Below are 72089 nucleotides of genomic sequence, written 5' to 3'. Positions count from 1 at the left end.
GTGCTTTGGTCAAGTCACATGACATGCAATTTTTTTTTCTGTGACACGATATCTGACAGACTGCTGTCTCTTGTCGGTAGTTGCTGAAAGCAAACTAAAATGTCAGTAACAAACAAGGACCCGCCCATATCATTCACCACTCAAAAACGTTTTTATGAAATTAGTTTTTGGTAAATCGAGAAAATGTCTGTGTTGCCATATGGCAACGCTGCGCAATAATGGAATGACATTATTATAATAGGTTAGATAGCTAGCAAAAGTTAGCTGCAGTCTGTTAAGCTATAACAATAAAAACATTAATGCTAGTGATATAATGTTGATTAGTCGTATGTTAATGACTGCCATGGCATTTGTATTATGGATTAAATCATATCAGAGATCTGCCATCACAGCCATGTATACTGGCCCAGACCAACCACTGTCCTACCATTGTGTTTCAAAAAGGCAGGTGCAAGTGGATGTAAGTGTATTGTTAGGGTGAAGAGCATCAAATGTGATGTCTACATGTGTCTCACCTCTGAAAAAAAAAAATGCTTTTTGAAGTTTCGTACAGAAAAAAAGGTGAAGTTTCAAGGATTATAGGGGGGTTCATGTTCATAACCTTCCTCTCATAAGATTGCGTAATGTTGAATTTTCATGAACTGCAATGTTTTTGGTTTTATGTCAATGTTTTATGATACATGATGAACAGTATTAGATTTGTTTTTAACTGTCTACATTTGCAATTTAAATAATATTCACGGAAAACGTAATGAAATTCAAAGAATATAGAGCATTATTCAGCAAAAGAGAATGGAAAAGCACAAGATGTTGGAAAATAAGTATAAGGTGTTGTTTATAATTACTGCTAAAGCTTATAATAGCGCCAATTGATTCAATACAAACAACATTTCTGAGGAAAAATATTAACTATATACACTTACACTTATTCTAAGTTATTTCCACTATTGTACATTGTTGCCATATGGCAACATATCATAAAGTACCTTAAAATAATATATTTTTTCAATTTTTTTTTTTTTTTTTACAGCACTTTAAGTTAAGCCATTCTAAGAAAAGAAAAAGAGTCAAATAATTTTTTTTTATAGATTTATCATAATGTGTGCGGTAGAGGGTAGAGAGTTTTCCATGGTTGTTGACATTTCTGTCTTAATAACTGAGGGGGTTATGATCAGAGGAAGGTTAAGTTTAAAATAAAAATGTTTAGTGTAATATATTTTTCTCCTGGTCCTTATTTTAAATGGGTCATAAAAAATATCAATAATTATCAATATCGACTGATATGAAACACTGATATCATGATACAGTTTTCAGCCATATCGCCCAGCCCTACACTGTAGTCACATGAACTGTTTTAAATACGTCTTTTACCTTTTAGGGATACCTTTTAGGGAATCTGAAAGTGTTAATTATCTTACTGGCAATAGAGGCCTCACTTAGCCATCAGATTTCATCAAAAATATCTTAATTTGTGTTCTGAAGATGAACGAAGGTCTTACGGGTGTTGAACGACATGAGGGCGAGTAATTAATGATAGAATTTTCATTTTTGGGTGAACTAACCCTTTAATCTTTTTTTAAGACCCACAGAAACCATGATAAATGTCTATACTGTCACTTTTGGTCAGTTTAACATGTAATTGCTAAATAAAATTATTAATTTCTTTCAAAAAAAAAAAAACCCCAAACCAAAATATCAGACTGTATTTGTCTTCTGACTGTATGCACCAAACCGTGACGTCAGTACCTTGACGGTTCGGGACGAATACATGTACCGTTACACCCCTACTCCATTGTAATACAATGAGGGACAACAGACAGAGCGGAGGAACACAACAAAGGAACAGAGAAAAGGGAAATGAAAAGAGACCATCTCTTAGCTAAAGAGGAGAAATGAGAAAAGAAGGCACTAGGCGAATAATTCAGCGTCTCTGGCTGAATTATTCAAAGACAGACAAGCAAGCATTTCGAAATATGTAGAACCACAAACATGCTCTTCAAAACACTGTCTTCACCTCGGCTAGAATAAAAGCATCTGAGAATCTGTCTTGTCCGAACGCGGAATCTTGCTTTAGAGGCGTTAAGCGGTATTTATGCTTTTGTACTGTGGTATATCCCTTTATATAAGTCTATTATTCTCCAGGAGTATTCACAGACACAAGGCCTTTATTTCCGCCTGTTAGTTTGATGTAGGTCTGCTTTCTCTCCTTTCACTTGCTTTGGGTCTGCTTAATGTAATGCTCCCATTGCTGGATTATATCATTATGAGCAGTAAGCCACATTTCCCAGCCCAGCAGTTTGCTGTAACATGCACACACCATAAAATCATTCAGCTGTTCATACACACATTATGCGTAATGTCATTATCCAGAGTAAAATTTTACTGCTCAGAAGTTGCTCTTTGATAGCTCAGTAGACTTAAAGGGTTAGTTCACCCAAAATGGAAATTATCCCATGATTTACTCACCCTCAAGCCATTCTAGGTGTATATGACGTTCTTCTTTCAGATGAACACAGTCGGAGTTATATTTAAAAATATCCTGGCTTTTCCAAGCTTTATAATGGGATCGAATGGCATTCCTGATTTTAAAGTCCAAAAAAAGAGCATCCATCCATCATAAAAGTAATCCATACAATTCCAGGGGGTGACCTCTGACCCGACACATGACGCATTGACGAATGCGGAAGCACAGAAGATAGAGCAAAACAAAACACCAGTCAAGAATTATAAGTCTAAAATGAAAATTTTTGAAAGAGAAAAGTCAGAGCTTGAGTTTGTTGCCCAGCCATATGTGTTTGAACCGCAAGAGGCGTCTAAGCTTATGATACTCCTACATCGCGTCAGCGGTTACTCTTCCACCGTAACTCGAGGCGTACGGCTGTTTGCCGGAAGCTGGTTATTATAGTTTATAAAGTTTTAAATATGGATATTTTTCTTACAAAATCTCATCACTTCATTTCAGAAGGCCTTTATTAACCACCTGGAGTTGTATGGATTACTTTTATGATGGATGGATGCACTTTTTTGGACTTCAAAATCAGGAGTGCCATTCACTGCCATTATAAAACTTGGAAGAGTCAGGATATTTTTAAATATAACTCCAATTGTGTTCATCTGACAGAAGAAAATCCTATAAACCTAGGATGGCATGAGGGTGAGTAAATCATGGGATAATATTCATTTTTGAAAACCCTTTAATGCAGTATTCAGTTTTCCTAACAATGATTAAAAATAGGTACAAATGAGACAATTAATATGGAAGAAGCTATAGCCAGATAAAAGGTCTTCCAAAATTATGAAGAGAAACTGATATTTTTTTATTGCTGATTTCGGTATCTCTGAAAATCTGAGCACAGTTTAAGATCTCATTGTGAGAGATCACGTCTGAGATTGTGGGGTGATTTCTTGTTTAAAGTCAGTATGAAACGGAAGTTGTGATCGTCTTTTATTCTCTATTGTGAAGTATATCCCAATAGTAATACACATGTGAAGTATATAATATATTTGTGAAGTATATATTGTGAATTGAAACAGCTTCTTAAACAAGAAAAAATGTAGGGTGGGACTTGATTTTGTCCATCAGGAATTGATTTGATTGGATGGTTGTGATTTGCTATTGCTGTGATGTCATGTGAGTGACAGGTTGTCCCGCCCTTGCGCCATAAATTTGTCATCAGTGAACTGAAGTGATGTCACTGCAAGAGGGAGGGGAAGTAATTTTGATAAAAGATCATGAGGGAGCATAAATTTAAAAAATAAAATGATGTGCACGAATAAATCATTTATAATAAATACAGCAATATTCCATAAAAAATAAAAATTGTCCATTTTGATTTCATGGCGGCTTTCATGTCCACAAGCAGTTTAAGATATTCTGATGAAAGACTGATTTCAAGAAGCATCTACAACACCTGAAAACAGCCTGTATGATATATCATCAGAGGACATTTGTCTAAAGCAGCCTCTTTTTGTGACACAGCATGGCAAAGTGCTCTGATTTACTTGGCATTTCAGCACACTGCATCCAAAACGGGACTGAATGCATTATGTGAATGACTGTCTCTTCCCCAGAGCTGTGAACAGACCCTGTCAGTACAATGATATAGCTGGCCCGATCTCCCTCTCATGTCCACTCACATCAGCACAGACAAGGAGAGAAGCTCTTGTTGACTCTTCAGGCCATTTCTATGGACAAGCCAAAGTAACGTCCTGCTTCATACCCTGTCACATGATCTGGGATGTCCGAGCATGTGGCAGTAACACACACAACATGTATGCTGACATCCACAAATGAATAATCGGAAATCGAAGCGTAGGCCTACACTATGACTCTTCACATCAATCATGGACTGAATGCTTCATGTATATGGAGGCACTAGATCCCACTCAATTCAACTAATAATGACATTTCTGTCATTTATAACCTGAGTCATGTCATTTCAAACTCAAATGGCTTTCTTTCTTCCATGTACGAATGCAAATGGAGAATTGTTGAAGAATGCAGTGGATATTCATGTAAAACTCAGTGCTTCCCACACATAGACTTTACTTGGGCGGGCCGCCCACGTATAATAACGGCCGCCCAAGTATATTTGGAGACACATTTTTGCTTTTATTATTTTTATCCTCTTATATTTTTATATCCGCGCAACATAATGAAACCATCCGCGATCGAATAGCTAGTCGTTTCATACCTGCTCGTTATGCGTGCATCAGAACTGTTTACTCCCGCTGCCATTCCCACGGGCGCGGCATTTTGCAAAGTCACAAGGCGGTCACAAGGTCACAAGGCGGCGATGTTGCGCGTTCTACAAGCTCGCGCAACAGCGCTTCAGACTCTATGTTCAGACTGCTTCAAAATGATTCTCAATCAGTGAAAAGTGCAGAATTATGCCAAGCGATTGCTAATGAACTCAAGTTGATGAATTATTACAATGTCTACTTCATGGCCTTTATATAAAAAAAATTATACGGTTGTAAGAATCTGAAGGATCAGCCTGCAATAGTACAGACATTTCAAAATAAGAGTCCCGGTGTATTTTGGGCTCGTTTATAATTAAAAGTCTAGTAGTCAAAAGTCAAAAGGTGAGTCCCAATTCACGTACTTGTGCACTATTCTATGACGTTTTTAAGTATAAATAGTGCAAGTAGTGCGTTCACACAGAAAATTGTGTAAAGTGCACTTTAAATACCCGGATGATGCACTAAATTAACGGAAAAAAACGAAGTGTGGAATGTTGGACACTTCGTGCACTCGACTGTCGCAGCTTTAATTACGAAGTGGAGGGGAAGGGAGATCTCTGTTGTTAAATGCCAAATAACCTTATACAATTCACGCACTACATGGATGAGTGCATAGTGCACAAGTACATAGTGTATAGTGCATCATTTGGGATGCAACTAAAGTAATTAAACGTTTTTTCTTTTTCTTTTGGGCATTATTGGTATTTTGGTTACACAATAATTTGTATTTAATTTGATTTCCATTTAATTCATAGTAAATTACTGTAGTCTCCCCCACAGGAAGAAAAGAGTAAGAACATTATTTGACACATATATTATTCATTTTATAAATTTTATTAGTAAAATCTGTGTTGAATGGGACACTATATGACAACAAGGAGAACATAGGAAAAGGACAACCATTTAAATGCTGCAATTTTGCCTAATTTATAATGCATAATAATGCATAATATTAGTATGTAATTAAATCTAATAGCATGCTATGCAATTAAAATTAATTTAAATAAATAAAAATACTGTTAAAAATCACACATTATTTGTTTGTCACATGTAGTAGACCGTTTTGTGCCGTGGGTACGTTAATAGGAGGATTTTTCGCCCGGCTACCACTGCAAGTATATTTCAAACCTGTGGGAAGCACCGAAAACGTATATTTTGTTTTTGACATTTTACAAGAAAATATTTCAGTCTTTCTACTTCAGTTTTTAATGTTTAATGCAATGCGTTACCTGCCGTTATTTGTGGAAATTTCTTAGTTTATTATTTTTTATATTTCTGTGTACAAGATTGTTTCTAATGCTAAACATTTTTTTTCAGTGTTATGAAAGTGAACATCTCAGAAGTCGATCTATTTTAGTGAGATATGACATGAGGAAAGTATTGATACCATCACATAATTATGTGGTAACCGGGAAAACGAGATCATGAAACCACTGAATGGATGAACTCACCAGACATGGGCAGTATTTCAATTAAATGTATTTTAAATACGTATTTAATTACTTTAGTGTATTTTGTAATTTGTATTTTGCAGGTGTGGAAAAAATAAAATGTAGTTTGTAACAAAATATTTTGAGGGAGTGTATTTAGAGTATTTCAAATACTTAAATACTTAAGAAAAATCACCATAGGCCTATGCTTATCACCATAGTAAATGATTTTGCCATATTTTCGGTCTGATGTTGGCAATGGCAATGGCAATGGCTGCGTCCGAAAACTGTAAAATGCTGCCTTCTGAGGACATATTTCAAGGTGGGAAGGCATTTAGGCACGTCCGAATCCAATGTTAGCTTCACTTCCTCTCTCATGAGATACCTTCATCTGATCGATTTTTGAAGGAAGCATAGATGTGTCCTTCACTGCCTTTGATATCCCAATCCTGTGCTTTCCATTCTGTGACAGTTGAGCTAGAAAAATAAAGATGGCCTCCGAAAGTTGCGGACGCCATCTTTATCATTTCTATCGATAAATTACTACTGTAGTAATTAAATATTTGTTTAGTTCTCACCAAAGCTCGTGCTATATTGCTGTAGATCATTAAACTGTTACGCTGCCTCAGAAGTCTCATGAGGTACCTTCATGCACAAACGCTGCAGTACAAGTCATTCTCTTATAAGACAGCGAGGCAACAAGACAGCTACCTAGGTTTTCGGACGCAGCCTGCGTCCAGGTTAGATGCACGAAAATCACGTGACACCCTTAACAGCTCTGGACCGGGCTCCCTCCAAGAAGTGAACGAGTTTTGAACACAGGAGAAGAAGTGGCGCTGCCACGCTGCTCCTCTTAAAAACGGCATTAAGGTAAAGTGTTTTGTGAAAAATATACAGTCTACACACATATTGCACACTGAACAGCATTATAGAGAAAATTGTGCCTTATGAGATTGTCATAAGCTCGTAACTCTGCTGAAATCCCCATGCAAGCGCTCACAATATAAAATGTATCTGCAGTTTTTACACATTTTTAAACGTATTTAAGGTGAGAAATATTCATATTCCTTCGGATTTTGTGTAAAATAATCATCATTCCTATTGTTTTTCAATAATTGCGCACGCAGCGCGATTCTACTATGGAAAAGGCATACGCGGTCAGGGCAGTTAGTGTCGTGTGTAAAACAAACCCACACATATTATGATTAATGTGTACCTTGTAAAATGTTTTTTACAATGTTTTATCATTCATGTAAAATGTGTACCTTGAATGCAATGTAAGTCGCTTTGGATAAAAGTGTCTGCCAAATGCATAAATGTAAATGATTAATCTCATATATTATGATTAAAATGGAATTTTGATTTTGTGACAAAAAATCTCAGTCAGTTATTTTTTCCCCCTGGAGTACTAGCCTATCCCCAACATTTTCTGCAGTAATGTTAGTTCTCCACTGATCTGAGGTAATGAGCTGATTACCTAGTGAGGTAGGGGTCTTGGGAGAAATATATATATTTACCACTCTCAAAATCTATTTTAAAGGTCAGGCTATAGGCCTACTGAAGTAGGCTTAAAGACATTCATTTATTTTACATTCAGTAAAGCAATATGGTGTGATTTTTCCTGTATTAATTATGAAGAAGTAATTGATTTAAAGTGCATAGATTTCATTCTGGCTAAATGTTTTTGTGTTATTGACCTTCCAGTAATAAAAAAAAAGACATAAAATTATTGTGGGAGTATTTTTGTATTTTCAAAATACGAATTACTTGTATTTTATTTAAATACATTTTTCACATTAGTATTTTGTATTTTATTTTGTTACATTTCATGAGCCAGTATTTGTAGTTTGTAACAAAATAGTTTTTGATGTATTTGTGCCCACCTCTGAGCCTATTAAATGTGTTTGGTGAATATCATTTTTTAAGTAAAGACATTAAGCTATGATTAGTACAGTTAATGTTTTTGCGTGGGGATAATTATTTGGAAGTCATTTATTGAGCCAATAATTTCCACAATTTTTCAAATTTTTGTTTTTTAGAGTGCAGAGACGGACAATAAACAAAAATAAACTGCGGCATATCATTAAAGTAGTTCATATGACTTATGCACTATCTTTTAAGTCTTCTGAAGCCAGACAGATTTGTGTGGAACAAAGCCTACAGTGATTCTTAAACCCAAACTCATAAAATAACTATTTTAAGAGGTGGCAATTTCATATGATTTTTTACAGTGTGAATTGTACATTAATGATTTTTACAGAAAAGGTATGACCCCTAACCGTCAATGGGACATAAACAAATCATACGAAAACGTATAAATTAGTTTTTACAAATTCATGCAAATTAGCCACCAGTTAGTCAAAACACAATCACAAAATGCCATGAGGGTGTGTTGGATTTGTCACCGAACATCTTCCCCTCCGGCTCCGCCATCAGTTTGATTGGTTCGTCAAATTTTGTGTTTTGTTTGTGTTCTACGAAATAAAGAAATGCAGGGTCTTGGAACCCCATGAGGGTGGGTGGGTATCTTCTATTAACCTTTTTGTAGTGTTATTTGTTAATTTTGCCTTTCACAATGAATCATAATGTTTTGATTTGGATTAAGGCATAAAGGAAAATCTGAGTCATACACACCAAACTCGTACACCGTGGGGGAGTGAGTTTGACCCTGACAGCAACGGCAAAGTAGGAATGTAAAAGGCAGAGTTAAGACCTCGGGAAAGAAAGTGAGAGAAAGAGAGCGAGATGGGGAGTTGTTCTCTCTGTATCAGTTGATCAATGTCATCTCCATCCTCCAGCCAGCACCAAGTCCTATTTTTAGAGCCTCAAACTCAAACTCCCCTTCACACAGTCTTTCTCTTACATACACATGCTGTCCTCCCTTCCTCTTAACTGGTCCTTTTCTACAAATATACAGTTGTGCTCATAAATTTACATACCCCTTGCAGAATCCCCCTGTAAGATGTTTAACCTATTTTGTTTAAAAATAGAAAAGAACATAAAACTGTGTTCCCTGCAACGCTTTTCAGCACCACAGCAAAATAAACCATAGCCTATTTACCTGAGTTGTGAATGAGGGAGTTTGCAGCCTGCAGTCTATGTGATGCAGAAGACCATGTACCGTCTTTGTGTCTAGGGCTGCATGTGTAAACAAACTTTAGGCTAAGCGCCGAGTCACGAATAAATCTAATGAGCCGCTTATTAGTGAATCAAAAACAGGGCGGCCCGACACTCGAAACGAATGACTCTTCAGAGTCAATATTTTGACATAGTAGGCTACTGGAAAAATTTCCTTATTGTCTGTGTGTATAGTAAAACTAGCCTGATTCTCAAATAGCCGGTTCAAAAACACGTGTTAGCGTTTGAATCAGTGTAATGAATCATTTACTGAACTGAATCAATTACAAAGGTTAAAGGATTAGTTCACTTTCAAATTAAAATTTACTTATAATTTGTTCATGTCTTTAAGAAATTAAGGTTTTTGAAGAAAACATTCCAGGATTTTTGTCCATTTGTACTTTAACAGTTACCAATGGGTTAAAGGTCCAAACTGTAGTTTCAGTGCAGCTTCAAAGGGCTCTACACAATCCTACATGAGGAATAAGGGTCTTATCTAGCAAAATGATTGGCCATTTTCTTAAAAAAAAAAAAAAAAAAAAAAAAAAAAAATATATATATATATATATATATATATATATATATATATATATATATATATATATATATATATATATATATATATATTTGCTTGTCTTGCACTAGGACTGCATTCCACTCCACTTTAGACATGCACTCATGAACTTCTCTAAGCACTTCCCCTCAGGGGAATCCCTGTTGCCATTTTGAAGTGCGTTCCACTTCATGAAGTAGACGAGGGAAGTTCCATATACCACAATGCAACACGATTGTGACATCACTGCATATCGTGTTTAATTTACCCCACCACAAACAACACTATGAAATATTAATTATTTTTTTTAAATATCTAAAACAACCCAAACACACCTATATACATATAGAATTGCAAGGGTTCCACCAGTAGTGGGCACTCGTGCAGCCTTAAGACATGAACACACCAAGCTGTCGCCGACGAACTAGCAGCGACGAAAGCAGACTGCGGGGTTGGCTCCAGTGGCAGCTGGTGCAAAAAAGTTTTAGTGGGGCGCATTTTTTTTTTTTTTTTTAAGAAATGCAGGAATGAATAGGCTAATTGTTAAATAATCATTTAACAAGTGATATAATAATGTATCATTACTGCTTATCTAAAAAATGGACAATTCGTATTTAAAGCATGCCATATGGCTGGGATCTAAAAAGAATATATCTGTATTTAATTAAAAAAAATATATATTTCACATTCTGCCCAATATTGTCCTAGAAACAATGTTCATATTGAAGGCTATAAAAAACAAACATGAATGTGTAGTATATGCTATATTATGTGCAAAAAAAGGGGTCAAATCACATTAGGCCTAGGCTACATTCTAAAATTGTAACTTTACAATCTAAAAACAAAATGTTTTTTAAAGCAGAAGTTAAATACACTAAACTAAAAATGAAAATAAATGAAAACAAAAGAACAGACTAATTATTATTATTTTGATTACCCTATACAGTCACTTTACACAGGTACTGCTATCATACAAATACACTTAGTTGTATTTTCGAAATTCTACATATGACATAATTATGTTTTCCAACAACAAAAAAAAAAAAATTCAACAACAAATATTTTTAGCAAAATGTATTTGACTGAGCACCGTCTGTTTGGCGCGCATGCTCACGGCGGCGCTCGTTCACGGAAGTTTGTCTTGCTGAAGGCTCGTCCACGGCTGGCTGAAAATGGAAATATTTTCTTGACTTTCTAACATTTGCAGATGGAGAATATACCTGTGAAATGTAAATATGCACTGAGGAAATTATTGGATGTCACTTCAGCTTAAAAAAAAAAATTAATAGAGGTCTGTTTGTTTCCACCAATCGCTGCACAAGTTAAGGTTACGTATGATGACGAAGGCACGTTAGTGCGAGCCCTCCCGGAACCCATAGAGATTGCATTGCAGTGCCTGCAGTTCTTTGAATGGAAGCGTATGGGAGCACTCGGGGCAAATCTCGACCAGACTGAAATGCCCAAAAAGAGGCGGTACTCCACAGAGCGTGACTCGGCGCTGATTGGACTATATCCAGAGGCAGAACAAACAGCCTAGCAGTGACAGCTAGCGTAACTCTGTGGTTGAATGTGATTGAAAAATCCGTCCCTTTCTCACTTTGGTGATGCGTCGCCCTATTGCCCTAATGAAGAAACCGCCCCTGGTTGGCTCACGTCGGCAGCGTCTGTGTCCAAAGTTGGCCTGACACACCAGACTGACGCTTGACAGCCGACGGCCAAGTAGCACGTCCGTTCTGCGCCTGTGCAAGATGAAATGCCTATCTGTACCAGCAGGTGGCAGTAGCTGAATAGCAAATTAGAACGATCAGATGGCCCGAAGAACCGACAAGCTCCAACGTCGATTCAACATGTCGAATCGGCCGGAAAAAAAGCCAACGAGGACCAACTTCAGCCGACGGTGTGGAACACACTGAGAAAACTTAGTCGGCCAACGAACAAAAACTGCCCGATGGCCAAACGTCGGCTTGGTGTTCCTGCCTTTAACAATGAAGTACATCCGAGTCAATGAGACTGAGGGAATTTAGCGAGGGAAGGGCATAAAAAATTCGGCAATGTAGACGTGTATTACTGCCCTCCACAGGTCAAAGTTTGAACTAATGCTACCTTCATGTACTATCGGAAATGTGATAATTCCCGCTTCTGAAGTCGTGATTACGAGCTCATCGCATTCAAGTTTCGAAATGGGAGGGCATGCGCAATTTTTACCTAGGAAACTTGTATTTACGATAATTCCGAGAACACCTCAAGGCAGCACAATTCTTATATACTTGCACTATCATATAGTACAAAAATCTAGTTCAAACTTTGACCTGTGGAGGGCAGTAATTCACTTAGCAGCACTGAAATTCCACAAGATTTAGAAGAGATCTATCTATCTATCTATCTATCTATCTATCTATCTATCTATCTATCTATCTATCTATCTATCTAATCTGTTTTAATCAGCATAATTTGTGTAATTCAGTGATTATTTTGTACTGTGGAATATCTGTTATATCAAATAAATTCCTTATAGCAGTACTAAAATTAGGGACAATGCCATGGTCAAAGAGTATGTAAACATATGAACAGAAATGTATATCTTATCCAAATTCTATATCTCTTTTATATCTAGCAAATCCCTGCAGCACTCACTGCCCTCCCTTCTCTCTATTACACAGAGAGAGAGAGAGAGAGAGAGAGAGAGAGACGTATCCTTTTGGCGTAACAAAGGATCAAGTGTTCCACTGGACTGCCCAGACCATTACTGACAAAACCGAGCACAAAAAAGAAAAGAAAAAATATTGAAACAAAGGACAGAGAAAGAGGGGGATGGAACATGAAGTATAAAAGGAAATAGGAAAAGAACTATAAAACGCAGGAAGGAGTTTTATATGTGTATATATACGTAGAGAGTGTGGAATGAAGGAGATAGCAGCATAGAGAAAAGCTTATTCCCCATCCTTCATGTGACCTTAAGCAACAAGACTGCACTTTTTAGCTCTCTCATTCTCTCAGTCACACACAATGGGACGTGGGGAGGCCAGGCTTTGATGTTGGCACAATAATCTCAGTCCCGGGAGAACGTTAGATAGAGAAGGAGGAGCAAAGGATAGCCCTGAAGGGAGTATAGAAATACACAAGTTTGTGTGTGTGTGTGGACTGTAGACTGACTCAAATGATGGAGACAGGCACGCACAGACCCAGATAATGACCCAGCTGCCAGTAATCACTTTTAAGGTCAAGGTATGCAACGGCATTTCCTTTTTCCATTTAATGGAGCCAATTTAGCATGCATATATACAATTATCTCATTCCAAAACAGTGAGCTGCCTATGCAGGCAACATTTGAAGGCATTTCAGGCACACTTCTGACAGAAAAAGGCTGTTCAAAAATGTATCTGAATTTATCAAAATTCAATGGCAGCAGCAGGTGATTCATAATGCACCGCATCGAGCTCAGTGAAAAATAAATCCAAAATGATGGATAAGGCAAGATATATGTTATTTATAGATTAAATTCAGTACTCAAAATATTTATATGTACATGTGAACATGTATATGTATTTTTTTGTGTGTGCTATGTATTTTTTTATTAATGTTGCACTGAAATTGTTTTTTTTCTTTTTTCCAGAAACACCAAAATCAAAGTTTTCTTTTAGCCGAAAACCAAACCACAAATAAAGTTTCTGTAATTATCTATGGGTAAATGCAAAAGCTGAATCTTGGTTTGCTGTTCCGTGTGTTGTGTTCTCAAGTGATACATTAAAGGGGACCTATTATGCCACTTTTTACAAGAATAGAAAAATTTAAATTCATATATATGGTTTTCTGAGCGCACAGAAAGCTGTCTGTCAGATGGAGCGTCCTGTGAGTATTAAACTAAGTTCTCTTTCTTGTCTTATTGCGCTTAAACTGTCAAATACACATGATTATGTCAAAAACACACACAGTTCATAAACAAAGTTGGTTATGTCTGTGAACAGCAGGGAAAGAAATCACATGTGTATAGTAGATCTGTGTATTAAAGTGACAGGAGTGTAATATACAGTACCTACTGCTGTATCTGCTGAACCAAACAAAAAAAGACAAACAGAAAGTCACTCACTGCTCCTGACTGAATAACTTTAGTAGCTTTAATAAGAATACATTTCTGACTTGAATGCTGCTGTTAAAGTCTGCATGAAATCAAAATTTACAACAAATATTGGAAGTTGAGTGTGAGGCTCAACTTCCAAAGGAATAAACGGAAAACGCTCACTCCGTGCTAACGGACACCATCAGTCAGTCAGTCAGTCTCTCTCGCTGTTTAGTGGCGTTGACTGTCATCCTCAATAAATAAAGTTCTTACAGTAACATGAGGGTGCTCGCAGTGAGTCCAGTGGAGAGAAATCCCCAAACGGGCATTCAGATCTGCCTCCATTTTGTTAGCAACGCCCAACTTCCAATGATCCAATCAATTCCCGAAGGACGAAATCAAGCCCTCTTATTTCAGATGCCGTTTCACTCGGATAGACATCACAGTAGAGAAGAAAAGACAATCAAAACTTTCGCTTCATGTATACTGACTTTAAAAGTGCCCTAGAATTAAAAATTGAATTTATCTTGGCATAGATGAATAACAAGAGTTCAGTACATGGAAATGACATACAGTGAGTCTCAAACACCGTTGTTTCCTCCTTCTTATGTAAATCTCATTTGTTTAAAGAACAGGCGAATCTCAACATAACACCGACTGTTAAGTAACAGTCGGGATCATTAATATGCACGTCCCCAATATTTGCATATGCCAGCCCATGTTCAGAGCATTAGACAAGGGCAGAACGTCTGGATCTGTACACAGCTGAATCATCAGACTAGGTAAGCAAGCAAGAACAACAGCGAAAAATGGCAGATGGAGCGATAATAACTGACATGATCCATGATATCATGATATTTTTAGTGATATTTGTAAATTGTCTTTCTAAATGTTTCGTTAGCATGTTGCTAATGTACTGTTAAATGTGATTAAAGTTACCATCGTTTCTTACTGTATTCACGGAGACAAGACTGTTGTTATTTTCATTTTTTAAACACTTGCAGTCTGTATAATTCTTAAACACAACTTCATTCTTTATAAATCTCTCCAACAGTGTGTAATGTTAGCTTTAGCCACAGAGCACTATCAAACTCATTCAGAATCAAATGTAAACATCCACATAAATACCATACTTACGCGATTAGACATGCTGCATGACGAACACTTTGTAAAGATCCATTTTGAGGGTTATATTAGCTGTGTGAACTTTGTTTATGCTGTTAAAGGCAAGCGCGAGCTCCGGGGGAGGGGAGTGTGAGCATTTAAAGGGGCCGCAGCCTAAACCGGCTCATATAAAATAGGCAGTTAAAAAAATTAATAAAAAAAAAAAATCTATGGGGTATTTTGAGCTGAAACTTCACAGACACATTCAGGGGACACCTTAGACTTATATTACATCTTTTAAAAAGACGTTCTATGGCACCTTTAAATGCTCTGGTGAGGAGATAAACATGGGGGTGGGGTCTATGCTGATAGGGCAGAGTCCGTCAGAAGTTGTGGGTGGGGGCTAAGCAGTGTGACATCACATTGCATAGAAATGCCAAACTGCATTATGATTTATGGGGATTAAAAAAGGAGTGGGTGGATTTTTACCATTATAGGGTCGTTATGTTCACACATTGCCAACACACACTTATGTTCAAACACCATGTAAAAGCGAATTTTGCATAATACAGTAGGTCCTCTTTAAAGCAGTCATAGTGAAGTTCTTCTCCAACGAGCCACCTCTTGATATTTCATCCGAGCAAATTTTACATGTTATTTCAGCATTATTTTTAGTCACAGTGAAGTATGTCTGTCCACGCAGCTAGCATGATGTATCATTTTTCCACGCTGTGTGCATGAAGTAGATGCCAAATAGTGCTCCGGTCAGTGATTTCAGCCCTCCCCCCCCAAAAATTAATAAATGTGAAACTGAATTATTTATTCAGTTGCTGAAATTTCAGTGCATCACTAATTTTTATGCTTATTAAGAGTAAAAAGCTTTTAGCTCAGCAACATACTAACATCAAATGCCATTGAAATCAATTGCAAGTCTCTCACGTGAAGTGCTATTTGTGATTTGCTACCCATGAGGAGCATTCTAAATCAGTCACTGATGATCTCCCATGATGCTTAGGTTCCTGCCTCAGAAGCCAGCTGCCTATCTAGGGAGTTGCTAGGCTTCGGAACAGAGCTAATACATCAATCCAGCAAAGAAAACCAACAAATCCGCATTTCCAAAATTAGACTTTTATTGGTCATTTGGGCTGCAATGGGTCATAATATCAACAAGTAATTGCAAACAGAGCCCACAGAACTCTGGACAGCCATCGTCCATTAAAAAGCTGTTAATCATCTTATGGCTGTGAGCCTTGTGAGTGGACTGGCATTGTACTTCCATCCTGCTCTTTTAATTGGCCCTCCAGTGATACACACACACACACACACGCACACACACCATTACGGTTCTCTACCAGGCAGAGACAGTTATGATGAGGGCTTAGGTCCACCATTACAGTTTAGTTCAAACATGAAGATCCCGAAGGATCGTGCGTTTAGGAGTATGGCCTCGGAGCCTCGAACGTCAGTCGACCTCTTTGATCCGTGAGAGTGGCCCGGGGGAGAAGACAATGGAAATGCAGAACGTAGCAGAGAAGAACAAAGGAAGCGGAAGGTCAACATGGAATCCTTGACGAAGGACGTCAAGCAATGAAATTAGAGAACGACGGGCAAATGGAAGGTCATTAACTGGGCGAAATGGAAAAGGAATGTTACGTCATGAAAAGGGGAGGGATGAAAACAACGGGTATCTGGACCAAACTTCGGTCTCACTTAATCGCTTTAGTCTCCTTCGAGGTGGGCATTTCTTTATTCGTGTGTAAATAAATTTCAGAAAGACTGTTTTATACGTAAAAGATAAAAACATGCAAAAATTCTTTTGTCTGTAGTCCAAATTATACATATACAAGTTCTTCACGCCCTGCTCTTCTTCGTAGACTACATCAAAAGAGGAAAAACGAAACAAAAAACTATGTACACACCATTTAATTTACAGTGGAGTAAAAAAATGAAATAATACCAGGCATGAAAGAATACCAGGATGACTAAGGCAGATGACATTTCAAAAAACAGAATGTTTTCATTTGCAAATTACTAAATCACTTCAAAAAATGCAGAGAAAGAGAGAGAGAGAGAGAGAAAGAGAGAAAATAAATGAACAAAACAAAGAGTTCTGCTACCAAATAATAATGCTCGTCTCCCATTTTGCAACCGGCTGCATAAGTTAACGTTTTGGTGGAAAAACAGTGAATATATATCATTTTTTTTGTTTTGTTTTTTAAAAAAGAGAAGAAAACGCAACAAAAAAAGAAAAAAAAAGAAACTGAAATCTATTTTCTAGCATACTGTACAAAGCTGTTCTTTCTGTCTAGCCGCTCTCATTCTTCCACAGCCTTCGTTTTGATACGTGACGTGAACGAACAGCGTGATGTGAGAAACGCAAACAGAAGCATAAACGCCATAAACAGGCTCACGACATAAACACTCCAAAACTCTGAGCCACCAAAGCCATTGAACAGAAAAAAAAACAACATCATCAGATCATATGAACAAAGACAGAAAAAAAAGAAAAATGTAAAAAACGAAACAAAAAAAAGAAAAAATGTACAAAAAGGCACGTAATATCCCAGTGCTTCTGTACTGTGAGATTCAAGTGTAACTTAGCATTCATTTAACGTTCTTTAAGCGTTCCTTCATACGTTTCGTACCGATGATCCTTCAAACTTAGGCGAAAAAATCCTGGACTGAACCCAAACTAGGCAGATTTCCTTCATTAGACCCCCTCCGTCTGCAACAGAGGGCCTCGGAGAGACCTGGTTTTGTTGCCATGGTGATCTTCCTTCCACTTTCTCGTCTCTTGGTTTCTCTGTCTCTTTAGGGTATATTGGTTTCTTCATTGTTTTGATTCTGCACACTGTCCACGTCCTGCAATTAAAAAAAAAGTGCCACACTGTTTTGTTTTGATGTTGTTTCTTTTATTTTTCCTCCTCCTCCAGTTCTCCCTTGTCTTTCTGCGGTCCTGCGGTGATGGCGTAAGCTAGTCGTCGTTGCCTCCGTACATGTCGGCGAGTTTACGGAAGCGAGGGCCCCAGTCGTTGAGGTAGTCATAGTCCTGGTCGCCTCCGCTGCTGGAGGAGTGAAGGGAGCTGAGCGATCCGGCCGTGGAGCCACTGCCCTCGTAGTCAAAGACCAGCAGGGAGTCGTACGGAGGGGCCGTGGGATCGGTGTCGGCCGCCTTCAGACCCTAGGGAACATGACGAGAACGGATGTGCTTTTAAAATACACACATTTCAAAAATAGCACATGGACATAATCTAGTACGACCGTTTTCTTGTCGAATCACTCGTTTGGTACGAGTGTATTCTGTTTAAGTGAAGAGGGGGATGGGATGGAGGAAAAGAAGGAACAAAAGAGGAGGAGGGGAGAAGGATTGGGGTCGCCGTGCAAACAGATGCTGGGCTCTGGAACAGGCTAAAGCGTTTATTTATAAGCGGCTGCGTTCTGGAAACGCGCGGTCTGAGCTCGCACAATTAAACAATGAAGCACTGAATACTCTGTGAGGGCACTGGATGAGAAACAACTAAAGTGAGAAAAGGAAGGAAGGAAGGAAGGAGGAAGGAGTGACAATAGAACTGAAACCCATTAAGTAAAAGAGTGTGTGCGTCCCATCTCACATGCACTATTCTCTACTGTTTTGTAATATATGTGTGCAGGTGAATCCATTTGAATGAACACAAAGACCACTGTGGATTGACTATTATTTCCTGTTATGAAATAATGTATCTTGCCTCTCTGGAAATCTGCAGTCTCTCCAACATTTAAAACGATCCTCTGAAGTTTAACCTATGATCTTTGAATATTATAAATACTAATATATTAACCTTTTTAGTTTTATTTCATTTCTTCTATTGACTAAGCACTTGATTGTATGCGTAGGTGCCAAACAACATGAGATATTCTCCATTTATTTTAACCAATCAAAACAATCGATTGAGATTTGGGAACGTCTCTGATTGGCGGACTTCACATCGGGTCCCGGCAGGTCGTAACACACACAATTCTACCCTTATATTTAGCATTACAGCATAAAAACTGGACACAAAAGCTTGTGCTTTCTGCTTTTCACAATGATGAATTGCATTTTAAGTAATTAAATCCAATGATGGTAGAGGGGGTTTAGAGTGTGGGCACCAGGGCTTGACATTAACTTTTTTGCTGTGGTTTTCCAATAATAGCATTTTCACTGGCCACAATTTTGACATCGATACCATAGGGAAAAACTGCCATATAGATATTTTTAATATTATCTCATCATTTGGCAGCAGGTTTATTAGCTGTCACTTTAAGACCTGACGCACAGATCCATTATACTGTTACACATGCGTTTTCTTTCTCAACTGTTTACATTCACTTAAAACATACTCACTGTGTTTACGTGAATACTAGCCAAGACCAGCATTTTGACATTATTTAGTGTGATTTGACTGTTTAAGCTCAATAAACAGTGGAAAAGAACTCAATTTAGTACAGAGAGGCTTTATGTGGCACACTTTGGGTATGAGAACAAAAGAGTGAATGAGTCAAATGAGTGAGGGGAGGAGGGTTTGTGTGTGAGAGAGAGAGAAAGAGCAGCTGGTATCGTGTGTCTATTCTGAGGAAAATGAGTATTGGAAGCGTTTCAGATATTTCAGTATTGATATGTATCGAAAAGTTGATATTTTTGACAACAGTACATTGCACTTTGTTTATTATTTCAGATGCCATTTTAAAAGACTATAATTTTAAAAAATGTGTATATTATATATAAATTCAACCTGCCAAAGTGGCTAGTAGGAGTGACCGCATTACACGCCCCTGCAGACATACATCCGCATTTGGCGGGTGTTAATGTCAAGCCCTGGTGGGCACCCAATGGCAGAAACATAAATCAGCACCTATGCTTGCATGTTTTGTCTTTAATGATAACAAAAACGATAGAAAATATTAAAATACTGTATGAGCCAAAGTTCTTCAGCCAAAAAAAGCTGAAATTGTCATGGTCACAACAGTTGCTTTCCCAATGTAGCATAAAGAGAGGAGCTAATCATGCTAAAGCTAGCACTTGAAACGTCATTTTCTTTAAAAGGGAAACAACTAGTATTAGGTATGTATTACAGCATTTCAGACGTAACTTTAGATAGATAATGCAACAGAAGCACAAACTTTTTATAGACAAGAACACATCATTGTTGGGCAGATTCAAATGTTCGATTTACTACATGTGCCCAACCAATTTTGGTAGTGAATCAAACATCCGAATGCACGGTCAGTTTGACTGTTTAAAATTCCTCTGGTGCTGTCTAGGTAAGCAGCTCACTTGGTTTTGAAACACTGCCATATTGTACAAATAAAGTTCTATTTTTAGCATAACACTATCCAGACAGAGTGCTAACATAGACTAAACACTGTATAGACGTTCAGTTGACATAATTCTGAATCTTGAAGTCGCTTGTCCAAACAAATCTTTCTGCAGACATAAAATGACTTTAAACAAAACTCATAAGTGACAATATCTGTTCACGTTCGAACGCTAAAAAAAGCTAAAAAATCCTAACTGACAGGTTTCTTTAAAATACAGTTTGGTTGAAACGATTGGCAAACGCTGCCATATATAAAGCCTGTCTGTCTTTTAAGTGAGGCTGCTTACATTTAGCTGTAATGTTTAATTCATTGCCTGATTTAAGCAGTTTCTTGCTAATCTCACACTGCTTTGAGTGCAGTCGCACTGCTTGGAGCGTGTGAGGTCTGCATGTGTGCGTGGGAGGGTGCGCATCCACAGAGTGAAGCATGAGATATTGAATCCCTGAGCCTGGCTAATGATCAACAAAACTAAAAGGACTTGCTCCAATTAACCAATCAATCACCATTAAGTCTTATCACTGGTGCCATCGAGCCATTTTATATGGCGCGACTTCAGAAGAGTGGCGTACCTCGTGGATGAACTCTCCTATGTCTCCGGGATGGGGTGCGGCCGAGCGGATGGGATAGTTGGGCTCGGAGTGCATCGGTCGCTCGTCCAGCCGGCGGATCCCGACGGGCTTGATCATGTCTGGCTCCAGAGTATCGGGCTGCTGCAGCTGGCTCAGATCATAGTCCTGAAGAAACACAGACAATCGCAAACAGGGTTAAACAGGGTCTGCTCAAAGCACATGGGTTTCTGGAAACATCTACATGCAGAATAAGGAAAGTTTTGACATTAAGTAATGCCATTTAAATTCGCTTTATTCCATATGAAGGACATTCATATGGGTTTTCTTTTCAGAAGTTAGCTAAATATGATAAAACCTTGACTGTATATATACACACACACACAGGCACAGACATGCACACACATATAAATATAATAATATATACACACATTTATTATATAAACACAAACTTTTATGTTAGAGACAATTAATCATGATTAATACATTTGAGAACCCTAAATAAAATACTTAAAGTATATTTACATATAAAATAAATAAAACAATTACATTAAAATTAAACACAAAAATGTAAATAAAAAGAAAAAAAATTATTCATTCTCATATTTTATTTCTTTTAGGTTAGCGAGTTGTCATAAATAGCTTTGTATCCACCTTATGTAGCAATGCCAAAGTAAACTATTTTTCCGTGAATTTGAGAGACTTCTGTCAACTGCTATAGGTAAATAACTAGTAGAATAACAAAGTGCAGTAAACAGCACTATTTTTGTGCTACAAGTATTTATAAAATCATAAAACGAGTGTTTATGATTATGATAATCCATTAAAATAATGCGAAACTTTACCAGTTTGCAAAATCAAGCAAAATATCAGACTGTTTTTATACTGCTAAAATAACTGGAAGCACATTCAAGTTACAAAATGGCCACGCCTGCTGTTACCTTAAATATTAAGTGGATAAAAAGAATCAAACTCTATGGTATTTCTTCCTTTACATAGCTAGCTGATAGAGGAAAGTATGCTTCAAATTTCGATTTGCCACTACATTTTAAAATCAGCTGGGTCAGTGTACTTCAAATTTTTTTTTTTTTTTTTTTTAAATGGTGCACACACGCATGCCTGTCATTGACCGCACTAATTGGTTGGTCCACTATGTGGCAAAACTCACAGCTGGCTTGCTGTTTTCAAGAACTACTTGAAGAAAACGATGGAAAATGGCATTAAACCAAAGAAGAAGGTGGAAGAACAACAAAAATGGATATGCATGAGGTTAGAATATACCCGTGACAAGTATAAAAGATGACACGTGTCTGTAAGCGCTCACTTATTACTTTGAAAAGCTAGAACAGTAGAGGCAGGTGGAAATGCAGTATTCCCCGGGCTTAAGTGCATTACTAATGGTTTTCTTTAGATTTAATGTTTTAATTAAAGCTGAAAAATGCCAAATGGTTCCTCTGGGAGTTTAGGGATAGAAAATATCATTAACTTGTAAAACCATAGAATTGCCTCCAAAATGATAAAAACTGAAAATGTGTGTTGTGTGTGTGTGTGTGTGTGTGTGTCAGCTTAGCACCGAGACACTTTACAAAAACCAAAGTCTGACTCAAATGCAAATCTACAAGTCTCACACATACGTGCTCACACCACCAGGGAAAGCAGGAACTGTTTCATCAATTTAAAATTAGTCTACCATTCTCTGACTTATAATCAGCATTACTTGCAAAATGAATGCTGAAAATTAGTCATCGAGATTTCAAACCGCACCACGCAGCTCAAATTAAAATCGTGAACATTTAACGACTGCTTAAAATGAAACTTTTTAACATGTTTTTATTAAACAAGCTAGATTGTATCGAGTTATTCTTAGCTGAAATGATTCTGTATGCCTGGCAGCGGTAGCAGTAGAGAGGGAGCGCATGTACCTGGTCTTCCTCTCCGCCGCCCTCCTCGTCGTATTTGAGTATGTTGTCTCGCACGTCGTCCTCTGGATCGATCAGCAGCTGCTTGGCCTGTCTCTCTTTATCCCGTCTCTTCATCCACATCACAAACATCAACACCAGCACTGCACAGAGAGAGAGAGAGACAGAAAGTGAGAGAGAGATCAATATAAAACGAGCAAAATGACTTGAGATCAGACAGTTATAGGTGCAGTGAGTAATTTTTAGCACCACCAACCAAAATGGACAAATCTCCAAACTCCGCCCCCTCAGTTACTGTCGCTTGCTCAGACAAGCTTCCGAGATTTCCGTGATTTTTCAGTAAAATGGGCGTGTAAGGTAGTAAAAACTGGATTTATATTATTCAGCTATTCTGTTAAGTATTTTATCTGCTGTTTTTCTTTAAAGTTTAACAGGTAAATTAACACAAGTAATGCGATTTAAAACCGTACAGATGGAGAATCTGAAATGCGCGAGAGCTAATCATAAGCTGTGTCTCCATCCGAGCTGCAAATTTAATTTAAACGGAAAACAGTTTCTACATCCCATGTGTTCGTGAACCAAATTGTCACTTCCATGGAAGTTTGAGCAAAATAGAAATGGAAGTTGTGGCCACTGGGAAACTACTGTGGCTCTTTTATTAAACGTAATAAATTACTTTAGAGTGCAGAGACATTCTGAGAAATCTCATCGCTAATGAATGGAGGGAAATTGGCTTCTTTTTGGGGGGCATGTCGAACAGTTTTGGTGGTGACAGTAACCATCATTTTGGCTTTGGCAGCATTTCATGAAGTCTAGAGCCATATTTATGCAATGAGATTGGTCCAAAGTGAATTATTCAGTCACATCTCAAAGCACATGAGTGTTTTTATGCACATCCAGAAATGTATTCTATAAATGTTTCTATCGTAGCTTGTGTTTATGTCTTCTTACTGAATAAAGCATTTATCCACTTCAAGTGTGCTTATAATTTTTTTTATGCACATTTTTTGAAACTGCATTTACTTCTTGGTGTTTCCATCAAGCATTTTTTAAAATAAAATATTAAATAAAAATATGCGGATAGAAACCCAGCTAAAGTAGAAAAGCATCATTTGATTTTGATTCAAATGAAAACATTGGCGTAAGTGAACAGAACCATAAAGCTGCCTCTCGGTACTAAATTGAGTTCTTTTTCACTGCTTATTGCACTTAAACAGTCAAATACACACAAAATAATGTCAAAATGCTGGTGTTGGCGAGTCTTCACGTAAACACAGTCAGTTTGTTTTAAGTGAATGTAAAAAGTTGAGAAAGAAAACAGTATAACGGATCTGTGCGTCTGGTCTTAAAGTCCTGCCAGATTATATGATAATATTAAAAATATCTGCAGTATATGGCAGTTTTTCCCCATGGTATCGATGTCAAAATTATGGCCAGTGAAAACCACTAGCCACAGAGGCTGCTACACAAGCCCTGAACAGAACTGTTCCTATCATTTCCACAACAGTCTTTTGTGACTATATCGCCTCCAAGACCAAAAACAGATCACATGTGCCTGACAGAAATGTGACCAACTGATAAGAACTCCACTGCCTGGAAGAAACAATCTCTGTCTGGTGTGTGTCTTACCCAGCAGGATGATGATGCAGATAAGAATGGCGATGATGGCTCCGGTGCCCAGCCCGGCTGCCATGATGCGTTCCATGTCCACGCAGTCGCCGTGGTGATCGCACTGGCACACTTTGATGCGCAGGTAGGTGGTGTTGGACATGGGCAGGTTACCCGAGTCTGTGATGCTGATGGGCAGCTCGTATATCCCACTTTCCAGGTAACTAATTTTCAGACTTAACTGAGCGTGATCGCCTACAAACCAACCACAAGTATGACAAAACACACACGTCAGATAATGTTTGGCAAGAAAAATAAAACCATAATTGAGTGTTTTGATAAAGAGTTGTGGCGTACCACTGATTCGAGTCAGTGTCCAGTTCCTGCGGATGTCAGAGGGTCGGTTGGGCAGTTCGAAAGCATAGGGCCCAGCGTTGGGGTTGAGGTCTCCGTCTACGGCTGTGATATTGATGGCGTTGGGTTCAGGACGCTCGCACACTTCTGCTTCTTGAGGGAAGACTCGAGGTGCGTTGTCGTTTATGTCCAGCAGGTAGATCTGCAGAGTTCCCGTCCCGCTCGCAGGGGGGACACCTGTCGACGGACAGAAGGGAAAAGAAGGGAAAGTCAATACAAACATCATCTCATGTAGGCAAACTTCTGACTAAGAATAGTCAACTAATCACATTTTAAAACTTTTAAACACTATTTTCAACATGAAAACATAAGATGTTTAACGATTTCTAAAGATGCAATAAACTGACTTTAAGGTCTGGTATTAAGATGTGTTTTGGTCATTTGGATCACAAGTTGTTTACACCTGGTGTTTTAATCCATCTCTTTTGTCCACTTTCAACCACTTCTGTCCTTATTTCTTCGAGGGGAGAGTGTATGGGCTGTTTTTCATGTCCACAGGTTGAAGCGACCACAAATAACATGATATTTAGTCCTGGGAATGCAAATTTTAACAGGGGGAATCCTGCTAAAAAGCAGATTTTACCTCCCAGAACGCGATTTTTACTCGGGGACCCCCCTTGAAATGCGATTGGGCTTGTTTAGGGTTAGCTTTGAGTAGCAATTGGATGAGTTTTGTTGTGAAAACCTGGCAACCCTGTCTATGGGTTGACAAATGTATGGGTTTTTCAGATCTTTCAATCTAATGGATGAAATAATCTCAAGCAATTTACATAAGAACGCACCCGGAGACGATGGAAAAACACACGGAGAGCTTCAGCTTTCGTTTCTGCTCTGACATTAGGAGTGTGTGTTAGAAATCAGGAATGGTGAGAGAACATTGTGCTTGGTTCATTTTTCATCTTCAACCCAAACTTGGGTCTTCAAAGTTTAAATCCCGCCTGGCTCTTCCCATGATGTTTACGCATTAGGTCAGTAGGCGAAGAGTAGACGGTCTTTTGTGGCTTTTCAAATACATTCGACTACATGAGCGTTTATAACAATCAATACAACAATCCAGTCGAATGCTTTTTCGACTACCTCTGGAAGCGGTTGAAAGTGGAGAAACTTAAAACGTTTTAGACCCTGTTTATACCTGTATTTAGCACCATCCACTTGTGATCCGACCAAAACACATCTTAATACCAGGTGGAAACAAGGCCTTCAAGATTATTCCATACAACCCTTGCTGTATATTGCACGTTCTTGTTTGCAATATGCTTCATGACTATGAATGTTTCGTGGGCGTGACATTTGAGCCTGAGACTATTAGTTGAAAACTGACAATACAGATGAACCACAGCAGTTTAATGACTTTAAGTTCCTCTCATCTGGGTTGGTTGGCATGATAACTCATTTATAAACCATAATGCACAGTCTATAAGATCCAATCATCCTGCCCACATCCATGAAATGTCTGCAAACCAGAGCCCTTATAACCAGCACAGACTGGACCAGTACTACTTAGAAAAGAGCTTAGTTTCTGTTTCAACAAGAGTAACAAGACCTTTCGACTTCACTGATCTTTAAACAAAGAACAAAAGACAGGCAGGCTGATGGAGCTGCGGCTTTCTCTTCTTCTCCTGCTGGCATTCACAGCACATTTTTTAATCCGTTCCAGCCTGAAAACAACTAAATCAAGTACGACTAAGTATCCTTAATTTATTGAATCAGGTGTGTGAATCAGCATTGAACTAGTTGCGAAAAGCCTTCTTTGTGGGAAAGGGTTTCGATGAGCACCACACAAAGATTTAACTGAGCTGAGGCAGGAATTCACTAAGAATGCTAAGTTAGCATTGCTTATTTCTAAGTCTGCATTGTTTTAGTGGATTGTTTTGTTTTAGCAAATTCACAAATTTAATTATGCAACTTAGGTAACAGCACAGACACTCCCCAAAAAATCTGTTCTGAAGTCAGTTTGCACAATGCAACTTTTGTTCGCCAAATTAACTCTGCTTAACTACTATAGCACAAATTAACTAGCAAGTCACAAGAGCTTCCTGAAAATGTAATAACTTATACTCACATATAAAAAACATGTAGAACTGTGGTAAATGACATCACACAGGAGATGGAGTAATAACTTTGCTATTTAATTGGTTTTGAGATTGAATTAGTGTCAGATTTTTTGCTATAAGATCACTTTGCTATTGTTATTCTCTATTGTTTTGCTTGATTTACTCCAAATGTTCGTTGGAACTATGGTTTCAGGAAACACAGAATCATTGAATTATGTTGGTAATGGCGGAACTTGCAACTGTACACTCTAAAAAAATGCTGGGTTAAAAACAACCCAATTTGGACAAACCCAGCAGTTGGGTTAAATGTTTGACCAACCTGCTGGGCAGTTAGATTTAACTCAACTATTGTTTAAAAATTACTCTATGACTGGCTTAAAATGAACCCAAAATTGGTTGGAAATTAAAAATCAACACATAATTACTAGAGGCAACAATAATAATCAAAAGTAAACAATTAATAAGCAATTTAATAAATGTTTATTTAATTATTATTTATTAAACTTATGAATAAATGTTCACTTCTTAAACATATGAATAAATGTTAATTTTCAACTTATTTTGGGTTCATTTTAAGCAAGCAATACAGTAATTTTTAAACAATAGTTAAGTTAGCAGGTTGGTCAAACATTTAACCCAACTTGGGCTGTTTTTAACCCAGCATTTTTGTATCTGGCTAACAATGCTTTTGGGAAATGCACCCCAGATCTGTTCCGAGTGCTCGGTTGTGATGGATGCAGCAGAATACAATAATATAAAACATTTTCTGTAACTGTACAGCATCACTGCACCACTGCGATCTACCTTTAAAATACTGACTGCAGCACACAGCTGGATACAACGCTCTTCTCCATAATTTAATCAATTACAGTTTCAGTGATTGCTAGGAAATGTACACAAACATCCCTTTTAAATAAGTAATTTTTTAATTAAATAAAATTGCTTAACAAAATTAACCCCTGCTTTCCAGCACAATGATAATTGCCCATGCAAGTAGTTGATTTCACGCAAACAGTGCTGATCTATAACAAGCCTAATTTGCATAGAAAGGTGTGTTTATGCTAAAAAGAATGAAAATGACTTCATTTACATACAGTTCATTGCTATTTCAGCACATTTAAATTGGATAACAGGTGGGTTTTTGCACTCAAGATACCGCATACAAAAATGGCACAACTGTTTAGTGAGTGTTTCTGGAGACAAGCTTTCAAATTTACAGCGTGTGTGTGAGAGGGGGTTTGTTTCAGAGCTCTGATGCAGCGAGAATGTTAAACACCACAGCAGAATAGGGCCTAGCAGACTTCTGTAGACTCTTTCACACAGCGGGTAGTGTATGTGCATATGGGAGAGGCTGCTTCAAAGAACAACCCAAAGAAAGTGAGCACATAGACATTCAGAATGAGTTTGCATATGTTGCATAGTGTGATCATTAACATGGATGTGTGGGCACGCGTATATTTCTGAGTTTGTTCGGTTGCAATTTCTCCCTACAGCTAAAATCAATGGAATCAGTCGATCTCAACTGCTTCTGCATATATATACACATACAAACACTGTTGCTCCTACCGTTGTCAGAGGCCATAAATGTGGCATTGTAGAGGTTGTTTTTAACATAGGGAGACTCTCGGTCCAAAACTGCAATTGTGGAAATTCGTCCATTGTTGGGGTCGATCTCCAGCCAGTTGGCGGGGTCAAACAATTTAGAGTACCTTTAATACAAAAACACACCAAACAGAGATGGTTAACATTCATTCATTTAACCACTGAAATGGGAGAAACATTACAAAACACAATGTTTATATACTTTTATACTGGCCTACTATTTCTGCAGTATATACTCTGTATACTACATTTGTCAAATTGCAGTGTGTTTAACTTAACCTCCTATTTCCAGTGTGACCATTGTAGCTTTTGTTAACTAAAACTAATAAAAATTGTTTTTGTTAATTGAAATAAAGCGGAAAAAAATATAAATATTACAAGAAAAACTTAAACAAGATAAACTGAAATAAATAAGTTTAAGCTGAAGTGCTGAAATGACTAACACAGAAATAAAAATAAATAAAGCTATACAGAAATATTCAATTAAATGAAAATTTAAAAATTAAAAGATGATTTAAATATATTCAAATGATTCAATAAATTCTATAATACTGAATAAATAAAACTAAACAATCAGTGTAAATATTGTAAAAAAGTGTAAACATTGGAATTAGTGACAATTTTTAACATATGCTATTTGACAGCACATATATTTTATAAACATTGTTTATCAATAATAATTTTTTTGAGAATGATAACTGAAAATCTTTTGTTAAATAAAACATGCAACATAATGAAGTCATGTGACAACAATGTAGCATAGTAGTTTAAACGTTTATCATTGCATAATGCCAACTCTTTTTCACATTATTTAAAAAAAATACTAGATAGTATACAATTTTTACTGTGACATATTTAATATAGACCATATTCATGGCCATTCATTTTACATAACTTTGTTACAACCTCTTCTTTTTGCTCCTGCGCCTTTAAGACTTCTGTATGTAAATAACCTCTGACATGATTGACTGAGCGACAATTTCTGAGAGATACATTCTTGCAGCTTAGTTTCATCAAATGTTCTGGGTGGACTAGCAAGAAAGCTTTGCTTTGTTCTTCATAGTGCATAAAACTCTCCAATTTAAAAAAAAATCCTTTCCAACCATGTGTGTAGATGCATGTGTGTGTTTCAATACCTAATAGTCTGCTGCATATATCTGTCTGGATCATGAGCAGTAAAAGTTGTTAGACTCGACCACTGCGGAAGCCCCTCCTCCAGTCTGATCTGTTTGGGGTTGGGGTCAAAGTTCGGGCTTTCGTTCACATCGATGACACGTATGGACACGGTGGCTGTAGACTGGCGGGTGCGATGGATCCCGCTTGCCAGCGGCACTTCATTTTCAGCGACAACAGTCAGCATGAATGATCGATTCATCTCAAAATCAATTGGCTGTACATAAGAACACACACACATACACACACACACACACACACACACACACACACAATCAAGTTAAAGGAGCTGTTAGGGAAAAGAATCAAAATGATACAATGAATGGATTGTGTTGCAATTAAATACACAGAGGAGAAATGTTTGAATAATAATTAATGAATGACTCATTCTCAATTAGAAGACATATAAACCATTAACTCAGCTGAACAGCAGGTGGAAGCTGTTTCCATGGAGACCGTCTTTTACTCTGTATTTGAACCCGTGCCTATGAGCCTCTAGTGAGACTCTAGCGAATAGCAACACAACCCATTTTTACAGCGTTTATTCAACAGTTTAGGGCTGCACGACTAATCAAAATGAACGCGAAATCGTGATTTGGCTAAGCGGGGTTATGGAAACGCAATGGCTGCGATTATATTTTATGCGCAGCTTGTCAGTGAAGCACGGCTCTGTGATCAGTAGTAAATGATGCTGAAAGCACTGCGAGTTTGAGACACTTATAACGTGCATTTGAAAAAGCAAAAAACATCTTTCCAAACATGAGAAGCATTTATGAACCTCTTGTCCAACAAAAGACAGCATTTAATAACATCATTTACTCCAAATTCACTTCATAATTTCAGTCGAGTGCTTGAAAACATCCTTCTGTGAGATACAGGCAACATACACAACATATTATTTCATAGTATTCTATACAATAGAATAAAAGCTATGTCGATTAGCATTGCATTATAAATATACTTTATTGTCATGAAAAAACCAGAGGAGGCTTGAAGAACTCAGATTAACCAGCAGAGTGCTGAGACTTTTCACTTTTTGTATCTCTCTGCTTATCTGGATCTGGAGCAGAATCGTTCACATATTCCAGACCTGATCTGTCACAGTATGTTCATTTCTCAGTAAGTTTGAGAGTGTTACCTTGACGACTGTGACAAGGCCTTCGTTGGTAACAGGGTCAGTGGGGATGGAAAAGCGTCCGGTTGGATCCCCAGATATGATCCTGTACACGGCATTCCAGGCGGGAGTCCCCGGTTCATCTTTGTCAGTCACGGTGAGATTCGTCACTATCACATTCACACGGTTCTCTGGGACCTCACCATGGAACTACAGAGACAGACAGAGAGAGATCGATTTTCAGCAAAGATGGCTTTCGCGAGACGCGTGTTCAAGTGTCTCTGTGTGTGTCACTCACAGTCTCTCGGGTAAACTCCGGAGCGTTGTCATTGACATCCAGCAGGCGTATGACAGCAGTGGCGGTGTTGGACAGACCATAAGTGGGGTTTCCCTCCATATCGGTAGCCTGAATGATCAGGGTGTATTGAGGCACCTTCTGCTCGGCACAAAAAAAACAAGTTGGGTTGAAAACACAAGAAGGAAATGGTTTACATGCAGTGGTTCTCTACTCGCCGTGGAATATGGGAAGCATTATGTTTGCATCTTATTACTTAAAAAACTGTTGTTACTATTTTAAATAGTTTTCAGTAATTGACTAAAAATATATAGGCTATATTCGATGAAAAACAAACTTAAAAAAATAGTTGAAGATTAGAAATGTTGCTTCAGCAAATTACTGAACTAAAATAAGTTGAAGTTCTAAAATTACTTAAACTAAAACTGAAATAAAATAAAATAAATTAAAGCTATAAGAAATAGTTTGAAAACAATAAAAAATACAAAAGCACAAAATTAGCACATAAAAAATAAAAAGCACATAAAACTTAAATTAAAATAAAAAGTAAAATCTAATTCATAACATTTAGAAATACTATATTAAAGGGTTAATTCACCCAAAACTGAAAATTATCCCATAATTTTCTCACCCTCAAGCCATCCTAGATGTATATGACTTTTTTCTTTCAGACGAACACAATCATATATTAAAAATATCCTTGCTCCTCCAAGCTTTATAATGATAGTAAATGGGGATTTTGAAGCCCCAAAAAGTGCATCCATCCATCATAAAAGTAATCCATACGACTCCAGAGGGTTAATAAAGGCCTTCTGAAGTGAAACAATGTGTTTTTGTAAGAAAAATATCCATATTTATAACTTTATAAACTATAATATCTGGCTTCCGATAACAGCTGTACACAAATCTCTCGCGGTTCAAACAAATAGGGCTGGGCAACAAACTCAAGCTCCATATCTGTTATAATCGTCCGACATTTCTCTTTAAAACTTCCTGTTTTAGACTTCTAATTTGTGACCGTGTTTTGTTTTGATCCTCTGCGCTTCCGTATTCGTCAACACTTCATCCGTGGAAACTAGACTCGCATACAGCCGTTACCGGAAGCCAGTTATTATAGTTTATAAAGTTAAAAATACGGATATTTTTCTTACAAAAACCCATCGCTTCAGAAGGCCTTTATTAACCCCCTGGAGTCGTATGGATTATTTTCATGATGAATGGATGCACTTTTTGGACTTCAAAATCTAAGGTACCATTCACTACCATTATGAAGCTTGGAAGAGCCAGGATATATTTTAATATAATTGTGTTCGTCTGAAAGAAGATAGTCATATACACCTAGAATGGCTTGAGGGTGAGTAAATCATGGGAAAATGTTCAATTTTGAGTGAACTAATCCTTTAATATATAAATATTTATAGAATAACTGGTTTTGAACCTCTGTTGTGAATTTCTGATATTCCGCTATAGCACACACTTCCTCGTACCTCACGGTCCAGGCCTGCAGCTACAGTGATGATTTTGCCGGTCTTGTTGTTGATAGTGAACATATTGGAGGAGGGGCTTTCGGGGGTCTGTGAGAGGATCTTGTATCTGAGCATCCCATTGGCTGTATTTGGGTCATCCTTATCCTGGGAGGTCACTGTCATTACAAATGTACCTAGAAGGGAGTAATAAATGTCAGCTTTCACTCCATTGGTGAAGGTGTGTGGAATAAACTGTGTCAAAAGCGTGTGTGTGTACCTGGTTTGGCGCCCTCATCCACGGTTCCATTCCAGATCTGGTGTGTGAACTCGGGCCGGTTGTCGTTCATATCGATGACATTGATGATGATGTCAATGGGGTTCTCCATCTGGTTCCCATTGATGTCCACGGCATGAGCGCGTAGCTGTGAATGCAAACACACACTTATAGTCACCGTTTACATGAAAACTCCTCATGAAAACAAAAGCTGGAACAATAAACACACAAGTCTACATCTGTGCAGCTATGCAAACAACATCTACCCTTTCACTGTTATTCTGATTCGAAATTACACTACAGTTCAAAAGTTCAAAAGTTTGGGATTGGTATGTTTATATATATATATTTTAAAAAAAATTATTTTAAAAAAAATCTATGGGGTATTTTGAGCTGAAACTTCACAGACACATGAATAAAAGTATTAAAATAAAAGTATGATGCACACAGTGAACTGCTCTCAGAATCACGAGTTTTGAGAACATCATTGAACATCCACAGTGTGTTTCAGTGTGTTTATGCCATTAAGAGCTGTTTTTGATGCAACATTCAGAAGACATTTATAATAATCATTTCACACATTTTCTGCAGCCAAATGAGGAAAACTGTAACTCTAATACAATGTCAGTGGAAAAGAGGCTATTTACCGCCACACTCATTTACAGCGGTCATTCGGGTTAAGCAACTGCTGCAGTTGACTTGGTTGCCGTTTGTGTGCTAGAGCAGTTTTAGGTCTCCTGCATATATGCATGAGCTATCCGAAGGAAGCCTGATGCTTCACCTCTGGCACCATTAGGAAGCAAAACATTTTATATTCATGTAATCTCTGCATAATTTGAATCTGAATGTGGATTAGGTGGACACTGAGGGAGGTTAACAGCCTCTCGGGTCCAGTAGTGAAGTGAAAGGGTATTGAAACCAGGCAGGAAAAGTTTGAAACTACTTCCAGTGGAGATTGAGGATTGTTCTTACTTAGGAAAAGCCAGATTTAGGGAATGCCCCCCTGCGAGCACAATGAATGAATGTGTGTGTGTGACTTAGTGTTAGGATAAGCTCCTCCGAGTTTAATTTTGCCTGCTCTCCTCTTCACGGTACAGTGGATTAGAGGGATGTCAAAGGTCACATTCTCAGACTGGCTGCCATGGTAACTATGACACATGTAATTTATTGGGAGTTTTAGAGGGCTTCTCTCTGTCCTGGATGGAATGCACAGATCTAAAGACCAAAAGCCTGATGTTTAAACATTGTGTATGCAAGAAACAGGCATTGAAAAGTGTGCAGGCTAACCCATGCACACGTTTGTGTTTATTAAAAAAAAAAAAAAAAAAACTTTAAATGAAAATTTAAGTAATAAATAAACTCTTTTATTGGGCAATTTGGCGACTCCTGTGTCCAAATATAAACGCCAGATTTATAATAGTGCTTGTCTTATACTTCTAGCATCATGCAGGAGTAATAAAATTATATATTTTTTGTAGCTAATTACACATTAGAACATTAGAATGAACCTCATTGGTTCTCGCACATCAAGCAAACATGCTTGAGCTTCCATTTACCACACCTGATGTGAGTTGATGAATGTTTATGCGAATAAAAGCCTAAATTCAATTTGTTCATCATATAAAGTGATCGAATCTCTTCAGAAAATTAATACTACATCACTCAATTAGTCAACACATTAGTTTTACGATCCCTTTACAAACTTTTTGAAGCATCAAAGTTTCAGTTGCGTAGCTGTTAATGGAGGGACAGAAATCTCTCAGATTTCATCAAAAATATCTTAATTTGTTTTCTGAAGATGAATGAAAGTCTAACAGGTTTGAAATGACTTGAGGGTGAGTAATTAATGACAGAATTCATAAGATCATTCTTCAGATTTTATAAATCTGAAGAATTTTGCGCACCTGTTTTTAGGATGAAATGTGCACAAAAGTTCTCAAGACACTGAGTCATACACACACACACACTTACGTGGAAGTTGGGGATGTGTTCTCTGTCCAGCGGTTTGGTGACGGACAGGATTCCTGAAATGGGATCGATGATAAACAGGCCGGTGGGGTTTTGGTCGGCTCCTGGCCCAGTCACGCTATAGCGCAGTGTGTTACTCTTGTCCTTATCTGACTGGATCTGAAACACAAACGCACAAATTTTGCAGGATAAACATAAAATTGAATTCTGCGCAGGTGCATAACAACTCGATGAATGAATTACCGTTTATTTTTATCGTACGTTTTCAACTACACTTCACATGATGAACCAATGTTGTTTTTCTTTGTGTACACACTCACTTTCACAAGCTCTTCGGGGAATTGTTTTCTGGAGTTCTCAAGCACGTTGACAGGAGGAATGACCCAGTCTCTTTTCACGCGATTCACACTGCCGTCGCCCTTGACAACCACACTGTGCCGCGGAAACAGTATCTCTGGCACCTGGCAAAGAAAAAGGAAAAAAAACGGCGAAAAGAACAACAGTTAGATTCACAAACACCCACACGCTCAATGTACATTAGGTGATGCGCACACACCCACACTGCAGCACTCGCAATACATCTGACCCGGCCCCAAATAATTACAGAATTAATTTTACCCTCTGTAATGGGGTCATAAATATCACTGCTGCTCCATCGTTAAATCCCAGAGCAGTAACACCCACATAGTGAATGTGAAAGTGTGTGTCGACTTTGCAGTTGTTTCATTTTCTTTCTCCACGAGCCTTGTTATTCAGCGCCAAAGGCAGTCAGAGATGTGCTTGACCAGACATTTGCCCTGCTCTTAGTGTTATACAGAACAAAACCCCCTCTGAGTGTTCAGTTAAGAGTCCAACACAATACAAAGACTGACTTCTTTATGCAAGTACAAAATCTGAGTGTGTTTGCTTATGAAGGGACTCAATATTTCCTCTCAGTTGATATCAACTAAGCCTCCCTTTCTCTTGACCTATCTCTTCTCTCTTCCTCTCGGTGGTGAAATATTGCAGGTAATGATAGCGACATGGGGGCGGGTGGCAGTTCGGCGTTGATGGAAGGAGATGGATTCTCTCATTTTTCTCTCTCGCTGCTATGACTCAGGTGATGAGCTAACTCGTTAGCCTTGTACCTACTCATAGTCTCACTATCTCTCCAAACTAACAAAGTGACAACATAAACATCGGCTGAACTGTTGGAAAAACATCTTTCGCCTCAGTTCGCTCTCGTTTACTTTTCATATCTCCTGTTTTCTCTCTCATTCCACATTCATTGCCTTCTCTATCTGTTATTTCTATCTGTATAAACTTGGGCTGGGCTATTGATGAAATTTAATGAAATTTGAAATGTTTAATGAAAGAGGTAAAAACAATAAAAATCTACTTTAAATTAAGCAAGGCATGTTTTTCCACATTTTTTTTTTTTTCTAAGAATGATGGATACAGGCTTCCCATTCTTTCTGGCCAATTAATTTCAATGATTTATCCATTAATTAGCCATTTGTGAATACTTAATAGGGTTTGTATTGAGTTTTCACTTTATCGAGCCATCTGTAGCTGAAAAAATACTTGACCATAACAAGAAATAATTATATTTTCATGGCCTTTTAAGATTTTAATTTCCATTTATTGTCATGATTTACAGAGCTCTGGAAAGCACACCTTTGATTATTTGGAATATTGAATTCCCTGATTTTCCATGTTTTTCAGGATCATGGGAACCCCGAATATAGTAATTTTCATTCAAATGCACCAGTAAATCAATTCATAGTAATAAACAGCAATATGTATCTACACTACCTGTTTAAAAGTTTGGGGCCAGTAAGATTTATATTTAAAGATATTAATATTAAAGATATTTTAATATTTAAATACTTTTATTCAACAAGGATGCATTAAACCTGCTTTCAACATCGATAATAATAAGAAATGTTTCAGTCATGTGACACTGAAGACTAGAGTAATGGCTGCTGAAAATTCAGCTTTGCCATCACGGGACAAAATTACATTTAAAAAAACCCACCATCAAAATAGAAAACAGTTATTTTACATTGTAATAATATTTGACAATATTACTGTAACTTATACTGTATTTTTAAACAAATAAATGCAGCTTTGGAGAGCATATGAGACATTACAAAAATTGTAAATTTTCTAACCCCAAAATTTTGGATGGTAGTGTACAGTGTATTTCAGTTTAATACATGAGAAATGCCATTTAAACATTTTAGGGATGCTTGTTTCCACCACTGAAAAAAAAAATAAAAAAGGTAATTGTGACATTTTTGAGACTTCTTTCACAATTCTGACATTTTTTCTCACAATTGCGAGTTTACATCTTACAATAAAGTCAGAATTGTGAGATATAAACTTGCAATTCTAAGAAAAAAAGTCGGTCCTCAGAATTGTGAGATTTAAACTCGTAATTACAAGAAAAAAGTCACAATTGTGAGAAAAAAGTCAGAAGTGTGAGATATAAACTTGTAATTACAAGAAAAAAGTCAAATTGCGAGATATACACTCGTAATTACAAGAAAAGTCAGAATTGTGAGATATAGACTCGTAATTACAAGAAAAAAGTCAAATTGCGAGATATACACTCGTAATTACAAGAAAAGTCAGAATTGTGAGATATAGACTCGTAATTACAAGAAAAAAGTCAGAATTGCGAGAAAAAAGTCAGAATGGTGAGAAAAAAGTCACAATTGTGAGAAAATAGTCAGAAGTGTGAGATATAAACTCGTAATTACAAGAAAAAGTCAGAATTGTGAGATATAAACTTGTAATTACAAGAAAAGTCAGAATTGCAATAAAAAAGTCAGAATTGTGAGAAAAAAAAGTCGTAATTATCTTTTAAATTGTTTTATTCCGTGGTGGAAACAATCTTCCATAGTTTTTGCTACTTACTTTAAAACAGAGATGTAATTAAAACATATCAAGATAAGGAGTGGGATTAGTTGCAAAACTAGTCTAATGACACATTCTTTAGAAAACTTAACGGCCAAATTAAAAGCTCATTACAATCGCCATGGTATTCCCAGAGTTGCTTGGTTTTAGCATCACCAGCAAACTCAGGGGTAATATTTCCTTCGCCCTCTCCTCCTTTGCCTCCTCGACCATCTCGGCCTTTATCTCGCCCTTATCCGCTCTCGTCCCCCCGCTGGCTCCTCTCGTCCTCCTTCCCCTTGGCGGCAGTGAGTGGGCATGTGCGCGTCAGTAATAAAGAGTAAATTCTCCCTGTCTCCGAGCAGAAGGCAGGGCTATGAGACATATGGTTAGTGTTCCCAAGCTGAGGGTCCAGATCTCCACTGTCTAATGTATCCTCCTGCCTTAATGTCTCTTTAGCATCGTTAAACATTAATTACAGCCCTACTATCAACGTGTTAGTGCTCTGCTAATTTTCTAATATAGTTTTATTAGTGCTTTGGCTTTGTCACAGAGGCCCTCGGATAAAGAGAGACATTTTTGTGAGCTCACATTCGCACAATGGCTGTTTGATGGTGTAATTGCAGCGTGAGGCTAGTTTAGAAACGCCATGCGCTGTTAGCGATCTGACACAGTTATAATTAGTGTGATTTTCGCAGTCACGCAGCCGCCGTTCCCTGTTAACATGCGAGCGCGCCTGACTTCCTACCTGCTTGGGCTGGGTGAAGTTGACGTGTACCAGCCATTGCTCTTGAGACTTCACGTCCTTGGCCTTAATCTCCATGCTCCGCCCCTTCCTGTCGGAGAGCTGCAGGGTTCGCGCTGCGAAAACCGTCCCGTCTGCCTCTATCCGGAAATCCGCAGGGTCTCCGCTCTCGAAGCGCAAGCCGGAGCCTCTGCCACAGTCCACGAAATCCACTGCAAAAGAGAAAGAGAGATAGAGTGGACTGAGTCCAGGCCTGCTTTTGTTTTTAAACTGCAAACATCTTTTTTCTTTTTTTGCAAAAAAAAAAAAAAAAAACAAGCACACAGGAAATCACATTCCCGCTCCTCCACAAGGGAATAATGGTTTTACTTGGTTTTAAAAGTGAGGACAAGGAGAGCAAGAGATGGAAAGTGTGCACTGACACAGAGAAAAAGAGAGAGAGAAAGAGAGAGAGAGAGAGAGAGAGGGAGAGAGGGAGAGAGAGAGATGGTAGGAAAGGAGAGCAGGTACAACTTCTGAAGCTCTTCTGCATTATTCATGCTGAGACATCCCCTGCAGGCCCCCAGGTGTGCCGAGGAATGGAGGAACAGGAGGACGAGGAGACAAAGAGAGAGAGGGATGAGGGGAGGGAAAAAGAGGGAAAACTGAGAAAAAGCCGGGTTGAGAGGTATCTGCGGCACAGCACTGGAGGGAATCGCATTAGAAGTACAGACATAAACAAATGAATGTGCTTTATTTATTATGCCGCAATTAGAGAACACAGACAGACAATTACACGCCCAGAACTGAGAGCGACGGCGGGACGCTCTCCTATCAGCACGCATTTGTTTGCGAGAAGCCTCGTATTGACTGGGCTCATTTGTCTGACATTTTTCATCTTTCAAGCAGAACGCCAGATCTCATTATCCAGCCCAGGTGGACGGCGCACGTGATTTCTCGCAGAGCGTTAACGTGACACGGTATATAGCTGCAGTGGACGCGCGATTACTGACAGGGATTCATTTTGCCGTTCATTAGTCCTGTCAGGACATAAACAATTCATAAAAACACATGTAAGCACATTAGTGTTGGTATGATAGTAAAATTTTGGCCACTTAGATGCAAACATGCACAGACAGTTGAATATGCATGATCAATTTGCATATCATTATATTCGCTAGGGGTGTAACGGTTCTCCGTAAAAAATCAAACCGTACTGTTCTCAACCCAAGGTTCGACATGCGGTTCATTTTAAATCTGACACATCTATGTTATGGTTTGCTGAAAATAACAATGCATAAAACAGACAGTTCAGCTAATGTGTGTTTCTGTTGACGGATACGCATTCTGGCTTCCCAATACACTACAGCAGCGATGAGCAAAAAAATCACAATAAAGTTTTCTAGCAAACATAGTAGGTGAGTGAACGTGAACATTCGAGAAAGATATTCGAGTGTCATTATGTTGGATCAGTGCATAATGTCTTAAAGTGACAGTGGCATAATATTCCTGCAGTCTGTGTTTTTAATGTTAATCAAACAACAAAAGACAAGGAAATCACTCACTGCTCTTGACTGAATAGCTTTTGTAACTTTAATAATGATTAATCTATATTTAATTTATGCAGTGAAGATTATATCCGATGCTATTTTACATTTGATTACTTTATTCAATTTCTGTACCTCAAAAAACTACTGTTAGATACCTGAAAAACCTGAAAAGCACTGTTTATTTGATTTGTATCTTTGATCTACTGTATTTATTTGTGCTGTTGCTGGTAGTTTGATTTTTTTTATTTAACAGTAGTCCTTATTTGAACTATTACACTCCTAATATTTGCATATCATTATATTACAGTACATTTTTCAAATTTACTTAATTTTTTTTAAACAAATTTCCAAGTATTTCAGAGCAAAACATGTTTCCTCAAATAATACTTCACTTTTCACAAATTCAGCCTGCAAAAGCACACATAGACTTGACCAATGTAGTCCAATTCATAAACAAATGACTCTTATGAACCAAAACTTTTTAGCTGGATCTTTTTTCAACCAGACAAATTACGGATTGAATCAGTCTGAAAGTAGCAGAGAGAATTTCTTTCTTATCTCAGCAAAATGCACATCATGATCAAAAAATACATCCAAATCTATCAAAACCCAGCTCTACACCCTATACAGTTGTGACTTTGCTTAGCTGTAACACACTGAACCATGATTCTCATGGAGGAAAACTTCAGCTCATGTCACTTCCTGAACATTTCCTGTCCTTTCTCGACTATCACTGTCAATAAAAATGGTGCAAAAGGCAATTTTCCAACCCCGTGGAAATTTCCATCCTTTCTCTCACAGAGGAACACACACCAGCGAGCACAGGCTACATGTCCTCCTCACAGATGAATTTCTGTCTCACAGGTGGCTTTCTACCAATCCGCTCTCAGTGTGTGTGTGTGTTGCATTGTTTTTGCGATTCTTTGCTCTCATGCATGTGCGAGGTAAAACGCTGATTTGCAGTATAGCAATTAGGCAGGTCCGTAGGTAAATTACACCTTTCACTCTTGTTAATCACCATTTATTATGCGAGGACCTCTCAGGGTATTATAGTAGGCTAAAATAATCGCTCACTATTATTAGACATGGCAACCAATGAGACCTTATTGCTGATTATTAGATAAAGACCTGCTGAAGGGGGCGAGCAATTATTATGTTTATCAGATTGTTAATATTGGTAGTCTTGACGTCCTTGCGCATTACTTGCATAAAGGGCCTCCTATGTTGTTTAATTTTCATTTTTCAAAATGAAAAGACTCCTCTTCTGGCCCTTGGCGCACCAGCACCCATCACGGAGTAATGCGTTTAATGTAACACGATTGCCCCGGTGGCACAAGATCTGCCGCTCGGCAGGTGCGAGGTAGGTGGTGTGTGCGTGTCAGTCTAGCTTGAAGAAGTGCACTGAGTACGTTTTATTAGATGGCTGCACCAGTTTCGCCTGCAGCTGCATTTTCTTGTGCAGTTTTCATGAGGACGGGGGGAGGGTGTTGTCGAGCGCTATACGTCTACCACGCTGTCTCCTTCCATTACCGAATGCTGCTCTTCTAACGGATGAAACAGAGAAAACAGTGTCTTTGAGTCTTTCTTCTCGTCTGCAGTCTCTTTACGCATCCCTGCAAACTCGGCTTAATGCAGCGAGTAAAAGCCGCATTACTCATCACGTCTCACGAGTAAACATGGTTATGGCAAAACAGTGGAAATTGATTTAATTATTAGGGTGATTTAATGTAAGACAGAGGTAAACGACTGGATTATTTTAAGCAAAATCCGAGGTAGCTTGCGTGTGTTTTCTCAATGAATGTGTGCATTTATGGGTCTTCAAACCGCAATATGATTAGGATAAACAGAACAACTAAGATTTTATTCTACAAACCAGGTTTCTCCAGTTACATTTGGCTTTATTATATTCTAGACCCATTTATATTCATCAACCTCATTCATACTGAAGGGTCTGACATTTATGTCTATTGTTATTTGTTAAGTATTGATGATGGTAGGATGTATGACATACAATATTCAATCCTTTAGCTACAAAATCAGGGGACAAACAAGTTCTTGATTTATCTATAATGAACTGATACAATCTAAATAAAAATAATCAATTTTCTGTCACCTTGACCAATGAGATGGAAAATAATTTGTTAAAGTGCTAAATGCAAGCTTTAGATTTAAAAGGCTTGATATGCGCATGCATGCGTGTCTATGAATTTGCATCTGTGTGTGAGAAGGTGATCAGACGCTGCAGACGTGTTTGAGAAGCAAGACGAGAGTCAGTTGCCCTTCACTATGTCTCTTCAAAATCACCAGAATGATTTTTAAGAGGCAGACTGAAGGGGAACTGAGATTTTAAAGCAATTCTGCCATTATTTACTCGCGCATCATGTCATTTCAAACCTGTATGCTGTTTTTTTTTTTCTGTGAAGCACAAAAGTAGAAATCTTTGAAGATTTTTTTTTATGCTTTTCTTGTCCTACACCACAGAGGCTGTATATATATATTTGTTTACACCTGGTATTAAAGGGGACCTATAAATGCCCCTTTTCACAAGATGTAATATAAGTCTCTGGTGTCCCCAGAATGTGTCTGTGAAGTCTTGCAATTAAACAGACAAATTCCCACAAAATTATGTCAAAATACCCATATAGGTAAGTGTACTTGTGAAACAGTCGGTTATGTCTTAAGTGAATGTAAAAAGTTGAGGAAGAAAACACGTGTAATAGTATGTTGAATACAAGCAGCTCTTAAAGTGACAGCAGCCTAATAAACCTACTGCTGTCTTTGTCCTCAATGTTAAAGGGAACCTAAAATGCCCATTTTCACAAACAGAAAACAGTGTCCCCAGAATGTGTCTGTGAAGTTTCAGATCAAAATACCCCACAGATCATTTATTATCGCTTGTCAAATTTGCCCCTATTTGGGTGTGAGCAAAAACATGCCGCTTTTGTGTGTGTCCCTTTAAATGCAAATGAGCTCCTGCCCCCTTTCCAGAAGAGGGCGGGGCTTTAACAGCTCAACAACAACAAAGCTGGAGAATCTCACGCAGCTAAAATGAGGATTGTCAGTTACGGTGTTCAGCCTTACATTGTTCAAACCGGAGTCGACACTGATGGAGAGACTCAGGAAGAAGTTACAACTTTTAGACGTTTCTGAATGGTTAGTGGATAAATTTATGTAGTTGCTGTGGAGTTGATTCAACTCATCCACTAGCATGTTAATCTTCTGTGTGGACGCCCACTATACATGGCGTTTTTAATTGCCAAACAGAGCCATACACGTCAGGCTAACGTTTATGATTGCTATCGAATGCTGTGAATGGTTTCATATTTTTTCCAAAATATCGCTTTGACAGAAATGCTCCTTTTTTAGCAATCAAGCTTGCCAGGGTCAACTTGCAGGCTATCCAAGCTAATGAGACTCTAAATAGTGTTCAGTTCTCGTCTGTGCAGCCAATGTCAGAAAAGTTAGCATGCTTTGCTCAAACTTTTGCCATGGTGATAGAACTGGTACACCGTTGTCACTTGCAAAAACAAAATGGCGGCACCGTGGGTGGAAACGTGCAGATTAAGAGGTGGTGATATTATAATATGCATCTTAATACCAGGTAAAAACAAGGCCTAAGACTTGTATTCTAAATTCTAACTTTATAGGCTGAAATTTAAGTCATTATTCAACAATTTCCCTAAAGCTCTCACCAACTTCTCGGACATGGCCAAAACACAACTTTCACTGAATAACAATTATTATTTAACTTCAGAAAGATTGTAACATTACAATCAATTACAAGTCACTTGGACTATTATTTTTTGTCCTGTCTATCGAGTTTGACAGCTGAACTCCTGTAGTATGATACGAGTTGTGTGCTCCACAGAAATGTCCAATACAGTATAAATAATATATATAGGGTATAAATAATGACATCATTTTCATTTTAAGGTGAACTGTCCTGTATATTTTGCAAACGAGGGCCCGGCCACACATGCATATTTAAGCTGAAGTGCTGATCCGGTGAGCCGGCAGAGGTGTGATGTGCTCTGTAAGCAATCTCTTTCATCCATTAGCATTTAGCATTCAACACCAACTTCACATCTTTACCGCTCAAAATGTCCCCGCTATTCCTTCCCAATGGGACTCTTACTTCATTTTAATACGAGCCAGCCTCAACTGGTGTAAGCTTTTAGTAGCAGCAAGACATAAATGAGGAAAGTAATGGAAAAATAGTTTTGTTTAGCCCACCGCCCCCATGAGAGAGCGTAAAATAGCTGTCTTAATGTTGTCGTTTGGGGTTTCATGGTCTCCGAGACATACTGAGCCTTCCTGTGAAAGAATTCAGATGGATGTGGCACTTAGGACCCCACTCCGCACCGAGCTGAGCTGTCTTTTGTACCGCCTGCCTATAATTGCCCTTTTTCCATGACTTTTCTATGGGTGAGCTTCCTCTAATGGCCACATCGCTCAGTCACATCCCTCGGTGGGCATGGCAACTTAGGTTTAACTCATACGCACTTCCACGGCCAAAAACACACAAAAAGACAGACACATTCACATATGCACCTTAAACGCAGACTGAGAAAATGCACCAATGGGAACTAAATCAATTTGAAAACCAAAGTGCACATTAAACTGTTAGAGCTTTTCAGCTCATAAAGGGATTCATTATCTCTTTTGGAAACCAGCACAATATGTAGCTCCTATAATGAGCCAATGGCTATTGATTAGTTGCCAAAATGTTATAATGGCGAGTAACAGCTGCTTTTATGTGTTCCTCTGTTAATGTGAATCATCTAAGCCTTTGATCCAAAAGTACAACTAACAACATACCGTTTCTACTTGCCTCATGCTGTTTTCCCTAAAACAGAGCGAGTAAAACATAGAAAGAGAATATGACATACCCTCTTAAAATATCCTCTCGTCTCGTTCCTCATTTGTTCAGATTTATACTTTAGATCAAAAGAACATGGTGAATCTCACGGCTGATTAAGCTCAATCTCAACCTGTTAAATGACTTGATCACATGCAAATGCATGCGCGCTCGGATAAATACATGTAGAGAGACCAGCAACATCACACTCATTTTCTGCCTCGTACCTTTTTCTCACACTAATGTGATGTCAGTGTAACAGAATGCTTTCTGTGAATTGTGCACTAGTACAGTTATCTAGCTGCTGAGATAGATGAGAATTTGTAGAAACTGTGAGAACGAGTTGTGTGTGAATGTTTTGAAAATTGTAAATCATTCTATATACGTAAATCAATCGTTTTATAAATGTAAATCAATGTATAATATACAACAGAACTGCTATTGATTTTAATATCTTATTTCATTTTCAAGAAAAGTTAACATTTAATGGCGTTATATAAAAAGTTGGCGATATATATACAGGTTTTTATCTTAAAGAAATATTTAAATGATAACATTATGCTATGTTGTAAAATATCTAAAATACATTTTCTTTAATAGCGGTGCCAGTAATAATAATAAGTAAAAATCGAAACTATGAATCTTTACTGTTGGGTCTCGATTGAAATAATCAACCTGTTAATAGCCTTTTTTTTTTGTTTTTTTGATTGTGGTATATACACACACACAGATCGCCAAGTCGTGTCATACCACATATAGGTGATTGAATTATATAAAGCATATATATTCAAAAAGCACCAGATACCATGACAATGCATCTTTATTGTTGTGCCTTGGACATGTACCATGGTATTTTAAAGCACTACAGTATATTTTTGCATTGGTCATGTGGTTACTCCCTGCTAACAAGTCGGACGTCATCATTTGAATAGTTTGGATTTACATGTAAATTTTGTGTTTTTGCAAATGCTTTGCTCCTTTAGAAGAAGGTGTGTAGTAATGTTTCGTACATAACCTGGATGCTAAACAAGCGAATAAGATATACACCACAATGCAGAATACAACTATACACCACCGCATTTCACATGCAGAGCATTTGTCAGCTTCTAACCATTAATGCCAATACAGCAGACACCTCCAACACAGACACAAATAAAATGTGCGATACTGAATGCAGAAGGGGGAAAAAAATCATTTTTCTGGCATTCACTGGATAATCTCTGTCACAGACGAACTCAATTATTCATTCTGCATCATAATAGCACTAAGGGCCTTTAGGTTATTTTTTCAATCATAAATTTTTTAGAGCGACGCTCCAGTTTTGCATGTGTGTTTGTGTATGTACGCATGCGTGCAATGTCATTTTAACCTCTGACCTCGCTAGATTGGTGGTGTCTGTGAGGACTTAGGATTTATGACCGTGCACAGAGCCACACACATAAACACACACTGAAGCACACACACACAGGCAGCATATGGCAGGGGCTCGACGCCAGCCCGATCCTGAGCACCTAAAGCGGGCAGCACATTCCACTGCTGTCTGTCCTCCTCGTCCTCACACACACAAAAACACTTCTAACTGCTGTTTTACAAAGCATAAACTGATGTTTAATGCCTCTGACTAATTGTCAAGCACGTCTTGAGCCTTCATAAATGCAATCCAGCAGTTAAACTCAATATTCCTGCTAGAACATTAGATACATTTCAGCACCTTCATCTCATAACATTATCCAGAAACTGTTTCAAACACACCAGACTGTTCCACAGCAAATGGCTCCATCTTTTCTGAGCTACTTCATATGAAAATAATTTAAAGGCACAGTATGTAAGTTTATCACGGATATGACATCATTGACAGGCGACTTAATGGCGTGGGGCGTTACACTGATTAAAATTGCTGATTTCTCTGGATTTAAACATTGATGGAAACTTTTGGATAGTGTAAGTACTAGTGTTGTCAAAAGTACCAACTTTGTGACGATATCGGCATTTTCCCCTAGCATTTGTTGAATGGATTCTGATTGGCCATTGTTGTCACATGCTCAACACATATGTCTGTGATTGGCTACAATGATCAACGCTTCAATAAAATGTTGTAAATAGACATATTTGATGCTCTTCACCAAGCACTTACACAGACAAGGGCGCATTTGAAAGCAGGCTTCCATCAGTGAATCCCGAATAAATCAACTGATAGACGGACTTACAATGTTTTTGAAGCGTGAATCATTGTAGCCAATCACAGACACATCTGTTGAGCGAATGAAAACAATGGCCAATCAGAGGTGTTTAAGAATCCGTTCAAAATGCTAGGTGGAAATGCTGGTATTGTCACATTTTTACAAATTTGTGAAATTTTGTGATTTCACAAAATATATAACATTGTTCTAGTTTTAATCCAAAAATATTACATTTTAAAGAAACTAAGTGCACTAGCATTCATTACAAACAACATAATTCCATATTACATGTTGTTCATGATTTTCTTCTTGTATAACATGGAGCCTATTATAATGTGTGACCAAATGTCCATGACAATTACTAGTATTTGGGTTTGAAAACCCAGAAAATTGCTTTTGTGACAATGTTGCCTGTGGGGACGCTGACTGGGTCACAAAATTTGCCGCGTCAATGGACAGACATTACAGTAGCAAGCAACCTTCGTCCCCTGCCTCTTTTACGTTATTATGTCTCCTACACATACTACACACATAAAGTACTCACATTTAAGAGAGCACGAATATGTGAGGAATAGGTCTTCTTATTTTGGATTCAGAGAAGCATACTTAAAGATCACAAAATGCCATTCACAATGCATTTAAGTGTGCTAATAAGGCTATTTCAGGGTGAAAAAGAACATTTAACAGGCAATAATGTAGGGCAGGATTTTATCTATTAGTATTTGACTGGATCATGCAAAGTGAAAACATCTTGAGATATGACATTAAGTTAATATTCTTTCGCACATGGCCTTGGCCATGTTTCAAAAGCATGCAATTTGATGAAAGTGCACATTTCTTTTCAACATGCACTGATGTACATTATGACCAGGGATATTTATTACTACAGTAAGTCCAAATTGATTTAATGTTGTCTTTAAAGCATCTCTCTGCTGTTTCTTAAATGCGGTCTGGTAGTATGATCTGAAGCGAGAACGGAATCTAAACTGGAGTGAATGTGCAAGTTAATGAACGGTTCATAGAAACCATATTGATCTGAATATCAATGTGTCCCTCTCAATGTCTATGGTGGCCACAGCCTGATTCACTTTCAGGATTAGAAGAGCAGCGAGAGAACCATGTCTGACAGCTACACAACAAAAAAACACTGACCTACAGCATTATACCAGGACAAAGCGCTGCAGTGTCACGAATGGACAACATTACAAAGACTAGAATAGAACTAGTGCGGTAATTTAGGGAGAGGTTCTTTTATTATTGCACAGTTACAAAGGAGGAAATAAGTAAATGGAAATATGACATGTTGACTTAAAGCACAAGAATAACAAACAGGTCCCCCCCTCCCCTCATTTGACCAATGATTTTCCATGACTTTTCCAAAGTCTTTACAGTATGGAATCATTCACTAACAAATGACTTAGAATCCATACCAGTGAGAATTTTTTTTTTTTTTTTTTTATGGAACTATTTTAACATTTACTGGGACATTGTGAACCTGCGAACACACACACACACACACACACACACACACACACACACACACACACACACACACACACACACACACACACACACACACACACACACACACACACACACACACACACACACACTCTTCAGCACAAGTGTTCAGATTTTGATGTCAAATGCATGGTAAGCCACAGGATTCATTAATTGGAGGTTGATGGAGGGGGGGACGGGATTACACAGGCTCCAGATTATGTGTGTGTGAGTGATTGAAGACTCCCTCGGGTCAGTAACGTTGACCACTGTAATCGCTCTCCATTGTGTACCGCAAAAGACTGACAGGAAATAACAAACAGCAAATAATTGCAAACATCTGCACTCTCTCTCACAGCGCTGAACGCAGATGATACTGTAATTTACCAAGATTGCTCAACAAACCGAATTCCGTCTTGAGATTTTGAAATGGCAGTGTGTGTGTTAACAGATTGATACACATTGCTAAAAACAGTCACTTTAATCTACAACAGATTTATAATCTGCCTCTTCTAAAACACATCCCATTGTTTGCGTATGTACCTGCGTGCCGGCGCATGTTTTTGCGACTTCTTTTAATCTGTATTTAGAAAGCACAGATTGAAAAAGCAAATTGCAAACAAACGAAGACAAAAGCAGGATTAGACTTCCTCAAATCTTGAGTTCCTGGGAAAATAATAGTGATTTGAGCTCAAGCCCTGATTAAATTTATAGTGCGTGCATGGCATGTGTGCTGGCATCCCGGCGTTATTTGTTTAAGAGGTTCTTCCTCTTTGATCCCTTCATCTGACACACAGCAGCGAGGATGGCGGTGATAAAACCGCCTGTGTCAATAAAGGTACGTTCACACAGACAAAAGCAAAAAGACAAACCGTAACACAAAACCGGAAAACATTGTTGTGGAGAATCACAGTACACCCTGAGGGGACGATATTTTCCGTATGAGAAAATCTGCATAGCATATCAGATGAGGCTCACATACGACGCAAACCAAATTGTGAACGAACCACACTGTCTATTACGCACGCTCCTGATCCCACTCGGATGTGGTGAGGGTGCAGAATTGTGGATATTGATTTTTTTTGGCTAGAAGAAATCCATAACCTCCTGTTCATAACAGATGGCCAATAGATCCCGCAGTTCAGGGTTAAACATCCTTACTGTGGACGCAGAAAAATACAGTGTTTCTGAACAGGGTGTGTGAGAAAGTAAAGTACCTGTCCTCAGGTGTGTCAGATGGTGTGAAATAGGACTCCAGCGAGCCTAAAGAGGTTTCAAATACACTCGCGCACACACATGTAGCGCAAAGCGAGCAATGGAGGATCGTCTTTCATTATTGACGAGACACCCGATACCTTTTTAAAGGCGAAGGGAGGGTGTATACCTATTACAAATGCTAAAAGCAAATCTAATCTAATGCAGAAAGGAGTTAAAAAGTAATGCCTGTGCCTGAGGTGTTGTTTCTAATACTAGGTCAGAACTACATTACCCATAATGCATCAGGATGGCAGACTGGAGTGTAATGAGATTTGTACAGGCACTGACCCAGATAACCAAGCCCGCAGTGGAGGAGTGTGTGCGCGTGAACGCTTTGCCCATTTGTCTTTGCGAGTACCAAAAAGCAAATGTCAGGAATAAAGTTACATGTGCTTTTGGTTTAGTGGACTTTCACACATCTTTAAACGTCTGTCAGAGAAAGAACAAATGCATTTTGAGTCTGTTTGAGCATAAGTGTGTCAGCTTCTGTGTGTGTGAATGGTGACAGCTGGGGAGACAGTGGGATACAGTATTGCGGACAAGGGCGGACTTAGTACTTTGATATGTGTGCAAGTGCAGGGAGGTGTGTGTGTGTGTGTGTGTGTGTGCCTCAGGATTATCGCCAACTGAGCAGAAGAAAAATAAGCAAGAGATGTATTTCAAAATTCTCAAATTACATAACCATGCGCAGATGTAACACGCAGATAAAACTATCAAACATCCATCCTGAACAAGCATACGCTTTTGATTTGTAGTGGACGTCAAAGATTCCTCCGGCTGTGAGGTCACGTTTGCGCCTGGCTAGTTTCTGTTGACTCAGGAACAATACTCCCCGCGCAACCGCGCTCAGCCAAATGGGACGAATTAGGCCAGGTTGCCTAGCGCCATGCTGGTCTCCCCTGACAACCCCAAGGCCTCCAGCTCGGGAGCAAAAGGGAAGGGTTTTTGCAAAGGGGCGGAATAGAGTTCCATTCGGCCGCATGCTCTTACAAAACACCTCCCCCCAGGCTCGCAAAACAATGTCAGCCGTGTCAAATCAATCGGCAACGCCCAAGGACATCAATATGGGGCCAATAAATCTCGCTCGGGGGAAGCCCACTCTCTCACCTCTCCGGCCATATGGGAAACATTGTAATAACGTAGCCACAATGCTCAACTAGCACAGATATGCAGGTTGAAACATTGCGGCACATGGGCGGTGCCATATTAACCGTGGCATTCGCACAGGTGATAGAGTATCGTGAAAATAAAAGACGGAAAGGTGATAGGGGAATAAAAGTGGGGCTCGGAACAGGGGAGACGGAGAATGTAACAAAAGACACAAAAGCTTGTCTCTCCTTTGAGTGTAAAAACCGCGAGAGCGTACACTAGTAAACGATGCTTCAAAGGAGAGGCTGAGACAATACAACACAAAAACGGGAATATCATGATGAGACAGGCAGTGGGAGAGTGTGAAAGAAAGAGAGAGAGAGAGAAACACAGCGATCAAGACGGAGGGAGACAGACCGAGATGATGTCAGCGTTGTAAGTTTTCTGAGATGGCCCCTCTGAGGAAAGCTGTACAGATCTGTTGTTTTAAAGGGATAGCTCTTTCAAAAATGAAAATACAATCCACATTTGTTTACCCTCATAGCATTCTTTTTGTCTTCAATGAAACACAAAATGGGATGTTAGGCAGAAGGTCCAAGCTGTTCATACAGTAAAAAATAGATGGTGATTTATAATGCCATGCTCCAAACAACACCATAAAAGCAATCCATATGAATTGTGTGCTATATAAGTCTTATTCTGAAGTCAAACGGCAGCCATCTTGGAAAGGTGTTTAAAATCTTTAATGTGATTATTATGAAATGTATTTAAACTCAGGCATGAAACTGACATTGACAACTCTGGTATCGAAAATTGCCTCTTTTTTTGTTTAAATCACATAAAATACTCCCAACGCCCCTCCCCCCACCGCCCAATAAAAACAGATTTGGATTTACGCGTTTTTAACATAAACTACAACTATAAACTTAATGTGATACACATTTGTCTATTTGCACTATATGCACAAATTGCTGAGAATCAGCATAACACTGTTCATTTTGAAAACAATTATATGAACATGGTTAAAATACGGCTTGTTGTGGAATAAGAAAGATTCAATTAGTTCAAATGTAACCAATTAGATTATATTGATGATCAACATAGAAACCTGATTATTGTGTATTTAAAACACTTTCAGTTTATTAGTACTATTATAAAAATCTTACCTGTACATAGGTGTCAGAACCATTGTATGTGGGTGGGAAAAGACCCCCCCCCACACTTTTTAAGACCAATAATATTGGACCCACTCACTTGTACCGTCTCTAATTCAGCATTTGTGTAATCGCCCTTAGGTGATGCTACTCCACAAACCACCAACAGAGCATAAAAAATACCAAAAATTCAAATATTTTTTAAAACATCAGCAAGTAAAACGCTGCGTTTACATAGAACTGTCTCTTTACGTCCACAACAAACGGGACACTTTTCAGACGCGCATTCCACCTTCGCCTCAGCGCGGAAAAGGTACCTTCAGTTGAACAACAGTGAACTGCGGTCAGATGAGATGTTGTCAGGATATGTCAGTAAAACTCCAATCAGCCGTTAGGCTATAGCCTACTGCGCTCGAAGCGTGAACTCAAGAATTGCTCGCACAAATGCGCCGGTGTGCACTGCATATTACTTTATTATAGCTTAACTAAAGTGCTAAAGAAGCTACGGGCATGTACCGTCGTTATTCTGTTGTAAATGAAGTCATGAAATGACCAAACATGCGATTAAAGCTGCCTCAAAACTGTGCATGCATGTATGTATTTGTTGACATGGTTTTAAAGCTATTGTTATCCAATTTGTTGGCCTTAAAACGTCTTAAAATGCATATATTTACACCAAGGAAACCATGCCCCGAACCCGCCTAGCTTAATACATTTTGTGACCTCGGTAAATATAAAACCCTATTCTTTTCTATCTAACGAAATCAAAGATAATCGTGTATTTATCCAGTTGTGCGCTCTTTGGGACTAAACTTTGTATGCATTAAAAAAAGATTTGGAGGGAGGACCCACCCCCATTTTTTTTGGTTTCTGACGCCCATGTACCTGTATGACTGACAAATATGCATCACATTAAGTTAATTAGTTTGTTTATGTTAAAAATAGTGTAATCCAAATGTATGGACATTTTATATGCAATTCAAATGCATAAATTCAACTGAACAAGAATCGTGCAGCTCTACTTAGAATACAGCAGTATGAATTACAATGATACTTTTCTGATGATTTTTGTGCTTTTAAAGGGATATTTCACCCAAAAATGAAAATTATTTGTTTACAAATTATTTACAAAAGTTAATAAAGAAAAATATCCATATTTAAAAATTAAAATATGGATATTTTTCTTTATTAACCCCCTGGAATCGTATGGATTACTTTTTTTTATGGATGGATGCATTATTTTTCCTTCAAAATGCTGACTTCCATTCACAACCAGTATAAACCTATTTTTAAATATATCTCTGATTGTGTTTGTCTGAAAGAAGATAGTCATATACACCTAGGATGGCTTGAGGGTGAGTAAATCATTCCTTTAAATGTTTGACATTACAAACCTCCATCCACATTCATTGTAAAGAGCTGTTTGATTATCCTGCTTAACATCTCCTTTTGTGTTTCACCAAACAAAGAAAATAACACAGGTTTGACTTTGGACCGTCACCAGGGTGAGTAAGTGATTTTTGGCTGAACTATTCCTTTAAGCTGGAGAACAGAAGTCACATGAGCCGGTCCAATTATCACCTCCTGCACCCGCTAACTCTTGTGCCAGCTAATGTCTTTTCTCATTAAACACTAGAGAAATCATTTTTAATCGCCATTCCTTCCTCTCCTGTTGCTTGTGTGCGCGTTTAAAAAGGCGGACCCATATCGGGCACAGCTGCGATCCATTGTCCTGTATTAAGGTCATGCTAGCTTTACCCCCGATCCAAATATATCCCTCCATCTTACGGGAAATGCAAGAATTCCACTTCACACTCTTAGCTGCTGACACACCTAAATCAGGAGCGAGCTGATAGCAGAAGCAGAGGTGTGAGGAGAAGGGAAACAAGAGGAAGGGTGTAATAATGATGGGATGAGAGCGTTCAGAAACCTGAGCGGAGATGGACACATGCCAGTCCAGCTGTCCCCTCTCTAATGTAGACTATCCTAACTCCTGTAAAAACACACACACACACACACACACACTTACACACGGAGGGGGGAAAAAATGACGCATTTGTCTGAGACATGCCGATCTTGGCTTATCCTGATTTTCGGGGGGCTGGAGGGTAGGGGTACTTACAGCTGTCAACCGGTGGGCTCTGATGGCATTAGAAGTCCATATCACATGCATATGTGCAAAACGGAAATCCAGTGCTGTTGTAAGATGCCATTAGGACAGGATTAACCCGTCGTTCACCATTATCAAATAAACGGCCTTTAACATCTGAATAGCTCACACACTCCTGCACAATTACGTCTACAGCTGTAACCTTTTATGGATAAAGATTAGAATAACACAAATACCAGCCAGATTAGGGGTGAGGGGGGGAGGGTGTTTCGGACGGGTGACGAGACGGAGACGGAGACGGGGTAACGTCTGCTGTGTTCGCTGGAATGTGTGTGTCTCTGAAGTACGTCGACTAGCATTCTTCACGTCTGCGGTAGCCGTACGTGCCATGAGTCAAGGCAACATAAACACTAATAAAGCATTAAAAGAGCTCCTGCCAGGCATTTTAAACCATCCAACACACACACACAAATGTACTCTAAGAGTGTGTGTCCCATATCTTCCCTCTGCAGGATGGGAGAAGGAGAGATTTGGCAGAGCATGAAATAGACCGCGGCCATAGGAGCGCATTTACACACACACACACAGGGAGAAAAGCATCGCTCCATTCAGTGGGCTGATTTAGCACACTGGTGTTTTGTTTATGAGCACACTGAATCATTGGGATGGTATTGATGACATCATAATTGGCCTTTCCATGTCACTGCGACACACTAACTGGATTTAGGAATGATTCATAAATTCACAACCACTATCTAAAATGAACAAGAAAGACATAAAATACAGTGAATTGTTTCTGTGCTTTTTTCTATCAGGGCTCCTAGTGTGTAAATATAATATATTATATATATTATAATATATTATATTATACTGTATAGTGAAGGGAGAGATATAATAATAATAGAAAATAATAATGATAAAATATAATTATTATTAATAAAATAATAATATAAAATATATAATTATTTGTTTTATATAACATATTATATATATATATATATATATACACTGTATAGAGAGAGAATACATTTGTTGAAAATAATTTGTTGTGTAATATAAAGTTAAATAAAATAATGATACAAATATAATTATTAATAAAATTATATATATATGAAAACATAAAATTATATTGTACTAAGAAATATCTTGCTATATATATATATATATATATATATATATATATATATATATATATAAACAATAATAATAATTCAGTTTTAATATATATATATATATATATATATATATATATATATATTAAAACTGATACATATATATATATATATATATATATATATATATATATATATATATATATATATATATATATATATATATATATATATATAAATTTAGAAATAATTAAAATATTTATTATTATTATTATGGTTATTTGCTTTATACATATAAAGTTAAAAGTTAAAAACATTTAAAAACATTATATATATATGTGTGTGTGTGTGTGTGTGTGTGTGTGTGTGTGTGTGTGCTGTGTTGCTGTTAGCTTTTATTGACATAATGGTTAAAAAATACTATTTTTATTTGCATATATATTTATGAAAATTTTAACCATAAAACATAAAAAACATTAAATTCATATTGCTAAAAATTATATATATATATATATATATATATATATATATATATATATATATATATATATATATATATATATATATATATATATATATATATATATATATATATATATACTGTATAGTGAAGGGAGAGATAATTATTATTAATAAAATAATAATATAAAATATATAATTATTTGTTTTATATAACATATTTATATATATGAAATATATATATATATAATAAATAAATATATATTTATATATATATGAAAACAAAAACATACAAGTATATTGTACTAATAAATATATTTTTATAATTAATTAAAAAATAATTTTAAATGATTATTATTATGATTATTTGTATGTGTATATACATTATATGTAGTATATACTACATATAATGTATATACACATACAAATAATCATAATAATAATCATTTAAAATTATTTTTTAATTAATTATAAAAATATATTTATTAGTACAATATACTTGTATGTTTTTGTTTTCATATATATATAAATATATATTTATTTATTATATATATATATATATTTCATATATATAAATATGTTATATAAAACAAATAATTATATATTTTATATTATTATTTTATTAATAATAATTATCTCTCCCTTCACTATACAGTATATATATATATATATATATATATATATATATATATTACATGGTGTTTTCCATTCCACTCCAACATTTGGATTTAACCTTCATATCTCTCAATCATCCTCTCCCCCAAAAGCCCCTGCCTCGGCCTGATGATTGAAACCAGACTTCAGAGTAGTTCAGCCACCCCCGCATTCTCACAGCGCTCCAGAACACAGTCATCCAGGCATGCACCCAACCGCAAACTCCAGGCACGTAGAGGTCAGTGCCACTGACCAGTGTGTGTGTGTGGGAGAGATCGTGAGCAGTGGGCTTCTGAACCGCGGGCTCTGTTTAGCAGCGGTCAGCCTACGATGACACAGTGAGGCCCAAACACACAAAAACAGCCTTTTACAGCCAGTGCTGCATAAACATGCACTCAAACACGCTCAGAAACAGAGCACGGGTCCACGATCCGATAGGGAACTCTTAGTCTCACCAAGTAACCACGCAGTGATTAGCATACACGCCACATACACGCCACATAATTACCCGTTTCCTGCGGTTAAACACCATTACTGTGTAAATGATGTCTGAAATGCCTTCTGTTCAACGATCAATAATCCTCAGAGTATGAAAATTCTAACCACACCCATATTTCCCTCTTTTTCTCCTCTGTTTCGCTCTCTACCCCTCCCCTTGAACCAATATGGTCAGCACAGTGGGAAGGAATCCATCATTAGTACGGAAACTAGGGCATCCCATATGAACTCGCGTAGTGCGTTTGAAAGCATGCGTGTGAGAAACAGAGTCAAGCACAAAATTAGAGACAACAGTGTTTTTGGGTCACCTGACCTCTGACAACAAAAAACCTGAGAGAATGGAATCAGACAGTTGCCATGACACCAAAGCACCCAATAATAATCCCTCAACAGTCAAAAGGGGCTTACGCGTGCACGTGAGAGACAGATCGAGAAGGACAGAAAGACTTGGTGTTGTGTTTGCTTGGCGTTCCAACACCCTCAAGCAGTCTTGAAAAAGGAGTATAACAATAAAGACGGCCCAGGGCCCAGTGGGAGAGAGTTTCGGGCCAGTGGACAGGACAGTCTCTTGCTCTTTTGGGCCACTGTTGCACTGCATTTTACGTCCATTAATCAGGTGTTGTTATGCCTGCAAATATGTCTGTGACATACTGAACATGATTGTTGAATTCTGCTCATTTCAATGTCACGCCAAGGCAATGCTATGACTTTATTAATGCTATGAAACTAAAACAGACAAATAAACAAATCAAGCTGTTAGCTTTCAATTAAAGTCCCCCTGTAGTCAATCATTTTATCCCTTAAAACTCATCTTTGATCACCAAAGTGACATATTTAAATGTTTTTTTTCCTTAAATAAAAAATTCTCCATGCCTTAAAATAGCTTGAATGTAACTCTACACAGGTTACAAGGTAGTTTGTGACGTCAGAAACACCAGCGATTTCAAACCGTCTTTTTTTCAATGCAGTTTTAAACAGAAAATACTCAGCAATAGTGTTGACTGATGAATTTGCACATGGTTTGTCTTGAAGCATATTAAAAACACCACATAGACATATAAACAACATTAAAAACTTAATTTTCACCACAGTAGGGCTTTAATGTTTTGCATTTTCTTTATTATTTCATCCAAAAATATTTTATTTGATGTAAATAATTTTCAATTTAATATATATTTAAAGTATATACTATATATTTTATGTACTAAATTTTATAGCAATACTATATAGTAAATTTATATTTAATTATATACTTGTATTGTAAACTTACATCCTTACATATTTTTCTAACACATTTACATATGCCATCAAAGTAATGTTATGACTTGTGATCAACTTACAAAAGTTAGAATGAATTAAAAAATATAAACAAATCAGTAATGTTTTCCAGGGTTTTTTTTTATTTTTTAATTAAAATGTTAAACAAAAATAAATATTTTCACATAATATAATGAAATGTTTATATTAATTATGTATTATAATTAAACACTATATATTCATATATTTTATATTTAAATTGTATATATATATATATATATATATATATATATATACACACACACACTTTATATTCATATTTTATAGTATATTTATATTTAATTATAATATATTGTGATTTATATCAATATTTAGCACATTCAAATATGTAGTAAAGGTAAAAAAAGAAAAAAAAAATTCAGTAATGCATTCCATGTTGTTAAATTATTATTTGATTACAAAATTCTAATTAAAAATCTAACGTTTATATTTTCTATTTGCTGCTCATATGTAATATTTTCTATAAAAAATTCATATTTTATATAATATTTTATAGTATATTTATTTTTATTTATAATGTATTGATTTTCTATTAGTGTTTTTCTAACACATTTAAAAATGCTGCTAAAAATAAGTATTGGCAGGCGAGTGCAAATCTGATCTACTGTCCCGGCTGGGACAGTAAAAAAAATCCTTATTGTTGATCCCTGCGTAAGCTTTGCCAAACTACAATCCAGCTCCATGAGCAGCCAATGATAGCCATCGAACACGGCTTGAGTCTTGTCTGATGTCATTCTTTACTCTTCGAAAATACAGCTTATGTGTTAGAGCAAAGCACTTCTCTAAAAATATCCGTCGAGAGGGCTGATGTCACACTGGACAGGTTCCACGCCTCCCCCCGCGGCACCAAACCTTGAGACCAGCTGACTAAAGAAACTCTGTGGCGCTGAGACTGAGATTTTTACAGCGATTTAACGCAACATTAACAGGTGCACATACACACAGACTCTAATGAGAGAGTGCCGGATCTCGTGGTCCACGGTAATCCTGGTATGTCTGGTACGGACCACACGAATTTATATTGAACTAAACGTTCAAAGGTCTAGTTTTTTGTCTTTCCTAGGTTCAAGGATTAATCCATTCTTTCTCTTTCTTCTCTCTTTCTTTCTTTTCTCACATGCATCAGCTCTCTCACATATGCATATTCTGATCAATACTCTTAGGGTCTTTGTTTTGCCAGATCGATTTAGGGTAATGAAGTCCATGTGGCCAAATCCAACAGGGAGAGAGAGAGGGATTGTCAAGCACAGAGGTTTGACCATATGTGGATCAGAGGTTGAAGCTTTAGTTTTACTCTCATCCGCTCTTCTTTACCTCTTTAACACAGACTACCTCTCCACACGGTCATTAATTAAGCACGTCCGTTCTCCTTTTGAATTTAAACAATCAGGAAGATGCATTTGCGCACATTTCTCCAGCCTTAAAGAGACAGTTCACCTAAAAATAAAACGAAGTGTCTATTTACACTAAATGGAGAAAGCCCACCTTATTGGCAGAGGTTATTTACACTAATTCCACCCACCAATGTCTGTTTGGGCCAGATAAAAGTAAGCCGGAAGGCGTGTTGCAGATACTTTTGACACAATTGAGTTCAAATCCGCCTTTTGCTGAACTCATTCTTCTTCATTTCACATTGCATATCAGATTGGAAAAGGCATTTATTTTCAATAAATATGAAGAAAATATGTGAAAAGTTGAATTAAAGTGCCTAATGTTTATTTAAAAATAAATTGTTTATCGGGTAGGGTTAGGGATAGGTGTAGAGAGGGGTTTGTTGTCCCAATAAGGTGGCATTTATTTAATAAATATAATAATTTACACACAATACGTTATTATTGCATACTGTTTTATAATGTACTAAAATAGTATCTACCTACTATTTACACTTGCAAAACATACATGCGTATGCAACATACACAATTAACGCAACAGTTTGTATCAGTGACAACTTTATGTTCAACCAACAAGCTACACCGAGTTAGAAGAACTTAATAATTTGTAGCACAAACACAATTTTTTAAGTTGATTACTTAAACGCTCCAACTATCAGAGTTTTAGCCCTGGAACCAATTAATCTTATCTATTTCAGTTTTCAGCACATGCTACACAACTTATTTAACATGTATATTTAATGAACAAGTAAGATATTGTCACTGGCATTAGCGCAGTCATTGCTTATAGAGTCAATGTTGTGTTTACTTTCATGTATCTAAAACCACAAAAACTTCAACATTACAGAAACTCTTTTAAATGTCAAACATAACAGCATTAATAAATCTTTCCCCTCACTAAAAACAAATAAATTAACACTTAATTTCAACATTTATTCTTCTTATCTAGTCCTATGCAAAGCATGCTGGGAACTAGAAATCCACTGCCTAATTTCCGAAGTTATCAAGACAATTGTATAATGATTTAAATAAAAAGGATACAACATATCAGAATGCAGAAGTTATCAAGACAATTTCATTAAGTTACTACAACCTATTTAAAAAAAAAAAAAGCCAATTAACAGAAATTTGCGTTTAAATTACTAACAATATTAAATTGATGTAACGATCAACATTATTATGTCAACAGAACTCAACAAAATAATGTTTGCCACTTCTTAAAAGGTTTAGTTAAAACAATAAATTAGAATTTTTAACTTGCGACCATACATTTATTTAAGTTGTGGTAACAGGTTCCTTGAATTACTTTTTTGTAAATATAGAATATATCGCTATTTGCACTTAGTGTATAAAAATATGCTATTTGCACGAAGTCAAAATGAAAATTCTGTCATCATTTCCTGACCCTGGTGTAGTTCCAAACCTGTATGACTTTCATTCACTGAGACATTTTTCTAAATAATTTCTTTTGTGCTCCACAGAAAAATAAATGTCACTCACGTTTGAAATGATTTGAGTTTTCATTTTTGGGTGAACTTTCCCTTTAAATGAAGATCGAAAGCGCAGTCGTTGGCAATGTGATCTTTAAAAACTATGACAGCAAAGGTCAAACTGTGTGACTCGCGCTGTCACTCAAGTAAATGGGTGGATTAGGACTAAACTGAACTCTGGGACTCAAATTTGGATGGTGAACTAAGTCGAGAACAATCCACTCCTGTAAAGCTTTCTCTCACCCAGGGTTTTAACTTTTTTTTTTTTGGTTAATTAAAAATGTCAGCTCATTATCACATGTATACGAACACAACAAAGAATTTCGGTGCCTGAACAAATAAGACAATAGCATGCTTGGTAATCTTCAGACAGCTCATTAGGTACTTCATATTAAATTTAAAAACACTGAAGGGACAAAGCATCAGGAGTGCCCACCCCCCAATTCTACCTCTCTCTCTCTCTGTTTTTTCAATCACTCCCCTCTTTCTCTGTATTCCCGTAACCGTTCTTTAATTCCACCTCAGTCAGCCCATTGAGGGGCATTGAACCGCATGCTGATGACCTCACTGCCGCGCTCTGATTGGTCAATCTCAGTGACCAACAGCCCCCACATGGGCCAGACAAAAAAGCCACTCTGTCTCTGTCATTCTCTCCCCCCTCTCTGTGTTGACTCATTATTGTCTTCAGCTCTTTTCTTTTACTTGCTCATGGAAACAGGCAGAGCTGAAAGTTGTGTTAGGTTCGCTCTGATCGGAAGCGATCAAAAACAAACACCGCCTTCCGGCTTGGTGCGATGCGTGAGCGCCAATGCAGTAATCACCTCTCACCCACTGCATCTTCCTCTGATCATTTGCTCTCTCCTGTTTTAAAACAGATCAAACAAGGTAGAAAACGAGTTTCTGTGAACACACGGAGGACGCGGAGTGAGAGAGAAATTTGTGGAGTACACATACTCAGAGCTTAAAAGAGGCTTGAGTAAGGTATTTCACAGGGAAAAAAAGTTACAAAATGACTCCTCTGGTAAAACAAGTTTGTCTTAAAACTTCAAAGCGTTATCTCGGTTCAGAAGAGATGGGAGAATTATATGAGGAAAAGAAAAACACATGAAAGCTGGAGAAGAGGCTTAGGAGTCCTAAAAGTGGGAAAAGAATAGTTTAATGGCTTGTAACGCTGTGCAATACCATGAATATTCATGTTATTTTTCCAGTGGATGAATATTTCCATGGATAACACAATGATTTTCCTAAAAATGAAAAAGTGAAAGAGACCATGTGCATTAGACTCGTTTCTCGATCTGAACGTCTCAGGTGGCCTTGGTTTATTTTATATTTTTTGTTTGTAACAATATACACTACTATTCAAAAGTTTGGGGTCAGTCATTGTTTCTTTCCTTTTTTGAAAGAAATTAATACTTTTTTTTCAGTAAGGATGTGTTAAATTGATAAAAAGCAGTAGTAAAGACTTATATTGTTATGAAATATTCCTATTTTAAATAAACGCTGTTCTTTTTAACTTTTTATTCATCAGTGAATCCTGAAAAAAGTTTCACAGGTTCCAATAAAATATTAAGCAGCAAAACTGTTTCCAATATTGATAATAAATCAGCATATTAGAATGATTTCTGAAGGATCATGTGAAACTGACTGGAGTAATGGGGCTGAAAATTCAGCTTTGATCACATAAATAAATCAAATAAATTAATTAAAAGTATTTTAATGCATATTAAAATAGAAAAACATTATTGGTATACTGATCTGCTATATAAACTTATTCTTCTTCTTCTTCTTCTGAGCCAAATTTTTGACTGCATCTCCTCCTAGAGCTTTAAAGCTACAACCACCAAACTCGGCCCAGACCTTCAGACTGTTCTCACTCGGGTTCTCACATCTAACTAACTATTTATCTAACTATCGCTCTAACTATCTAACTAACTAACTGTCTATCTAATTTACTAACTATCCAACTAATTAACTTACTATCTAACTATCTATCTAACTTATTATCTAAATATTTATCTAACTTACTATCTATCTTACTAACTAACTATATCTGTCTACGCACACTCACTCACACATTATCTAGCTTTTAAACTACTATTTCAAACTGAAAAACTTCAAACTTCAAGCTTTTAAACTACTCCAAACCTTCTGGCTAGGCTTTTTCAAGCCAATTTAAAGTTTGTCTACAAACTTTACTCACCTAGTTTTAAGTTGTAATAATATTTCACAATATTACTATTTTTTCTGTATTTTTAATCAAATAAACACAGCCTTGATGAGCATAAGAGACTTCTTTCAAAAACTTTAAAAACAGTAATGTGTCCAAACTTTTTGACCAGTACTGTATATATAATAAGTCAATATTAAGAAATGTTTCTTTAGCAGCAAATCTGCATATTAGAATAATTTCTGAAGGATCACATGACATGGAAGACTTGAGTAAAGCTGCTGAAAATTCAGATTTGCCATCACATGTTTAAAAATAAAACATAAAAAACAGTTATTTTAAAATTGAAATGGTATTCCATAATATTACTGTTTTTACTGTATTTTTAATCACAATAAATGCAGCCTTGGTAAGCATGAGAAACCCAAACTTTTGATCTATAGTGTATAAAAATAGAATTAAATAAAAAAATATTTATATAAATACATATGTGTATTTATTTGTAAATATGTGTACAAATGAAAGCGAGTAAATATAACCTCACTTGTGTTCATTTAGTGTTAAAAACATGCCTTGATTTTTTACTGTATTTTATTTCTTACTTAGCAACAATAGCTGTTGAAATGTGTAAATATCAAAATATAATAAAAAGTCAAAAGGCCAATAAAAGGTACTTTTTCCAGCCCCACAGGAAGGAAATTAAAATCCTTCAGAGTAGCAAAGACTGCATAAGCACATTCTTTGGGTACGAATCACCAAGTGGGCTCAGTGAGACAGCACTAACTGTACATTCCTCTGTCCCACTTAAAAAGAAAAGGAGGGACCGAGGGGGAGAGAGAGTGAAAGAGAGGCTGCAGGGGAGAAGAGAAAGTCTTCATCCCTAAGTCATTTGCCTAAAAAGGATGTGATGAATGAATGTCAGGGACACAAAACATCCACCTCATGTTTAACAAGAGCCTCCCCCAGTCCTCGGTCAGGGGGGGGGGAGATGGAGAAAGAGTGAAGGGGGGAGGGAGGAAGATAGAAAGCAAATTCTTGTGTCCATTGGCAAAAGGCACTGTGCGTAACAGGGTTCACATTGACTTGCTAACCGTACAGGCTGAAATGGTAATGAAACAAGAGCCGCTTTTGTGTTCGTGTGGTCAATGCGATACAGCTCACCTTTCCACTGAAAAGGACATAGGAAGTGAATCAGTGAGTCAACTGTGAGATCAAATGACTGGTCTTTGTGAGCGCAAAACTCGGCCATCAGCAGTTCCTGACTCACGCACACAAACACACACACACTTGGGAAATTCCTATCAGGGTGTGATATGTCGACTCTCAGTGTGAAATTTAAAGCAAGTGTTATCACTTTTATTGTAATTGTCACAGGTCTGTGTGTGTGTGTGTTTGTCCCACGGTTCGCAAATAGACCTCAAGGAGCACAAAGCTACAGCTTGCGACCGTCTGTTCGTATTCCACAACTCGCTCTTCCACGGTAACCCATGAATAAGTCAACGATATGGAAATGTAAAAATAATATGTCACTTGTCAGAAGTCGAGTAACAAGCAAGTAACAAAGAACAACTCCCTGGCTCTGTGGGACAAAAATATTTTGCTTAGTGATAAACCAAAACCAAAAATATTCTCCATTTTCCGTTGCAGCCAAAATAATGCTTGAGGGACGAAACGTTTCATTAGATGCGCTTTGACTGTTTCAGCATCTATTTCATCCACACAATGTGGATAAGCTATAACAGGTAAACAAGTAGGCAGTGTGGATGCACTTCACCACAGCTGATGAATGATGCTAGAGTAGCAATATGTCAGATTTGTTTGGCTGAAATATTGTTTATGACTGGTTTAATGGACAACATTAAGAGCGCATTTACCCATACCTGAAAATAAAGTGCTTAAAGGGATAGTTCACCCAAATATGAAAACTATCCCATGATTTACTCACCAATCCTAGGAGTGTATCTTCTTTCAGACAAACACAGTCGGATATATATTTAAAAATATATCCGAGCTTTATAATGGTAGTGAATGGCGCTCATGATTTTGAAGCCCAGAAAAGTGCATCCATCCATCATAAAAGTAATCCATACGGCTCCAGGGGGTTAATAAAGGCCTTCTGAAGTAAATTTGGTTTTTATAAGAAAAATATCCATATTTAAATCTTTATAAACTAAAATAACTAGCTTCTGGCAGACGTCCAATGCAAATTGATTAACTTTTATGATGGATGGATGGATGGATGCACTTTTTGGGGGCTTTAAAATCATGAGCGCCATTCACTACCATTATAAAGAGCAAGGATATTTTTTTAAATATATATCCGACTGTGTTTGTCTGAAAGAAGATAGTCATATACACCTAGAATGGCTTGAGTGTGAGTAAATCATGGGATAATTTTCATTTTTGGGTGAACTAACCCTTTAAGCACTTTATTTTCAGTTTTCGGCGAAATGAAAACTGCTTCCTGCGTTTCAGTAAAAACGTCTTTTCCGTTTATCACTAATTTTACTATAAAATATTTTGACTGAATTATGAGCCATGGCTGTAACTGGTGGTTTAGTTTGGTTTATCTACTGGAAACGTACAACATGTACAGTAGTTATGGCCTTTTTACGACATCGTAATTAAATGTGACACGAGGAAGTTATAAGGGCTCCAGAGTTTACAACCGCAGCACAAATGTGGCCCCTGCCGGATTGACAGTATGTATTGAGATGGCTGACTGGGATCTGTGCCATCGACTGACTCTATGGATACGGACTGGTCTAATCAATGCTATCGATCACGGCAGGAGGGGGTTTCAGCCACGGCGGGGGCGGGCGATTCAGCCCCCCCAAATATTTCACACTGTGACCCTTCAAAACACATTCCACCAAAACACTGAGCTGTTCCCCTTTCTTTCCCTCACACATATATAAACACCCCCCGCTAAATCAACCCTAACACTTAACCCCCTCCCCCTCTCCCGTTCTTTCACATCCACACGCATAAAGCCCACCCTTCCCCCATCCTCCCTCTCTCTTTCTCTTCCCAACAGAATCAGGGTGGAAACCGAAGCACGGCGAGGGAGCGTTGTGCTGCACGTGTTTATTAAGAGAATAAATGCAAAGAAAACACCTTTGTTTACCTTTGAGCAGAAACTGTCCCTCAGTGATGACGTCGGCGGTCATGACGTTGTACTCGTTCTCGGTGAAACCCGGTTGACATGGCATCGCCCCCGTGCCCTGGACTGCCACCTGCCAAAAACACAAAAGCACCAGACGAATTAATCCCCCGATTAATGGTGATTAATAAACATCGCCCCTCAGCACGGGCCAACCTCCACCGCGGCGAGAGCCAAATATCCAGAATCCCGAGAGGAATCGATGGACATAACGATCACGCTCCTTCACCATAAACAGAGGAAATGAGGCAGAACTGCGCTCAAGAAAAGCACAGTGATGAGACTTTCCAGAGCCGCCGAGTCCATCGATCAAGCTCGAAATGAACTCTTTGAATTAGCAATGCTATTGTATTTTTCACCGATTACTCGCTAATTTGCAGCAGATCGGCGAAATTAAATAAGGTTCATTGCATGACGATTTACTCGGTTGCTCCTTCATTTTTCTTCTTTCCCTAAAGAATGGCGAGGGGTTTCTATCTCCCCCCACCTCCACCTCCGACACTAGGGCATCTGTTATTTTGAGGTGGGTGTAATTAGACTGATGAGGTCAGGAGGGCGAGACGTTAGAAAAGCAGAGCTGACCAGGCTACGCATACTCTGCCTTGAATGCCGTAGTCTGGTGGAGCACTTATCACATAAAAACACAAACACACACTTGTGCAGCTGCTGTGAGCACTCCGGCGACAAGTCACAAATCTTCCTTTATGGTTTACGCTTAAAACAGGCACACACCTAGAAGTTAACAGGCAGGACAAAGACTTATTCATTCCAAAACCTTCGAAAATAAACCACCAGCATTGAGTCTGAATCTGAGCATGAGCTGACAAAGTCAGAATCTTAGGTGATTTTGGCTTTAAAAGGATGCTTGAGAAGATCAAAGGTGATGTCCACTGTGAAACAGCCTCTTTGTGTTGGACTAAGATCAGAGGCTTGAAGAAGACGGCTGGCTGTGTTTGTTAATGGCCCCATAGTCAATTTATCAAACATGCTAATTACTTGTTAACTCGGTGGATGCTGACTTAATGGCCTACACACAACGACCGATCAAACATTTGCTTTTGTGCTAACAAAATCATCGTCAACCGTGAGCTGTTACTGATCAGTTTTTTTGTTTTTTTTAATGTCGTCATCTGATGCTGCCTTGCTGATGATATATCTGCAGAACCCCTATATAAAGCTGGCACTACAGGGGTGTGTTTGAAAATCTGACTTTAAACTGTCCTGTCAGCAATTGCTTAGCAATATGCTGCCTCTGCACATCCACACAGAGCGAATGATTCTAGATGGAGCCGCACCAGCGGCCCTGCTGACATGAAGAATCAGAGGCTGTAAAACCAATGGTGATCATATAAAGACACACTTGAGATAAATTACAATGCGATTTGTGGTTATAATTTAAAATTAAACCTCTTTAAAACATGATGCTTCAAAGAACAAAGTGATTATTTTACTTCATCTCTTGCTTCTTGACAGAGCAGTATGGTATAGTAGTAGGCTAACATTATTATTAATAAGACTGTTTATTATAATTTCATGGGTTAATTTTGTTGCTGTCATGATTTAAAAAACATAAAGCCATTCAGAACTTAAATCTATTTAGTATTTACAACTATACAAACATCATTTGTAGCCTCCCAGCAAACATTGGTCCGACGACAATGGTCAAAAATAGTCAAATACGACGGCATAAATCGGTAAAAATATGTAAAACAGAACATTTCCTAAAAACTCGTTCAGATACGTTTCATAACTTTAATTTTGTATCAATTTTTCAACCATAACGGGCGTCTTTTTAAGAGTCATTAAACGTCTCATAAAATCTCTCGGCTGAAAAAAAAAATGTTTTTGCTATAAAAATGCTATTTATTTAAACAACTCGGTTTGTGAATTGACTAAACTGTCATTTAATCAAGTCGTAAATATATTTCCAGCACGTTTAATTTAAAACAAGATCGCGACAGCTCAATAAATCATTGAGTTGCTGGCTTGAGAACAATTCAGCCCACGGAATCGATTCACTTGAAAGATTCGACTCGTTCACCAAGCGAACATCGCTATCAAACAGCAGAGGGTTTTAAAACATGTGGAACCGTTATAACACACACAAACAATAGTAAAATGCGACATTGATGTTACACTTTAAAAACTTGCCGCAATAAGACATTTACGAGGTCAGGACTGCTACTTCTGCACACCACAAATACAATAAAAACATTGAAACCCGGGCCAAATGGCTGATGGCCAAATGTTAACTTTATTGCCATGCAGATTTCAAGCGTTTGGTTCTATCATAACACAATTTGCTAGTGATTTCTCACGGTCGGAAACACAACATGACTGTTCCCCGTTAATTCAGCCGGACTCTGCATTATTCTGAGGGCAGCAGACGCAAAACCCGACAGCAAGATTCATTTCTTCGGGTCAGAGCGATTTGTCATATTTGGGTTACGCACAGAGCCGTTGTTCGCCGTGAGATTTCACATTTGCACATCTAAAAGAGGCAGAGTCAGCGGAAGAGGACACTCGCCTCAATGAGCAGTTCATTAACTGATTATTGCTACATTTGTTTCATCACTTGGAAAGGGACCATTGTGACCTAATCACCTCCTTGAGGGCAACTTTTCAATCTCGTGCCAAAAGAAGCGAGAGCGCGTTTGAAAATCCGCATTCATCTGCGACTGGCTCCGGTTCAGCACGGGACGCTTGGAACGGGGCTTCTAGTGCAATCCAACGGCTATACAACATAATAAAAACATTATCTAAATCTCCTGTGGTTAAATGTGAGGCATGTATAATAGAATAAAGACTCTCTAGAACTGCATGCGAAGCAAATTAAATGCGACGTGAAGTCTTCAACCCTTAGAGACGATCAGAAAACCGATTTGATCTAGGCACTGACGCCCTATTTAAATATTCTGCCACTTAACAAAAGCGTATAATTGTATTCTTACTAAAAAACGCACACGAATAACTGCTCTATAGTTTACAAACATATACAGTATATATAATACACGCCAAACCTGATATATAAAGCAGAATCGCTAAAACGCGCAGCTCGTGCCCGAGCGCACATCGCTTTTCGGACCCTTAATTTTACCTGCAGAGCGGCGAGAAGCCCCAGCATCACGCCTCCCGAGCGGTACATCGTTTAAATTCCGTCCTTTGTGAAGAAACCGATAGAGTTGGCCGTTTTCCGCTGCGTTATAATGTCCCGTTAGGTAGCGGCGGCATGTAGCGACAGAATCGTTCCTCCGTCTCTCTCTGGCACTGATCCGTGCTGCTCTCGGTTTGGTACTGACGCTCCGCTCGTTCTCGCAGTTCAACGGCGGAGCAGCGCTCTCAGTGGCGCCCTCTAGCCGCGCTCGGTGGTACTGCGCCGGAGAGGGGGCTCCTTTCCTTATGTCACCCCCTTCAGCCTCCGGAAGTCACAGCGAAGAAGACAAGACCCCGCCTCCTTCACTACAACAAAAGGAAGATCTTCTTCCTTTAACCCCACCCAACCCCTTAATGCCCACTAATCGGCGAGAGGGACTGAGAATTCCTGGATTTAAAGTGCATGTCTCATGCGGGTGGGCTACTTTGAAAATCTAATGTTGTGGTAGTACTTCTGAAAGCATTGTTAAAAACCTCATGTAAGAGATAATGGACAGTCAGCGTCAGTCAAATAAACGGTTAACGGTTTCTGTTGATTAAACCAGTCACCTTCATTGTATTAACTCAAATTTTTAATTTCAATGAACTCAAAATTTTAAGGCAACCATGGTAACTTATTTTTTTTAAGTTAACCAATCATTCTTTTTTTTTTTTTTTAACACATAGTCGGTTATAGATCACTGAATGACCAATTAGAATCAAGTATTCCAGAAACGTGTACTTTTTCTGTTATTTTAGAGATTTATTTTTTACAGTAATATATATATATATATATATATATATATATATATATATATATATATATATATATATATATATTCTGACAGTTTAACTCTGAGATCTTGTCATATTTTATTACCATTTTTTAAACTCTAGTGAATAAATTTTAGTTTGACTACAGATAGATAGATAGATCGATAGATCGATAGATAATGTACAGTCAGCGTCAGTCAAACCTGACGGGGAGATCAGAAGCTCAAATAAACGGTTAACGGTTTCTGTTGATTAAACCAGTCACCTTCATTGTATTAACTCAAATTTTTAATTTCAATGAACTCAAAATTTTAAGGCAACCATGGTAACTTACTTTTTTTAAGTTAAACTAACCATTCTTTTTTTTATTTTTTTTATTTTTTTATTTTAGACGAATGGCTGGTTATACAGAATATTTGATCACCGAATGACCAATTAGAATCAAGTATTCCAGAAACCTGTACTTTTTCCGTTATTTTAGAGATTTATTTTTTTTCAATAATAACTATAGTCAAACCAAAAATTATTCAGACATTTTTGATACTTTTGATATATTTTTACTAGTGGGTGCAGGACAAGTTCATGTATGTAAGTGAGGATAGCAAAATAAAGTAAACTGTGACATATAATACCCAAAAAATCTTCATACAGTGGACTACCAGTAAAATTGATAAAAATTTTAAACCAAACATTATTCAGACACTTTGACCTGACCATGTTTTGCTTAATTATTATCTGACATAATTAAGATTTTTTTCTGACACAGCTTAACTGTGAGATCTTGTCATATTTTATTACCATTTTTTAAACTATAGTGAATAAACTAATAATGAATGAAATGTTCAAGGTGTCTGAATACATTTTGGTTTGACTATAGATAGATAGATACATCGATAGATAATGTTTAGTCAGCATCAGTCAAACTTGACGGGGTGATCATAAGCTCAAATAAACGGTTAACGGTTTCTGTTGATTAAACCAGTCACCTTCATTGTATTAACTCAAATTTTTAATTTCAATGAACTCAGAATTTTAAGGCAACCAGGTAACTTACTTTTTTTAAGTTAAACTAACCATTCTTTTTTTTTTTTTTTTTTTTTTAGATGAATAGCTGGTTATACAGAGAAATATTTGATCACCGAATGACCAATTAGAATCAAGTGTTCCAGAAACCTGTGTAATAAACCAAGTTAAAGTAACTCAATACAGGCCAATTTGAATTTAGTTATGGCAAAAATCTCATGAGCATCAGATTATGCCCGTCTTATGCTGTGAATCTTAAATAGTGTGAATCGACAATGTAAATGGATTATATGACAGTGCTGAAAGTTGATTAGGGAATTTGCTCAGGTGATGTCTTATTCCAGACTCAGCTGTCTTGTGGGCATGACTGCATCTCTAGTCGTGACAGGCAGGGACAGGGACAGGGAAACTGGCACTTGGAGTGCCTGTGACAGCAGCGAATGTCTATGGAGCAGATGTCCTGTGCGCTCTGAGAGAGTCTCCGGTCATCAGCGCGCACCACCATCTGCTCATCATTACCGGCCCGGCCGAAACACACAAACACACACACCAACCGTGGAGCCGCCGGTCTGTCTCGGTGACATCAGAGAGGCTGGTCTTGACAGAGAGCGAGAGAGATAAGCGATAAAGAGGGGGAACAGAGGGGAACCTGTAGTCTTAACATCAATTTTTAAAGGGATAGTTCAACCGAAAAATGAACATTGCACCATTTACTCATTCAAAACCCATATGATTTCATAACTTCTGCGGAACAAGGTGAATTTTTGAAGTATAATGTCTATATTTCAGTCAGATCCTCACACAATGCTAAGA

General features: G+C 37.6%; 1 protein-coding gene across 1 annotated transcript; it reads right to left on the bottom strand.

Moving 5' to 3' along the window:
• Positions 1–15154: 15154 nt before the first annotated feature.
• Positions 15155–69707, bottom strand: cdh2 (cadherin 2, type 1, N-cadherin (neuronal)). Its single transcript, XM_067384847.1, has 16 exons — positions 69445–69707; positions 66312–66420; positions 38423–38631; positions 35115–35255; positions 34798–34953; positions 32830–32974; positions 32574–32746; positions 31090–31227; positions 30816–31001; positions 29641–29894; positions 28469–28611; positions 24792–25025; positions 24456–24689; positions 22830–22969; positions 20911–21075; positions 15155–18185 (listed from the first exon to the last, which is right to left on the bottom strand). Exons 1-16 carry the CDS (start codon positions 69490–69492, stop codon positions 17979–17981), a joined length of 2682 nt encoding a protein of 893 aa, XP_067240948.1. The 5' UTR covers positions 69493–69707; the 3' UTR covers positions 15155–17978.
• Between the last annotated feature and the right edge of the window lie 2382 nt (positions 69708–72089).

Source organism: Chanodichthys erythropterus, chromosome 4, assembly GCF_024489055.1.
Source record: "Chanodichthys erythropterus isolate Z2021 chromosome 4, ASM2448905v1, whole genome shotgun sequence".
In the NCBI taxonomy this organism is placed as follows: domain Eukaryota; kingdom Metazoa; phylum Chordata; class Actinopteri; order Cypriniformes; family Xenocyprididae; genus Chanodichthys; species Chanodichthys erythropterus.
This window is presented reverse-complemented; position numbering and strand designations above follow the sequence as displayed.

What these genes read in the sequence shown, in the direction of transcription:
- cdh2 (XM_067384847.1), bottom strand. Translation starts at nt 69,492, where the DNA reads ATGTACCGCTCGGGAGGCGTGATGCTGGGGCTTCTCGCCGCTCTGCAG. An exon ending in ACTTCACCCAGCCCAAGCAG is followed by an intron (nt 35,256 to 38,422) that starts GTAGGAAGTCAG and finishes TTTCTTTGCCAG; the next exon opens with GTGCCAGAGATACTGTTTCC. An exon ending in ATTTATGGCCTCTGACAACG is followed by an intron (nt 25,026 to 28,468) that starts GTAGGAGCAACA and finishes GTCCGTCGACAG; the next exon opens with GTGTCCCCCCTGCGAGCGGG.